Source organism: Squalius cephalus (assembly GCF_949319135.1).
Source record: "Squalius cephalus genome assembly, contig: scaffold_114, whole genome shotgun sequence".
In the NCBI taxonomy this organism is placed as follows: domain Eukaryota; kingdom Metazoa; phylum Chordata; class Actinopteri; order Cypriniformes; family Leuciscidae; genus Squalius; species Squalius cephalus.
The window spans coordinates 1-57,000 of record NW_027645860.1 but is presented as its reverse complement, the minus strand read 5'-3'; the positions used below and the strand labels follow the sequence as shown (position 1 = coordinate 57,000).

Genomic DNA, 57,000 nt, shown 5'->3' with positions numbered 1-57,000 from the left:
CAAATTGTCCTTCTTTGAATATTGGAATTACGCCTATGATGGGAATTGAAACAGTGGCGGCGTTTCACAAAAACCTATATGGCATTCCCTCTGCGCATAGGCCTACATAGAACAACGAAATTACCGAGCGATATACCTCACATTATACCAAACAAAATGCACGATGCACTATTACTATTACACTATTAATTAAAACTCACAGTGAACAGCAATATTTTATTTATTATATTTTTAAATATAAAAACACATGTTGAAGTGCCATTTTTATTGCATAAGTGCAACGTTTTGCTGACAGCACTACAGTCCTTTTTTTTTTTTTTTTTTTTGCTGCTTCCATTCTCCTGATTGCTATTATTTAATTTATTTGTTAAAAATACATCCAGGGAAGATTGAATAGGCCTGTTTCTTTTCATTTTTACTCAGTATCTGACAGCTAATCAAAAAGACGCGCGATAAAGTGATGCAATAAACTGCGGCTGCGCACACTCACTCCACACAATTATGTTTTTATAAAAATACTTTTGCAATAATGTATACATGTATGTGTTCATTTAAAATCTACCATTGTGTTTTCGATGTTGTTAAAATAATAATAAAAACACGTTTTTGTTTTTTTCTGAAGTGGGATCCAATCAGAGAAGATCGGCGTTAAGAATGAATGATCACTTATCGCGTGTTTTGCCTTTGGATTTATTATCAAATTAATATTATAATAATAATATTTTATTAATAATAGTAATACAATTTTATTGCACTGAAGTATGAAGTATAGCAAGAGTAGGACAAGTCACAAAGTCTCATGCCGTTTGGATGAAAGGATAAATAAATAAATAAGCCCAGATTTTACAGTGGGAAACCGTGTTGATTTGCTACAGCATCATATTATGTAAACTGCATTTATGACAAACAAAGATCTACACAGATGCCATAACGATCTATCAATAAATGCACACACGTTGTCCTTTTGTTCTGACGCTAACGCTGCGGAGATAATACTGCAGGAGCCGTGTTCATATGACTTTTAAAGGTGACTGAGGCGATCACGAATTAATAGCAAATTTTTAGGGGGGTTAAAGCCCTCGTAAAATCTTTAAAGGGTCATGAAACCCTAAACCAAATTTTCTGAGATTTTAACACAGGTATGTGTGTTGAACACCATTGAAGACAATGATAGCATCTGTTATATTTAATAGTAGGGGGAAAATGGTTAAATTTTAGTTTTTTTTCGCTATTTTCGTCTTCCGGTTTTAAAATCTTCATCGTGTCCACGTCACAGGCTGTGACGTGGCAGTGCACTATAGTACTTTGATGACTCATCGGTGTCTCATAATTATTCATGTGCTGAGTTTTCTTATCCAATGAGAAGACACTTTCTCTTAATTATTCATGACACCACGGGGAACTTTACAATGACAGACAAGACATATCAAACTGTGATATCGCGTAGCTGATGAGAGAGGCAATGATGGGACGCGCGTTTGTTTTCGTGGTGCAAAAGTTCCAGTGCATCTTTCCCCGCGATGCTGCCCGAGCTGGACTCCGGTGTAGCAACCATTCAACGGGAGAATGGTGGACTTCGGCCTTGTACACCAATGCAGGTTTCGTCTTGCGAGTGATGCGGTTCCGAGGACTTTTCTATCACTTCAGAGGTGTGTCGTGTGTGTGCGCGCGTGTGTCTAAAATGTAACCCTGACCGTTTTACATGCCTTTTGTTAAATAATCACTCGTTATTAAAATTTAGATATTTCGATAATACCTCAATTGTATGGAACGTATGCGTGCAAATTTCTCTGTCACTGTCCATCTTTACTATGTGGGTTTAGGGGGCGCGTAGATCTAGGCTATGTAGCCCACGGAACTTTTTTTTTTTTTAAGCGGAAAATTTATTATTTTCAAATATATGCATTTATAGTGTGTATATAAACAAATATATATTTTATAATGACATAATTATACATAAACGTTATGTTTTAAATACAATTATACTTTAATAATGTAGGCAAATATATGTAGAAGGGCATTCAGTTACTTTTGAAAGGACAAAAATAAGGCATCAGTGTATTTCATTAGACTTTAACTTTGCCAGCTATATATATATATATTTTTTAGCATTTCCTCACGTTTTACCACTGATTTTAAGTGACAGTCGATATGCATGGGCCATTGCGGTGACAGTTTCCCCCTCTCCCCTCTCCCCTCTCGTACCACACCCACTCCCCTCCCTTCTTCTCACAGCCACCACGCCCATTTAAGTTGCATTTTTCAAAAATATTGTGAGCTAGACTTGAGCTGAAAGAGGGGGGTTTCATGACCCTTTAACTAAAATATATTTATTAGGCCAATTTCAAATATTTGCATATATTCCAAAAACATATTTCAAATATATTTCTTTTGTGTATGGGAAATAGAAACTAATTATAAATGCCTCTGTATATTTTTGGACCACTAGCTCAAATGGGACGCATGGACTGATGGTTTTATTTCTTAATAAATTGCTGTCTTTTACTGTCCATAGCAGAATGCTTGTGATGTTATGACATTCTGTGTGAGTTGCTGGTATGGTAGTCTTCAGAGGCTCAGAAGAAGAGTAGTAACACAAGTAATCTGGAATTACATTAACATATAGACCTTATGTGCCAGAGAAACAAGGGCACAGTCATCTTTAGAATCCACTTTTCAAGTGGATTTACTTAGTGTAAAGTTAACGAAAGTTATCATGAGGACTGTAATGTTTAAAACAGACGTCTAAACAAATGTCAGTAGACCGGGAATATTTGATGAATTCTATTTTATGAAATTCTCGTAATTTCATGAAGTCTTTAAAAGTGTGTGTCTCTCGGGTTCATGCTGCCCTCTGCTGGTTACAATAAGAAGTCAATACAGTCTCAGTATGTTCCATTGATAAAAGCTCTTGAATGACACGAGACAAAGAAAGAAACCTCTCACTTAATACAGTCTGGTTCGGTTCATCTCTGCTCCGATTAAGAGAAAACATTAAATTTACAGTAAAATCCTTTAAACTGCTTATGAAAAGGTGCCTGTAAGCTACATGACAGCAGAAAGATAATTCTACTGTATACCGTAAAAAATACTTTTAGGCGAAACTAGAAAAAGACAATATTTTTACAATTGTTTATAGCACAAAAAGAAACCCGCAAAAAAAAAAAAACAACAACAACAACAACAACAAAAAATACATTTTGAAGACACTGAACACACATTGAATATAAGATTGTTCAGGCAACATGTCATACGAAAAAGAGTGCAATGTGCCGATAAAGTATTTTAGAGCTAATCAAAACTAGAAACGTTGCCTTTCCAAATAATGCAACAGTTTATTTATTACTCTAATGACTTTTACTGGGCTAGAAAACACTACTTTATTCCCTGGTATGTACAGGGTTTCCATGATTAAGTAAAATAATATTAGAATAATAATATTAAAGTAACAGCCTGCAGTGTGCTGACTAAATTTAGTGTTTAGTTTCCTCAAAGTCGACATGAAACGGGAGTTGAGATAATCTTTTCTTCTCTATTGTGACGTATATCTGAGTGAAACACTTCTGGAACAAGAACAAATGTGGGCAGGGCTTGATTTTGTCTGAGGGGAATTGATTGGATGATTGGATGGTGGTGGTTTGCTATTGGCTGATCTCATGTGAGTGACAGGTTGCTCCACCCTCGTCATCAGAGAAGAGAAGATGAAGATGCACATAAATTAAAAAAAGTTGAATTACAAGGAAACGGAGAGCAGGAGTGTGTTGGTGTAGACGCGTATATGTTACGTAATATGGCCTTTATGTTTCCTGACCACATATCCTCATAACTCAGTGTCTGATGAAAGTTGTGAAAGCTGTGTTGACGGTGTGGAAACCTCCTATGACTGATGTTCAGGTGTCCACATACTCTTGGCACTGATGATGATGATGATGATGATGATGATGATGATGTTGATGATGATGATGATGATGATGATGATGATGATGTAACATCTGATTCAACCAGAACAAACTCATGAGCAACTGCTTGATCTTCTGACTGGAGTCACTGGTGTCTTGTATTAAACTGAAAAACAGACAAACTGCTAATTTACACTCATTAAAAACTATATAAAAATATAAATTACTGACTACTGAATATTATTATTGTTATTTATATTTTGTTGAAATTAACTAAAACATTACCGAGGTTTGGCAGTGAAATTTCCTTGGATCTGCAGCGTCCTGAAACACAGAATAACAGAATTATATATATATAGTATGTATATAAACACAAATTATTTGAAGAGAAGCTGATCTTACTTGGCGGTGGTAACAGCAGGGCATTCTGGGTAATGGTGTTCTGATCAGTGTCTTCTCTCTCCATGGCTGGAAAAAACTAATTTCACATCCAGTGTCTGACTAAATATCAAATCTATTCAACTACTCTCAACTCACCGAAGTTAGGCAGAGAGAAGTTCCTGGAGCCCATCGCACATATAAAAGTCATGAAGGACACGTTGAGTGAGTGAGATGAAGAATCAGCGTCAGATAAGAGATGAATTCAGATGTTCTGACCTCGAGCCGCTGCTGGAGTCGCTTCAGTTTCACACAGACTTTGAGTGTCATGAACCTCCTCAGCTGAAGGAGAACGAGAGGAGCCATTAATGAAGCAGTGTGTGTGTGTGTGTGTGTGTGTGTGTGTGTGTGTGTGTTCAGGACCTACTGTGAACCTCCTCAGCTGAAAGAGAACGAGAGGAGCCATTAATGAAACAGTGTGTGTGTGTGTGTGTGTGTGTGTGTGTGTGTGTGTGTTCAGGACCTACTGTGAACCTCCTCAGCTGAAAGAGAACGAGAGGAGCCATTAATGAAGCAGTGTGTGTGTGTGTGTGTGTGTGTGTGTGTGTGTGTGTGTGTGTAGGACCTACTGTGATCCTCCTCAGCTGAAAGAGAACGAGAGGAGCCATTAATGAAGCAGTGTGTGTGTGTGTGTGTGTTCAGGACCTACTGTGATCCTCCTCAGCTGAAAGAGAACGAGAGGAGCCATTAATGAAGCAGTGTGTGTGTGTGTGTGTGTGTGTGTGTGTGTGTGTTCAGGACCTACTGTGATCCTCCTCAGCTGAAAGAGAACGAGAGGAGCCATTAATGAAACAGTGTGTGTGTGTGTGTGTGTGTGTATGTAGGACCTACTGTGAACCTCCTCAGCTGAAAGAGAACGAGATGAGCCATTAATGAAGCAGTGTGTGTGTGTGTGTGTGTGTGTGTGTGTGTTCATGTGTCTGTCTCTCTCTCTCTCTCTCTGTGTGTGTGTGTGTGTGTGTTCAGGACCTACTGTGAACGTCCTCCACACTGGGATCTGTGGGGTTTTCATCTTCTGAATCAGTGTTTAAAGCAGCAGCCAAACCAGCACAGAATTAATAAAATGATGGTTATTAAACATGTTCATGCATTTACCCATCAGCTGTACAGTGACAGTAAACCAAACATTAAATGCAGAGAGTTTTAATTTAGGCTACCGGCCTTTTATCAATTCTGACTCACTTTTTTCCTCCAGCAGTTCTGGTTTCATCTGTGTTTTATGAAGAGCTGCATAATCACATGAAATAATAAATAACACAGATGCTCAGTCTCCTCATCTCGTGTGTTGTGCTTTAATAACTTCTAGAAGAGTCAGACTCGCCTGATAGTTGCACTAGTGATGCTGTCTTCAGTGTGTCCCGCTTTCCTGAAATGTTAAACATTAGAACAGTCATTCTCCTCTTCTACCCGTATTTATGACTTTAGGGGATTTAAATGGTACTTGGATATTTACCATAATTTCTAAGTAGATTCAATGTGAGGAAAATGAAGAAAACAACAAAAATTCAAGATAAAAATACAATGACTGCTTCCAACAGTGACAGTGAGCTGGATACTCTCTCTCTCGATTCAGCAAAGTCATCTTCTTTCGGTGGAATAAATACATCTGTCACAGAACAAAAATCCATTATTTGTCAAGTTTTGGTGTAAAATCACACATAACTGATGATGTTTATTAGGATGGCGTCGCTGATATCGGCCTCAGTTTGCAGCTCTTCAGTACTTTGACCATTTTATTTGTTTGTCATATTCTAGGTAATTTTATTCTGATTTGTTTTACTACAGACAAACTAGACATTAAGCTTTAGACACCAAACAACCTTTTGCTGATTTCTGAACATTCAGACATTTCACTGGTCATTCTAGTCGGAGGATCTGCGATTCTGCACAAGCATGTGAAGTACAAGTACAATCTGAAGTAACAAAGCACAAACTTGTTGTGATTATTGGATGGCAGGCGCTCTACAAGTGAAGTTTTGTTCACGGCTCAACTGAAAACAGCACAGACTCAATTAGTGATTTTGAGAATCCAAAATCCAGCCACAGCATCTACACATCTGATATGTGTAACTGTTGTACGAAATAGACACTGAAATGCTCAAAATGCGGCATCGGAGAAGAGCTTCAAAAGTCACTGTTTTGGTCAATGATTTTGGCCCAACAAAATAATCCATGATCCATCAAGTATTAGTTTAGTTTAGGGATGCACTGATACCACTTTTTCCAGAACAAGAATGTAGATATAACTATATTTGAAACCATTTTTTAGGTTACTTAGTTTTTTCAGTTTAAGATTTTGTGGTTTGTACAATCAATTAACACAGTTTTTTGTCATTTTTTACAAGATGGAAAAAAATAAATGGTTTAACCACTGATTTGAAAGTTAAAAACTGATTTGACATTGATGTTGAGATAGTATATAGTGTGTACCACAGAAGAAATATTTTAAAAAATTATCACTGATCTCATAAATGTAATCATTTATTGGACTACTCTAAACACTCCAACATATTCAAGTAAAACATTGCACAGGGAAAGGAGAAAAGGGGAAATGTAAAACAAAGAGCCTTATCTGCTTTATATTTGTATTATTGTAGTTCCTTTAGTTATTAAAAACAATATTATTCCATTTAAATATTTACTATATCGGTTTTACCGAATGACTTTTTGACACTTCAAAATCTTTAAAATACCTTTATATGTAGTAAAATATAATTAAAACCTTTTGGATTCAGTAAAAGAGATCAAGTTGTACTACCTTACATACTTTGGATGTTATATATTTGTTTTTTTATTATTATTAAGGCCTTTGGACAAAAAAAAAAAGACCTGTCACGTCATTGACCCATTTACACATGTAATTTGTATTGGGTAGAGAAACCAAAAGAATATAAATCATTACTGTATAAATTAAATATAGATGGATCTTTATAAAGTTACAAAAGTTATTTAGTCGAGAACAGTGAGTGATTTTGTTTTTGTCCTTTGATTAACATTAAAACACCGCATCAGGTTTATTAGGCTGCTGTCCCTTTAAGAGCGAATGCACAAATTTGAATATACTGTCTACGTTCACTTGAGATATAACTGACTATGTTCACTAATATATTCGCCAAGACGGACGGTTTTACATAATTTTGTGTGAATTTGCCCGTACAAGCGCAAGACGTGAAAGATAATTCAATTCAGTATTCGCGTGCTGTCTGACGCGGGTTTTCGGGGTGCGCGCTTCGGATGTTTGTGGTCATGACTTGCAAACGTCCTGTAATAATGTAGGGAACCACTCGTTATACATAAATCCAAGTGGTTCTCACTGCAGAGTCAAACGATGACCAGCTCCTCCTCTCTGGAGGGATAGAGTTGTGGGTGGGGTTAGGGTGTGGCTGGATATTCTAGCTCCACCCACTAGGCCCAAATTACATTGGCTCCTCATCGCCAGACCTCTAGCGAGGAGGCGCTAGACTTAAGCTCCACCCATTTTGCTCTGCAGTGAGCAGCTTCATAAATCAAGTAACAGTTCATGTTTTACATTCATATACAATTTAACTTTTAATCCAAATGACGTGTGCTGCGTGAACGATCAACAATCAAGAGCATTCATCATTTCAACTCTCTCTCTCTCGTCAGTTAATGTTAAAGGGGTGGTTGATTATAATTTCACTTTTCTAAATTTAGTCAGTGTGTAATGTTGCTGTTTGAGCATAAACAATATTTGTTGCAACAAACAGCTGGTAGAGACTACACCACATTCCTCCCGGGTTAGTGACATCACAAACCCTAAAATTTACATAAATCCCGCCCCCGGAACACGATTTATAGATTATCATGACAAAATATGCTAATCAATTACTAGAAGAAAACTACACATACGCTACATAAATTCATCAACTAACCATTCAGAAACGCTGTCTACATGTTGTCACTTATTCTTGAGTCTCTCCATCTTTCTGACTTTGGTTTGAACATAAAAGGCTAAAAGTTTTTGAAATTTTCAGTGCATGTCTGTGTGAGTGCAAGCTGTTGAAGCTCCGCCCCCTGTGCCGGGAGCAGCAGCTCATTTGCATTTAAAGGAACAGGCACAAAACGGTGCGTTTTCGATCACCCTCAAAAATAAAAGGGACAATTTTAACATGCTATATAAAAATATCTGTGGGGTATTTTGAGCTAAAACTTCACATACACACTCTGGGGACATCAGAGACTTATTTTACATCTTGTGAAAGTGCATTATATCACCCCTTTAATAATAAGCTACATGCCTACAAGCTTTCTTTGCCATTGACATCCGACTGAACTACAAACTTTCCACTGATGTCTGTTAAAAAGGGATGCGCTCGAGAAGCTTACGCACACCACAGCTATATAGGCATTACTATATTTTGTTTAATATTCCACTAATTAGATACATTTACTTCATAGACAGCATTCTTTTATATCCCCATTATACTCCCTGTTGTCAATGTTTGTCTGAACACAAGTGTACAAACGCTGCCTGGTATCGGTTGTTGGTATAGGAGCAGTTTTATGAGTATGAGTACAAGTACACGAGCTCAGTACCCATACACAAAAGAAATATATTGAAATATATTTTAAAGTGTCAAAAATATATGTGGCATATATTCCAAATACATTGAAATATATTTGCATTGTTGTTCACTTGAAATATATTCTGAAATATAACAAAAATATATGATGTTAAGTGTGAAATATATTTACATTTATTTACATATATTTAACTAAATTATATTTATTGGGCCAATTTCAAATATTTGCATTTATTCCAAAAATATATTTTGAAAATATATTTCAAATATATTTCTTTTGTGTATGGGTATCGAGCCTGATACTGATACTGGTATCAGTGCATCCATAGTTTAGTTATACTGGTGCAAAATCAAATGTAGCACAACCAATGAAGTGTTCATATGAAACCATAAAGCAAAACACAGATCAGCCAAACAGCAGTACTATTTACCTGAATCACGATATTTTGTTTTGTCATTCTGGTACTTCACCACACACTGATACTGGGATCTTTCAGACGGCAGGATCTCCAGGCTCTTCTTCAGCTGAAAGGATCCGTCAGCGTTCGGTCTGATTCCCTCTGAGTTCAGCTGATCATCAGGGACCGGCGTCTGATCATATATGATCTCCATCTGCACATGTTTAGGGTAGAAGCCTGTGGCCAAACACACCAGCAGAGACGAGACTGAAGATCCAGACGCTTTTACAAGAGTGTGAACACGAGGACGAGCTGCAGGACAGACAATGAAAATAATAAACCTGCATGAAAGAATGCATTCAAATATCAACCCTAGAGATTCTGATGTAAACTCACATTCCATGATGATCTTTCCCTCTCGCTGAAGTTCAGTGAATCTGGTTAATGTTTCCACACATTTCCTCTCCAGGCTGGAAACTGATTCTCTGTCCCAGATGATGTCATGGTCGAGGACTAAAGGCTTCCAGTGCATTGAGAGGTCAAAGGTCAAGGTCTGGCCATCATAGGCGTATTCATCAGAGCCATGAAGAAACATTACTGAACCATTAGAGTGACGTTCAACTGCACAGCCGTGCCTCCACTGAAGAACATGAAGATCTAGAGAAACACAGAAGATTAAGACCAGAAGATAAGATTGTAATCTTTCTATTATTATATAAATATTACAAGTAAAAGATTTAACTGTGAAATGTATTTTCATACCAAAATACATTTTCTACATGGCAGAAAATGTACTCTCTCAAAACAAACTTATCATGTTCTAAAACATATGTATATTGTACATGCTAGTTAACTGCAAAAAATATATGAAATCAACTGGTTTAGGAAAATAATATGCAGCCAATTTTGATGTTCATATCAGCATTAGTAAATTGTTTGATCTCATGTATGTTAAATTTCAATAGAAATGAAATTTGCTTGCATTACTTGTCATAAGTTTACGCTAAACATAAACATAATTACCTGTGTCCCGTGTGCTGTTCTCATTCCTCTTGTCCATCAGGGTTTTAATGTTGATCTGAAGCCACTGTTGTTTATAATGCAGATCATCACTTTTATTAAAGAGTCTCTCAGATTCCTCACACAATCGAGTCATGAAATCTGCTTTATTCACACTGTTACACAAACTCATCTGTTTGTCATCCAGTCCCACTGAGTTGTAGAATTCATAAATGTCTCCAGATTTCGATATTACACTGTACATGTAGTATAGAGAGTGCATTTCTGAAATGAGGGGAAAAAAAGGAACTTGTTTAAACAAAAAAGAAACAAAACATAAATCTGCCCAAAAATTAAATCTTAAGTTAAATAAATGGATTAAACATGGGTACATCATTCTGTACGGAACTTTTCAGCATTCTCTCAACACAGATGTATTTGCCCCAAAACACACTTTCTGAATGCGTATTATAATCCAGTCTAGAGGTGAATGTAACGTTTCACAGAAAAATACGGAGGCATTGGTGTTTTCTTACCACTCTGAGAAGGCAAAATAGCGGAAAGCACGAGGAGAACTTTGATAGAGTTCATATTGCAGATTTTTGGCTTTCGCATACATCCGCATATCTTACATGTGCACGTAAATGTTACGTGTTTGCATTTAAAGCGGAAGAACTGATTATTGATTTCTTTTATTGATTATTGATCAATAATATTGTTTTGTAGTAACCGATGTGGCTCGGGTTAAAGTGGTACGTCTGGTCAGGACGCAATGAAGATGCACATGTGTTTCGTTGAGGATTTATTGGGTGTACGTGTTTTTTTTTTTTTTTTTTTTTTTTTTTTTTAGATGAACGCACGATCAAATAACACCACTTTATGAAATGAGGCTAAATGTCGTGCGCTCCGCAGTCCACACTGACTACTGATTCACAGAGGTGTAAAGAGTCCCTGAAAACCATACTTGAGCGAACAGATCCCTTACAGCGAAAAAGACTCCATTACAAGTTACAGTCACCAATTCTAATACGACTAGAGTAAAAGTCTTGGCGTATCTGATTTTAACAATATTTTACTCATATATAGACTCAAAGATGCACTAGTCCTCGACACCCAAGAGACATGATAGTGGAAATAAGAAAAAAAAAATATTTGTAATGTGAGAAATCGTGTTCATTTTCTAAAATCAAAATAAAACACATAAATATTGCAATAAATAAAGATCAATACAACAGTCTCTTAAACATCAACAAACTCTCAAGTCTCAGTTGAGCTCAAGTGCACCAAAAGGCCATAAGTAAACCAATATCCTTCAAAAAGGTATCATCAATATAGTGGATAGGCTAAATAAAAAAAGTAAAATTAAATCGTCAAATCTACTTGCACTAAATGTGCTGGTTTCCTCCTCATCCCCGCTGCATGTCATGTCCTCATCTCCTAAATTAAACAACATTCAGAAACTACCTGCTAATGCACTCGCATTCACATAAAGACTTGTTTGGGTGATAAAGGCAAAACACACAAGATGTAGTAGCCTGAGTTCAATGCCCTTAGACGGTGATATCACTTCTTCTATATTTGATACTCAGTAAAACTACAAAGTAGCTAAAAAGATACTTAAACACAGTAACTAATTACACTTACTCCAATACTTTACACCACTGCGGATTCATTCACACATCTGATGCACTTTCCAGCACTCCGACTGTTTTAAAGACAGCTCATTATTTCCATTCACTCCACCCCCTCCCTTCTGGGCTCCTTCCAAAGCCACGCCCCCAAAACACATGAACACGCGACTCCGACCACTGAAGACCGGAAGGAGCACAGTGCATGTAGTGACATCATGGGTGCTTCTCAATATCCCTCCTCGGGTGTTTCTCAATATGCGTTCTTCAGCGATCTTGCGTCCTTGTGTTCTCGTTTTACGTCATCATAACCGTCAAAGTTCAGACCCAATTCTCAAGAACGCAAGTACAGAGGACGCATGAAAGAACCCGGATGTGTTCTTGATACCGAGGATGCATCGAATGCAGACTTGAGCTGTGCTGCGTTCCAGTCCACTTTTAGACACGCACTTGCGAACTTCCCTAAGCACTTCCCCTCGGGGGAATCCCTGCCGCCATTTTGAAGTGCGTTCCACTTCGTGAAGTGGACAAGGGAAGTTTAAATGGACAGACCCTCGTTCCCTCGATTTTGACCGAGGGAGCGAGTCTGCTTCAAATGTACACTTCAGGCACCTATATGTCCCACAATGCAACACGATTGTGACGTCACCGCATATCTCGTCTAATCACCACCACACAGACAACTCTATGATATATTAATTATAATTTTTTTTAAATTTAAAACAACCCAAACACACCTATAAACATTTGGATGCTGCATTAAACAAATTCTTAAAGGGAAAAAAATGTAAATAATAAATCAACTCCACAGCTGATTCCAAGTGATCAAGGGCTTAGGACGTTCCAGTTCAGCCCATTGCAGTTTCCGCCAGTAGTGGGCACTCGCAATGACGTACATCCGAGTGAACGAGACGAAGGGAAGTTAGCAAGTGAAGGGCATGACAATTTTGGACTGGAACGCAGCCCTGGTACTCGCCTGGTGTCCCAGAAGTCATTGCGGCAGGTTCCGAGTTCGTTCTTCCAAGGAAGCTTGGCAAGACCGGTCTCCACGAGAACACAAGTCCGTTCTCTGCGTTCGTCTCCTCTCTCCTCCGTCCTCCATCCTATGACCCGGAAACCGATCGAGCACAGCCATGAGCCATCTTGAAGGACATCTCAATTCTCTAATTGCACCGCGAGGAGTCGAGGAGTCAGGAGGCTTCCAGAGGAGTCATGAGCGAGGATACACAGGTGGATCCTATGCGGAAGAGTTTTATCGCCTAAAACGTGACGCACGTATAAATTCTCCTCCCCCTTCACATCGGTCACAATAATTTTGATTTATACTTTACTTTTGCAGTTTATATAAACCACACACCTCACATATTTCAACAGGGTATCTTTCTTTATTATTATTTATTATGAATTTCTTAAATAAACAAATTTCAACAACATGAGGGCAGATCCTCTGAGCGCTGCTGATGACGCGATGAAGTGGCGCTCGAGTGATCAAGGATTCCAATTTATAAAAAAAGCTTTCATTCGATCCCTCCGTCTTCGCGTCTTTTCCTTGCAGCCTTCCCTCGCATCCTACAGGGGGCGGAGCTGAGACGCGAGGAAAGGAAGTGAGGAGAGGAAACGAGGATGCACAAATAAGAATTGAGAAGCACCCCATGTCAGAATCACATGTAATAAAAAAATTATGAATATAAACAAATAAGATGTATTTTAGTACTCTATCAAGCTAGCATATTGATATTTGTAAAGTTTAAAATATATATTTTTTGATTCGCTAACGAGCTAGTTATTACTATAAGGCAAAGCTAAAAACAGGTTGTATTGATACACGTTTTTCCATTACCATCAGTTACACTGTAATGAAGATGAATTTCGTGTAAGATTCATAAAATATACGGTGTTTTGCATGTAAGAGTTTCCATGATGAAAACTTGAAAAAAACTTTCAAAAATTGTTGACTCTGATGAGGACTACACTCCAGAGACAAGTACCACATCGTCAGCTCGAGGACAGGTCCGGGGTCGAGGGCGAAGCAGAGGAGGTCGTGCAAGAGGCCGTGCAACTAGGGTCTGAGGATATTGACACGCGTTTTATTTCTTTGTTTATCCAAAGACTTTTTCATTACCTTTTCTAGTACTGTCTTCCTTTTTTTGCCTTGTTTGCCTTCGCTAACTGCATATGCCGGTAATGTGAATTTTGATTGCTCTTTCTCGGCCATTGTTTTGCTATTCCTAGGTTCCGTGCCTCTTGAATTCCTCAAATCAAACGGGTTCGCGCAAGTGGGCAGATCCTGTGGCAAAAGGGTGGTTGCCATGGTTGCGAGAGAGTGACAGTCGCCTAAGCCAATCCTTTGTTTCGTCCCGAATGGAAATAATGAGCTGTGTTTATTGCAGATTAAACGGTCTAGAGTCACTCGATTTTTATACTCTTTTTTTTCAGAGTACTTACATTTGAATGATGTATTGATATATATAGAAAGTTTAAACAAATTTTGAAAAAAGTTTTTTATAAAATTCCTTCCTACCCTACCTTTAAATGATATAAATTACATTATTATTTGATTCTTATTTTTATTCAACAGACATTAACATTATACACTTTCGTTTGAATGCAAATATTACACATTATACAGTTACATATGCATATGCCACTTATAGGCCTACAACAGTAGGCTATAGGCTACTAAAGGGAAAAGAGAGAATAACTAGCCACATAAATAAAAGGCAAAAGTGTAAAAATCACAGCTATACAACCAGGTATATAAATAGTCTATATAAAAATACATTGTAAAAAAGATTACACACGTTTAAGGGTTTTTATTATACAGTAGCTTTCTTATTTAAAGAGTTGATTGAGCGATGCAACAATGCGCGATTATTCTCCAGCACGTCACATCTCTCACAACAGTTTTAATCAGCATTTAGTCCAAATTTGCGGTTTAAACAATAAATGTCACATGATTTATCATGTTTATCTCCTTTAAACATACACCTGCGCAAAGACAGCGAGTTAAAGTTGTGTTTGAGTGATTAAAATTACAATTCATAAAAACGTCTTCCTCCAATTCCTCCATCCTCATTCTGGATAAATGTCAGATGTTTAGAGTCTGGCATGATGTCAATACAATTTAACAATAAGGATTCAACATCAGAGTTAGGATACTGAACTTACAAATGAATAAGCTGCGATCCATAATGAACTTAATTTACATAGAAAAGAAATGTCTTTACTGAAATGTCCAAAACTGTATTTAAATACGGCAGGGAGCTATTTATACATGTTTTACTGTGAAGTTGGAGAGTGGACGTGTTGTGAAACACTCTCAGTAACCGATCAGAAATCAGTGTCAAGAGTCATCAGTCAGGCAACAACGAAGAAGAAGAAAAAAAGCGTGTAAAACTATAAAGGATAAAAAGTATTTAGAGTAAGAAAGTAAACAATCACATCTGGTTTATAATGTGATGTTCTCAATACATTTGCATTAAATGCTTAATTAACATCTAAAAACAAAATGTAAAAAATGTGCATGTTTTCCTGGTAGTGAGGAAGGTTTACCCATCAGCACTGCTTTACACCAGTGGTGTTTACTGATGTACAGGGATGAGGAGGATTTCACACTTGAGACGAAGGTCGAGTCTGACACTGACAATAGTGATGATACAGTAACAAACATTAAAGTTGTCATTGACTGGACACAGATCAGCACAGCTTTTTAAGGAGGACATTTTTAGTGTCTAGCAATGTCTATTTTTTCAATGAATTTTAGAGCCTTTTCAGAGGCGGCAGTAAAGCAAGTAAAATAATAAAAGCGAATCATGTAAATAAATGTAACGTCATTTTGCTGGTTGATTGAGGATGTGCTCAAATATCCACACGGTTGATCTGATGTTTGACCTCCTGATGCTCTTGTAAACGCTGTGATAAACCTCATATTAATGGCCACGGGTTTATAATTGAACATGTATAAATGACTGATGTTCAGATCTCCATGTTCTTTAGGCTTTGATGATGGAAGTAAAGCTCTAGATCTGATTCTTCAAAACAACCTGAACATCCTCGATCTTCTAACCGGAGTCATCGCTGTCCTTTCTGTCTTGAGCTGAAGAAAACAACACAACATTTCATCTGAACTGACGGCCATTTAAAACCTGAGAACTTGTGTGTTTCTGGTTCAAAAACACCAAAATTAAATAGCAAACATTTCAAGTGCAAATGGATGAATATGTTGTTTATCTTTATTGAAATGAACTGAAACATTACTGAGGTTTGGCAGTGAAATGTCCTTGGATCTGCAGCGTCCTGAAACACAGAATAACAGCATTATAATATCTTCATAATCAGCACAGATATGGCAACCATTTGAGTAGTTACAGTATGTTTCATGAAATGTGATTTGAAGGAGAGACTATTAACATTACTTGGCAGTGGCAACAGCAGGGCATTCTGGGTAATGGTGTTCTGATCAGCGTCTTCTCTCTCCATGGCTGGAAAAACACATCTATAGTTTCACATCTGTGTTTCTGACAGACTAAAACTACAAAACACAAGAACGTCTCAACTCACCGAAGTTAGGCAGAGAGAAGTTCTTGGAGCCCATGGCACCTATAAAAGTCATGAAGGACACGTTGAGTGAGTGAGATGAAGAATCAGCGTCAGATAAGAGATGAATTCAGATGTTCTGACCTCGAGCCGCTGCTGGAGTCGCTTCAGTTTCACACAGACTTTGAGTGTCATGAACCTCCTCAGCTGAAAGAGAACGAGAGGAGCCATTAATGAAACTGTGTGTGTGTGTGTGTGTGTGTGTGTGTGTGTGTGAGTGAGTGAGTGAGAGTGTGTGTGTGTGTGTGTGTGTGTGTTCAGGACCTACTGTGAACCTCCTCAGCTGAAAGAGAACGAGAGGAGCCATTAATGAAGCAGTGTGTGTGTGTGTGTGTGTGTGTGTGTGTGTGTGTGTGTGTGTGTGTGTGTGTGTGTGTGTTCAGGACCTACTGTGAACCTCCTCAGCTGAAGGAGAACGAGAGGAGCCATTAATGAAGCAGTGTGTGTGTGTGTGTGTGAGTGTGTGTGTGTGTGTGTGTGTGTTCAGGACCTACTGTGATCCTCCTCAGCTGAAAGAGAACGAGAGGAGCCATTAATGAAACTGTGTGTGTGTGTGTGTGTGTGTGTGTGTGTGTGTGTGTGTGTGTGTTCAGGACCTACTGTGATCCTCCTCAGCTGAAAGAGAACGAGAGGAGCCATTAATGAAACTGTGTGTGTGTGTGTGTGTGTGTGTGTGTTCAGGACCTACTGTGATCCTCCTCAGCTGAAAGAGAACGAGAGGAGCCATTAATGAAACTGTGTGTGTGTGTGTGTGTGTGTGTTCAGGACCTACTGTGAACCTCCTCAGCTGAAAGAGAACGAGAGGAACCATTAATGAAACTGTGTGTGTGTGTGTGTGTGTGTGTGTGTGTGTGTGTGAGTGAGTGAGTGAGAGTGTGTGTGTGTGTGTGTGTGTGTGTGTGTGTGTTCAGGACCTACTGTGAACCTCCTCAGCTGAAAGAGAACGAGAGGAACCATTAATGAAACTGTGTGTGTGTGTGTGTGTGTGTGTGTGTGTGTGTGTGTGTGTGTAGGACCTACTGTGAACCTCCTCAGCTGAAAGAGAACGAGAGGAGCCATTAATGAAACAGTGTGTGTGTGTGTGTGTGTGTGTGTGTTCAGGACCTACTGTGAACCTCCTCAGCTGAAAGAGAACGAGAGGAGCCATTAATGAAACAGTGTGTGTGTGTGTGTGTGTGTGTGTGTGTGTGTGTGTGTGTAGGACCTACTGTGAACCTCCTCAGCTGAAAGAGAACAAGAGGAACCATTAATAAAACAGTGTGTATGTGTGTGTGTGTGTGTGTGTGTGTGTAGGACCTACTGTGATCCTCCTCCACACTGGGATCTGTGGGGTTTTCTTCTTCTGAATCAGTGTTTAAAGCAGCTGCAAATCTTTCTGGTTCTGATGAAGTTCAGAATGAATAAAATGATGGTTATTAAACATGTTCATGCATTTAGTCATCAGCTGTACAGTGACAGGAGTTTTTTAACAATTCAGACTCACTCATTTCCTGCCACAGTTCTGGTTTCATTTTCCTTGTTTCGAAGTTTCGCCTTTTAGCTAAAATGCATGTGTATTCATCTCTACCTAAAATAACGAATATTAACACAGTCAGTTTCCTCATATCATCTCGTGTCACTTCAGTTTATGATCAGAGAGATCTGTGTAAAGATTTCAGAAGATTTACTTTTGTACGAAGAATGATTTAATAAAATGATGTTGTATGTGAACGGGTCATTTTGATTTAGTTTGCTTCTTATTGATATGTTGATTTTTATGCTAAATAAATTGAACAAATAAAGAAAGTAAATATTAGTGAATGTGAACTCACGTATTATCCCACGAGCTGAGAGAGAGAGAGAGAGAGAGAGAGAGAGAGAGAGAGAGAGAGAGAGAGAGAGAGAGAACATATCAGCACTCCGGATGAAAGTACAGTAGAGAATGAGTTATCATTTCAAAACAAATTAATGTAAATAATACAGAGATTATGATTTGTGTGATATTAACACATACAGTCAGTCTCTTCATTTCACTTCAGTTTGTCATCATCAGAATGAGATGTAAAGATTTAATGCCAGATACGCATCTTGACTCATAAACAGCTTGTGCAACATATACATATACATAATATATATATATTATTGGCACAGAATACTATTCTATGACTAAATTCTATAATTGTTTAGAAAGACAAATTTTTTTATTTTTTTTGAAAAACAGCAGAGAAATACCTGAATTTATCAACCTGACAAACAGTTTGCTAAAATATACAAATTTTATATACTGTACATGGCATGTTTCTAAAAGATACAGAGAGGAATGTTTAATGACACAGTTCTGTTCTCTGATTCACAACAAGACTGATTACATGAGAGTGTTGCAGAATGGGTGAATATATTATAGTGTTTCGACTTGTAGAAGAGTCAGACTCACCTGGTAATGATAAATATATGGCTTCATTCTGATGTTTCTGGTTAAATTCTGAAATGATAAATATGAACAGTCATTCTGCGCTTCTATTCATCCTATATAAAGGTCTTACAGGAATAATACTCACTTCGACGTTTAACACATTTTCTCAGCAGATAAAAATGAAGAAGAATGATGACAAGAAATATTTTAGCAACTATAAATCCAGTGAGCACCGGCAGCAGGTCAATTACTTTTGTCACTGAAAAACAAAAATACATCCTTCATCACAATTTAGTTCAGTTCTAATGAAGCAAACGAAACAGTAATAATGAAGTGATCTTGTGAACATTAACTGTAATGAATGATCCTGTTACCGCAGCGGATGATGAGCGGTTCAGTCAGAGTCTGGTGCTTCAACACACACTGACACTGGGATTTTTCAGACGGCAGGATCTCCAGGCTCTTCTTCAGCTGAAAGGATCCGTCAGCGTTCGGTCTGATTCCCTCTGAGTTCAGCTGATCATCAGGGACCGGCGTCTGATCGTGTCTGATCTCCATCTGCACATGTTTAGGGTAGAAGCCTGTGGCCAAACACACCAGCAGAGACGAGACTGAAGATCCAGACGCTTTTACAAGAGTGTGAACACGAGGACGAGCTGCAGGACAGACAATGAAAATAATAAACCTGCATGAAAGAATGCATTCAAATATCAACCCTAGAGATTCTGATGTAAACTCACATTCCATGATGATCTTTCCCTCTCGCTGAAGTTCAGTGAATCTGGTTAATGTTTCCACACATTTCCTCTCCAGGCTGGAAACTGATTCTCTGTCCCAGATGATGTCATGGTCGAGGACTAAAGGCTTCCAGTGCATTGAGAGGTCAAAGGTCAAGGTCTGGCCATCATAGGCGTATTCAACAGAGCCATGAAGAAACATTACTGAACCATTAGAGTGACGCCTAACTGCACAGCCGTGCCTCCACTGAAGAACATGAAGATCTAGAGAAACACAGAAGATTAAGACCAGAAGATAAAATCCAATAAATGTGACAGTGATATTATTCTAATAGATTACAAGTGGAGGAGAGCTGTGCTGTCGAAAAGCCTTCAGCGGAACAAGCCATCTGCATTGCAGTTCTGAGGACGCCGGTTTCCTGGTTTTCACTGGACGCCGCCTTCAGCCCTCTGTAATGCTGTGCCATCCGGCGCGCCATATCCTTTAAACCAGTGGTCTCAAACTCAATTCCTGGAGGGCCACAGCTCTGCGCAGTTTAGCTCCAACCAGCTCCAACTCACACCTGCAAGGAAGTTTCTAGTAATCCTGAAGACTTGATTGGCTGGATCAGGTGTGTTTGATTAGGGTTGGAGCAAAACTGTGCAGAGCTGTGGCCCTCCAGGAATTGAGTTTGAGATCACTGCTTTAAACACTTAGTGTGCTCGCCGTTGTGTCCCAATTTTCTTAAAGAGCAATTTCTGAGGCGTTGTTACAAATGCCTCGTACCACCTGCACCTCATGCAGAGGCCCTCTCTTCGGCGGAGACTGTCACATCCTCTGCGCTTCCTGTCTGGGCCGTGACCACGCGTAAGCTCAAGCCGCGCAAAAAGAATCACCGCTCACAAAGGATGCAGAGCGGACAGATATGAGCAAACACACGCCAGCCCAGTCCCCCCGTTTCTCGCTCTCTCCTAGAGGAACTCCCTCGCCAGTCCTGGAGCAACGGACGAGGATGACGGAAAGGATGACAGCCTTTCCATCGCTGCATCCGAATGCGACGAGTCGGCGGGCTATGTTTCTGGCCCCGGACCGTCAACACAAGCCAGTGCGAGAACGAGCAGGGCTAACCAGGGCCGTTGAAGACCTCGGGCTCGAGTGGTCTTCGCCCGACGAGCCCACGCGCAGCAGGCTAGATGAGTGGTTCCCCTCAGTAGAGACCCGCCCCCTTCTTCCCAGAAGTGCACGACGAACTGACGAAGTCGGGGAAGGCGCCACACTCAGCTCGCTTAAAGCCTTCCTTCTCCTCGACACTCTCTACTGTAGACGGCGCTCTGGAGAAAGGTTATGAGGCGATTCCTCCCCTTGAGGAAGTGGTGGCCGCACACCTCTGCCCGCCCACCGCTACAGTATGGAAAGCCAAAGCGTCGCATCCGACCAAGCCTTGCCGCGCCACTTCAGCTCTCGCTGGCCGTGCATACGCCTGAACCGGAAGCTTTCAGGGGCCTGCACAGCGCCACAGACCTGGCCCTGCGAGCCACAAAGTCAACAGCCCAGGCGATCAGACGAGGCATGGCGAACTTGAACGGCACCCTATGGCTGAATTTGACTGACATGAAGGATGCAGACAGGGCAGCTTTTCTAGACTCCCCTATCTCCACCACAGGTCTGTTCGGCCCAGCAGTCAAAGGTTTCACGGAGCGCTACACTGAGGCTCAGAAAGCGTCACAGGCTATGCGTCACTTTCTCCCGAAACGTTCCAGCTCCTGCTTCGAGCCAAAAGAAGGTGCCACCTCCTCAGCAGGTAAAATCAGCGCCCCCGGTCTCTCAGCCCAGTCTCTCAGCCCCGCCCAGCGGCTGAAGTCACAGCTCTCGCTCTGCAAAGCGCCAGCAATTCCCTGAGAGGCGGGGACCCCGAACCAAGATTGTGTTGCACCCCGAGCCTCATAAGCCTTCCTAGCCATAGGAATAAAGAGAGAGAGTTTGAGTCCCGCCGAGGCCAGACCAATCTCCAAAAAGAGTCTCACATATTTCCCAGTCCCCTCTTTCAGGCGGCTGGAAATACAGATGTTGCAGTAAATGGGTCTGTTATAAAACACGCACACCTGCAAACAAACGCCGTTAATACGGCGACACAAATAAAGCACGAAAAGAGCTCTTTTCTGTCCGTGTCATATGTAGGTCACGTGCCCACGGTAAAGTACGCACTCCTACACACAAGCACTGTTCCCACAGCATCAACCTTTCCTCCAGCTCACGCTGGAAGTGAAATGAATGTAGTTTGTGTGCCCACTATGAAGTACGCACCCCTACACATGAAAACGTGACAGCAGGGAGTGCGAGTGTTAAACTACCTCGACGATTGGCTGACTATAGCCCAATCGGAGGCACAATTGATAACGCACAGATCCTGGCTTCTCAGTCATCTAGAACAGTGGTTCTCAATCCTGGTCCTGGGGACCCACAGCTCTGCACATTTTATATGTCTCCTTTATCTGACACTCCCAGTTCAGTTCATAGAGATCTGAATCAGGTGTGTTAAATGAGGGAGACATACTAACTGTGCAGAGTTGTGGGTCCCCAGGACCAGGATTGAGAACCACTGATCTAGAATGCCTGGGTCTCAGGATCAATGCTTCCAAGAGCACACTGTCTCTCAGCCAAAGTATTTCTTTCCGGGGTACAGTGATAGACTCTATACAAATGAAAGCGCGCCTTACGTCAGAACACGCACTCACCATTCAACGCCTATCGGCATTTTTCAGAGCAGGCGCTTGCGCGATTTCAGAGGATGTTGGGGTCTCATGGACTCAACATCATCAATACTCCAGCTTGGACTACTGCACATGCGTCCTCTCCAGCTCTGGCTAAAACCCTGTGTACCGACTCACGCGTGGCGATCTGGCCACTTACAAATCAGAGCAAACCACGGCTGTATCAAAGCCCTGGCTCCCTGGAAAGCAGCCGACTGGTATCAGTCAGGAATGAGTATGGTTGTGGTTTCAAAGAGAAAAGTGATCTCGACAGACACCTCAAACCTAGGTTGGGGGGCCCTTTATGAGGGCAGGCCCGTCTCTAGCCTATGGTCAAGTCCGGAGAGGCACCTACATATATAAATGGTCTACAGATGAGAGCGGTCTCTCTATCCCTTAAAGATTTTCTCCCGTACCTAAAAGGCCACCACATCCTGGTCAGGACGGACAACATGGCAGTGGTGTCCTACATAAATCGCCAGGGCAGTCTCAGGTCAAACAACCTGCGCTCGCTCAGGGCGGCGCATGTGCCAGGCATTCTGTACCAGGGTGAGATATGCTATCAATAGACAATGTTCCCCCAGGGGAATGGTCTCTTCATCCACAGACGGTTCAGCTGATATGGAGCATCCAGGGCGCGAAGCGGCCTCATTGGTTCGTGCGTGTGAGCTGCCTCGCCATAGGTTCGTGCAGCTGCACTGCGTTTAAAAAATTTGGCTTCAATATTCTCGAGAAAAGGAGTTTTCCCATAGCATAAGCTAGCCTTAAGCAATACTCGTTCCCTCATCTCAGGGAACCGAGGTTACGTTAGTAACTGAGAAATTAACTTGGTTTAAGAAAATATGCATAGTATGCATAATGAATAATATGCAACCAAATTAGACTTTCAAATCAGTGCATGAGTGATTTGTTTGTTCTCATATCTGTTCATTTTTATTGGAAGTAAAACCCACTCTTGCATTCCTCAATTATTCAAATTTTGGCACAGCTAACCCCCGACTGTCCCCAATGTCCCCTAAACAAAATTACCCATGTCCCGTGTGCTGTTCTCATTCCTCTTGTCCATCAGTGTTTTAATGTTGATCTGAAGCCACTGTTCTTTATAAAGCAGATCCTCACTTTCATTAAAGAGTCTCTCAGATTCCTCACACAATCGAGTCATGAAATCTGCTTTATTCTCACTGTTACACAAACTCATCTGTATGTCATCCAGTTCGACTGAGTTGTAGAATTCATACTCTTCTCCAGACATCAGAGGTTTAGATACGGCGCTGTATGTGTAGTATAGAGAGTGCATTTCTGAAATAATAAGAAAAAACAAGCTTGTTCAAACAAGAAAACTGTCATGCATCATTTGTTGCAGGCACATGTCCAAAGTTTAACCTAACTCAGTAACACTTTAAAATGAGGTTTCATTTGTTAATGTTAGTTAACTAGTATCACAATCAAGTCATGTTTAATTTCTTGTTCTGTTTAGTTTCTAGTTCATGTGGTCTCTGTCTGTTGTGTAGTTAGTTCTGAACTTCCTGAATGTTTATTAAATTTACTTGTATATTTCATTCTGTGTCACACATCTTTCTCTGTGGATTATACTACTCACATTAACCGAAATAATTTAAAAGTTACTTTAAAAATGTTCCTAAAAATGTTTTTAATAAAAATACTTCTGAAGAATTTATTAATTGTAGTTAATGTTAATTTAAACATTGCTAATACATTATTAGAATCAAAAGGTGCATCTGTTAACATTACTTAATATAATTATAATAATTATGATATTACTTAGCATATTATAAATAGCTATATTTTTACTTACAGAAAAAAAGATTAATAAATACGTTAATATTGACTTATTAAACTTTTCAACTTTATTTCAGTGTTACTGCAGTGAACATAATAGGCTCACAGAGCAATCATGCTTCCAGGATAGACTACCCTAGAATATCATGCACTTTCCCAGCTGATCCTAAACTCACTCTTCTCTTTTTGTTATCAGGTAGTGGTTTCAACAAGAGGTGATAATTTGGCAGGGAGTTGAAATAGGACCAACACCTGGTAGCAGATCGCCTAGTGTGAGAACACACTTGTAAGACATTATTGAGAAGTTTTACCCCTAATTTTGATCAATTTAAAGGTAAAATCAAACACACTGGACATAAACAGTACCAAATTTCTCAGCATTCTCTCAGCACAGATCATTTTGAACCTTGTGAATAAATAATCTTTACAGTCTACAGACACGTGCATGTAAGAATATGGAAACAAACGGAGTCCTTACCACTCTGAGAGGAAGATAAAGCTGAAATCAGGAGGAGAACTGTGATCGAGGCCATTCCTGATCTCTGGGTTTCAGCGTGAAACTGTAAAAAACTACACTGAAAAAAATTAAAGTTAAATTTACTACATTTTTTTATGGTAAGTGGTTCTACACAATTGATTTTAGCTACAGTTAAACAAATGCATTACGTTGAACTTATTAAATTTTAGTTCAACTTAATGCATTTGTTTAGCTAAAATCAATTGTGTGGAACCACTTACCATAAAAAAGAGAGTAAATTCAACAAATCATTTTTGAAAATAAAAATGATGCTGTGCAGGGTTTCCATGTCTGTGCAACAAAAACCAGCCCAAAAGCCAATCAGAAATAGACTAAAACCAGTCCAACGACCATATCCAAATATCAAAACTCAACATAGCTAAAATGTTTTACAGTCACTGTTGTGCATTGTACTTACACAATTTTATTAATCCATATACCCAATGAAACGTGACAGTTCATCACACACAGGAAAAGAGAAATGAAAAGAGAAAAGTGTTACGAGTCATATTAAGTACAACAAATAAACAGGAACTTCTACACCAGTTTGTTTTTACCACAGTGACGAGCAGTGGTTTTTGAATGAGGGCAACAAATGTCTTGATAAACTTTGAAGAAGCTTGAAAATTTCTTCCCACAGATGTGCATTTTTGACTAAAGAGGGCTGAGAATATTTGTAATAATCTATCACTCACAAAACACATCATCTAGCACAGTTTTATCACTGGTAGAATGCTAAATATGTCAATACAAGCATTTCAGCCAAATAGGCTACAGTTTGTGCAATATGTGAAACCTTTAACCAGCGGGGGGTGGGGGGCGGGGGCGGGGGGTAATCAACCCACAGCAAAAGTTGAAAAGGGCAAACCGCAAGCCTGGCAACCTAGAGGATGTGTACTTCTGTTTTGAAATAGTACAACTCCCTTATTTCCAGCTACAGGAATTTGACTGTCATTGTTTTCTGGAGCAAGACAAACCGATTAATAATATGAGCAAAACAAAGAGTTTTTAAATTTCAGAGACAGCAGAAGAAAACAATGCTTTTGTGTCCCACCATATACAGCTTCTTCAAAGTTCAACTGAACTTTAAGATTTTGTAGACCGAGAAAACGCTGACTCATGAACACACGCTGAGACCGTTTCAGACATAGCTCTGTATCAGACATTTAACCAGTGACCAGCTCACTAAACCACAGAGAAATGAGGGATGGAGGAGGTTAGGAACCAGTGCAGAGCCAGAACTCTTTACCTGGAAATGAATATACAATTAAACCAAGCGTGGCTCAGTGTGTGGGAGAGGAGAGAGAGACCTGTCGAAGTTATCGATGTTGAACTCGTGATGTTCCTGAGACATCATCATCATTAGATATGGCTTGTGCTAAAATACACGATCTGTCCCATAAAGTCGGGAGCTGAAGAAGCTGCTACAGGAGCTGTTTATTAAATTAAATTGCATAACCCAAAGAGATCGCACTGTCAGATAGTTTGGGAATATTCACACATAACATATACACATAAAACATGATATTAGAGTTTTAAAATCAAACATTTTAAAAGAGAACAATACATCACAGTTGTTTAAACCAATGAGCATTAAGCAGTGTCGTCAGCAAGTCCTTTCCCATCATGCTTTTGATCAGCGCAGTCGGTGGAGAGCAACTGCGCTCGACTGCAGAATACGACAGGTGCGCCTTGCGCTCGCGAGAGATTTTTGACATACGTCAGCATGACATCAGAGCAAGGCGGACCGCACTCGGACACATTTCTAACCGGCATGCATCTCGCGCTGATCACCGGTGATCGGTTCTGCGCAGATTTTGCTCATCTCAAACAAGCCTATTTCCTTGATAACCACTCACGTCATGTGCGTCAGTTAGCACGTACAGCACGCAATGCCTACCAGACCCGCGAAAACATTTCTTCTTTACGTCATACCGTTTTGGAGTTAAAGCTGTTTTTGAGTGCGGTAAGTGAATTCTTTCATGCGGAACTTTTTTTTTACTGACAAGTTGTATTTATTGTTTCATATGTCACTGTAATGATAATACAGGTGTAGTACTGCAACACACCCTTAAAGGGGGGGTGAAATGCTATTTCATGCATACTGAGTTTTTTACACTGTTAAAGAGTTGGATTCCCATGCTAAACATGGACAAAGTTTCAAAAATTAAATTGTACGTTTGAAGGAGTATTTCTGTGCCAAAAATACTCCTTCCGGTTTGTCACAAGTTTCGGAACGTTTTTTTCGAGTATGGGCATGTGTGACGTCAGATGTGGCGGAATTTCCTTATACGGGTCCTAAGGGCACTTCTGCCGGAAGGACGCGGGCGGCGCGCAACCATAGACCAGAGCGAGAGAGCGAAAGCAGTACGCCCATCAAAGCGCTATGCTCGGCTTTAGGGAAGTCAATGTCACCAAAGAAGTGTGTTTTTGGTTGCCAGGGCAAGACAACCCTGCACAGATTCCCAAAGAACCCAGCATTAAGGGAACAGTGCATGGAGTTTGTTTTTCCAGAGCATCAACGGAGTTGTGCAAGACTGTTTGTTCCCTGCATTTCGACGATGATTATTTTATAAACAAAGCCCAGATCGCCGGATTTGCAGATCGTCTAATGCTTAAGGATCGAGCAGTCACAATGATAAAGGTTTGCGGTCGTGCGTTGGAACCGGGCGGTGAGTAAAACTGCTTCAAATGTCTCTGTGTGTTGTTAGCTCGGCGCGTTAGCACAGCTTTAGCTCCGCCCACACGGCCCGCCTTCAGCCGCTCGTTTTTTTTCCGGAAAGACTCGGTACAGCCTATCTTTCTTTTATAAATATAATAAAACGAAAGACTTTTTGGAGATATGAAGGATGCAATGCTACTCTATAGGTACTCAAGATTAACAGGAGATTGAGTGAAAATGAGCATTTCACCCCCCCTTTAAGTGTGCAATATCAGAGTTTCAGAGGGCAAAACAGGTTTAAAACAACGTCCCGACAGCGCCTCCTGCCAGTTAAACCATAGGAAAACTGCTGTTAATGTGGTCACACTAGTGTTTAAGCATTGAATAAAAAAGTGTTTTGCAATAAATAATGAAAACATTTGTAATGCATAAGATGTGTTTTCAATGTTTAATAGTTATTTAACCATAACCCTACAGAAAGGCTACAGGCTACTGTTCACAGATGGTTATTTAGCATATACTGTTCCTAGATTTGTGTTTATTTGAAAGGAAATTCATTTTCAATTACACAACACATGTTATCTCTTTAATAATCATCAATTATCTTCAATCTTCAATAAATTTAATTTATTGTCTTCCGGTTGACCTCGTTTTCTTCATAACAACAGGCTATTCAACTAGCAAACACTCAATATGACTCAAGGAAGAAATGTAAGAAAATGAATTATAAACGGATTTGTCTATCTTCAACAAAATAGCCTATTAGAAAGATTACGCAAAATGCACATAGGCTTATCGCCTATTGGGCGACAGAACAAAAATGGTTAATATGAACCTTTAAATTAAGATAAATTACAAAATATGTTTGTAACAATAAGTACATAAGTTACTTGTCAGGTATTGTTCATAAAAACAAGCATTAGATGAATAGTTGCCGTTTAAACTGTTATGTTTCATCCGTCCCACCCTTGTGTTTCAGTCTCCTGGCTCAGGCGGGACGATTGAAACAAAGCACAACTACCGTTAAAAGTTCATTTTTACTATTTGTACCGAATAACATGATACAAAGAGAACACATGTGTGAGTTGTTGATCACACACAAAAAAAAATCTATCTGTAACCTTATCTTATAAAACGACGTTTATCTGAAAAGTGTTTCAACTGTCCCGTCTCTCCCCTACTACCTGGATTTCACTTATTATAACTCGAGTCGTTACATATCTCTTTGGACATAAACCAACACATTCATGTCACAAATGACATTTTGAAATCAGTGATTTTATGCACCAGTTCATAAAATTATTGATTTCAAAAGGTCCTTTATTAATTAACACATTTCTAATATGAATATAGACAATGACTCTCATGCGTTTATAACACTCCTCCAGAGGTAGACGGAGTTCACTGGGATTTTCATGCAAGTAAAACAATAAAATCATGTAAATAAATGTAACGTCATTTTGCTGGTTGATTGAGGATGTGCTCAAATATCCACACGGCTGATCTGATGTTTGACCTTCTGATGCTCTTGTAAACGCTGTGATAAACCTCATATTAATGGCCACGGGTTTATAATTGAACATGTATAAATGACTGTGATGTTCAGATCTCCATGTTCTTTAGGCTTTGATGATGGAAGTAAAGCTCTAGATCTGATTCTTCAAAACAACCTGAACATCCTCGATCTTCTAACCGGAGTCATCGCTGTCCTTTCTGTCTTGAGCTGAAGAAAACACAACATTTCATTTGAACTGACGGCCATTTAAAACCTGAGAACTTGTGTGTTTCTGGCTCAAAAACACCAAAATTTAATAGCAAACATTTCAAGTGCAAATGGATGAGTATGTTGTTTATCTTTAGTTGAAATGAACTGAAACATTACTGAGTTTTGGCAGTGAAATGTCCTTGGATCTGCAGCGTCCTGAAACACAGAATAACAGCATTATAATATCTTCATAATCAGCACAGATATGGCAACCATTTGAGTAGTTACAGTATGTTTCATGAAATGTGATTTGAAGGAGAGACTATTAACATTACTTGGCAGTGGCAACAGCAGGGCATTCTGGGTAATGGTGTTCTGATCTGTGTCTTCTCTCTCCATGGCTGGAAAAACACATCTATAGTTTCACATCTGTGTTTCTGACAGACTAAAACTACAAAACACAAGAACGTCTCAACTCACCGAAGTTAGGCAGAGAGAAGTTCTTGGAGCCCATGGCACCTATAAAAGTCATGAAGGACACGTTGAGTGAGTGAGATGAAGAATCAGCGTCAGATAAGAGATGAATTCAGATGTTCTGACCTCGAGCCGCTGCTGGAGTCGCTTCAGTTTCACACAGACTTTGAGTGTCATGAACCTCCTCAGCTGAAAGAGAACGAGAGAGCCATTAATGAAGCAGTGTGTGTGTGTGTGTGTGTGTGTGTGTGTGTGAGTGAGTGAGTGAGAGTGTGTGTGTGTGTGTGTGTGTGTGTGTGTGTGTGTGTGTGTGTGTGTGTTCAGGACCTACTGTGATCCTCCTCAGCTGAAAGAGAACGAGAGGAGCCATTAATGAAGCAGTGTGTGTGTGTGTGTGTGCGTGTGTGTGTGTGTGTGTGTGTGTTCAGGACCTACTGTGAACCTCCTCAGCTGAAAGAGAACGAGAGGAGCCATTAATGAAACAGTGTGTGTGTGTGTGTGTGTGTGTGTGTGTTCAGGACCTACTGTGATCCTCCTCAGCTGAAAGAGAACGAGAGGAGCCATTAATGAAACTGTGTGTGTGTGTGTGTGTGTGTGTGTGTGTGTGTGTGTGTGTGTGTGTGTGTGTGTGTGTTTGTGTGTATTCAGGACCTACTGTGAACCTCCTCAGCTGAAAGAGAACGAGAGGAGCCATTAATGAAACTGTGTGTGTGTGTGTGTGTGTGTGTGTGTGTGTGTGTGTGTGTGTGTGTGTGTGTGTGTGTGTTTGTGTGTATTCAGGACCTACTGTGATCCTCCTCCACACTGGGTTCTGTGTAGTTTTCTTCTTCTGAATCAGTGTTTAAAGCAGCTGCAAATCTTTCTGGTTCTGATGAAGTTCAGAATGAATAAAATGATGGTTATTAAACATGTTCATGCATTTAGTCATCAGCTGTACAGTGACAGGAGCTTTTAACAGTTCAGACTCACTCATTTCTTCCAACAGTTCTGGATCCATTTCCCATATTCCCGAGTATTCTGTACCTAAAATAACGATTATTAACACAGTCAGTTTCCTCATATCATCTCATGTCACTTCAGTTTATGATCAGAGAGATCTGTGTAAAGATTTCAGAAGATTTACTTTTGTACGAAGAATGATTTAATAAAATGATTCTTAATGATATGTTGATTTTTATGCTGAATAAATTGAACAATTAAAGAAAGTAAATATTAGTGAATGTGAACTCACACGCATATTCTGAGAGAGAGAGAAGAGAGAGAGAGAGAGAGAGAGAGAGAGAGAGAGAGAGAGAGAGAGAGAAACATAATTCAGAGATTATGATTTGTGTTCATAAATATTAACCATCAGTCTCTTCATTTCACTTCAGTTTGTCATCATCAGAATGAGATGTAAAGATTTAATGCCCTTTTATTAACCTGACAAATAGTTTCCTAAAATATACACATTTTATATACTGTACATGGACTCACCTAATATTGATCCTCGATAACCACGCTTGTCTAAAAGATACAGAGAGGAATGTTTAATGACACAGTTCTGTTCTCTGATTCACAACAAGACTGATTACATGAGAGTGTTGCAGAATGTGTGAATATATTATAGTGTGAACGGGTCGTTTTGATGTAGTTTGCTTCTTAATGATATGTTGATTTTTATGCTAAATAAATTGAACAATTAAAGAAAGTAAATATTAGAGATGAGTGGTAATGTGGAGAGAGAAAAACATGTACAGTAGAGACTGAATTATTATTTCAAAACAAATGAATGTAAATAATACAAGAGTTAAATAATTAATAATAATAATGATAATAATTAATAATAATAATAATAAATAAATAATTATGATTTGTGTTCATACATTTCACTTTTTTTCACTTCAGTTTGTCATCATCAGAATGAGATGTAAAGATGTAATGCCAGATACGCATCTTGACTCATAAACAGCTTGTGCAATATATACATACACACACACACACACACACACACACACACATATATATATATATATATATATATACTATTCTATGACTAAACTCTATAATTGTTTAGAAAGACAATTTTTTTTTTTTTAGAAAAACTGCAGAGAAATACTTGAAATTATCAACCTGACAAATAGTTTCCTAAAATATACAAATTTTATATACTGTACATGGACTCACCTGATGATGGTTGTAGACAAGCATACCTGTCTAAAAGATGCAGAGAGGAATCTTTAATGACACAGTTCTGTTCTCTGATTCACAACAAGACTGATTACATGAGAGTGTTGCAGAATGTGTGAATATATTATAGTGTTTCAACTTGTAGAAGAGTCAGACTCACCTAATGGTGGTGATAGTGGTAATTGTGGTGATTCTGGTAATTTTGGTGGTTCTGGTATTTGTAGGGCTTCATTCTGATGTTTCAGGTTAAATTCTGAAATTATAAATATTAACAGTCATTCTGCACTTCTACTCATCCTATATAAAGGTCTTACAGGAATAATACTCACTTCGACGTTTAACACATTTTCTCAGCAGATATAAAACAAGAAGAATGATGACAAGAACAACTAAAGCAACTATAAATCCAGTGAGCACCCGCAGCCGGACATTCACTCCTGTCACAGAAAAACTAAAAGATTTAGTTCAGTTCTAATGAAGCAAACGTAACAGTAATAATGAAGTGATCTTGTGAACATTAACTGTGATGACTGATCCTGTTACCGCAGCGGATGATGAGCGGTTCAGTCAGAGTCTGGTGCTTCAACACACACTGACACTGGGATTTTTCAGACGGCAGGATCTCCAGGCTCTTCTTCAGCTGAAAGGATCCGTCAGCGTTCGGTCTGATTCCCTCTGAGTTCAGCTGATCATCAGGGACCGGCGTCTGATCGTGTCTGATCTCCATCTGCACATGTTTAGGGTAGAAGCCTGTGGCCAAACACACCAGCAGAGACGAGACTGAAGATCCAGACGCTTTTACAAGAGTGTGAACACGAGGACGAGCTGCAGGACAGACAATGAAAATAATAAACCTGCATGAAAGAATGCATTCAAATATCAACCCTAGAGATTCTGATGTAAACTCACATTCCATGATGATCTTTCCCTCTCGCTGAAGTTCAGTGAATCTGGTTAATGTTTCCACACATTTCCTCTCCAGGCTGGAAACTGATTCTCTGTCCCAGATGATGTCATGGTCGAGGACTAAAGGCTTCCAGTGCATTGAGAGGTCAAAGGTCAAGGTCTGGCCATCATAGGCGTATTCATCAGAGCCATGAAGAAACATTACTGAACCATTAGAGTGACGTTCAACTGCACAGCCGTGCCTCCACTGAAGAACATGAAGATCTAGAGAAACAGAAGATTAAGATTATTATTATTTTTTTAGAAGATTTAAAGTAGAAGATTTAACTGTGAAGTATATTTGCATGTCAAAGTTTACTCTATCAAAACAAACTTATGTTCTAAAATATATGTATATTGTACATGACATGTTAGTAACTGCATGTAAAAATTATGTAAAATCAACCGGTTTAAGAAAATGTGAATAATATGCAGCCAATTTTTATGTTCATATCAGCATTAGTAAATTGTTTGATCTCATGTATGTTAATTTTTTAATGGAAATGAAATTTGCTCGCATTACTTAACACAAGTTTACTCTAAACATAAACATAATTACCCGTGTCCCGTGTGCTGTTCTCATTCCTCTTGTCCATCAGGGTTTTAATGTTGATCTGAAGCCACTGTTGTTTATAATGCAGATCATCGCTTTCATTAAAGAGTCTCTCAGATTCCTCACACAATCGAGTCATGAAATCTGCTTTATTCACACTGTTACACAAACTCATCTGTATGTCATCCAGTTTGACTGAGTTGTAGAATTCATACTCTTCTCCAGACATCAGAGGTTTAGATACGGCGCTGTATGTGTAGTATAGAGAGTGCATCTCTGAAATAATAAGAAAAAACAAGCTTGTTCACACAAGAAAACTGTCATGCATCATTTGTTGCAGGCACATATCCAAAGTTTAACCTAACTCAGTAACACTTTAAAATGAGGTTTCATTTGTTAATGTTAGTTAACTAGTATCACAATCAAAGTCATGTTTAATTTCTTGTTCTGTTTAGTTTCTAGTTCATGCGGTCTCTGTCTGTTGTGTAGTTAGTTCTGAACCTCCTGAATGTTTATTAAAGTTTACTTGTATATTTCATTCAGTGTCACGCATCTTTCTCTGTGGATTATATACTCACACTAACCGAAACAATTAGTTAACATAAAATCATTTAAAGGTCCCATGACATGGATTATTTAGAATTATTTTCTAATGTTTCCTGGGGTGCCCTTATAATGTTAGTATGTTTTAAAGATCCAAAATTTTAATAATTTAGAAATAAAAGGCATATATCCTAGCCTGACTTTAGCCTCTGATTTGAACGCTCTGTTTGAAGGGGCGTGTCTGTGTGAGACTTCACTGTAAACGCCCACTGCTGTGATTGGCTGCTGTGAGACTTCAGTGTAAACATCCACTGCTGTGATTGGCTGCTGTGAGACTTCAGTGTAAACATCCACTGCTGTGATTGGCTGCTGTGAGACTTCAGTGTAAACGCCCACTGCTGTGATTGGCTGCTGTGAGACTTCAGTGTAAACGCCCACTGCTGTGATTGGCTGCTGTGAGACTTCAGTGTAAACATCCACTGCTGTGATTGGCTGCTGTGAGACTTCAGTGTAAACGCCCACTGCTGTGATTGGCTGCTGTGAGACTTTAGTGTAAACGCCCACTGCTGTGATTGGCTGCTGTGAGACTTCAGTGTAAACATCCACTGCTGTGATTGGCTGCTGTGAGACTTCAGTGTAAACGCCCACTGCTGTGATTGGCTGCTGTGAGACTTTAGTGTAAACGCCCACTGCTGTGATTGGCTGCTGTGAGACTTCAGTGTAAACATCCACTGCTGTGATTGGCTGCTGTGAGACTTCAGTGTAAACGCCCACTGCTGTGATTGGCTGCTGTGAGACTTCAGTGTAAACGCCCACTGCTGTGATTGGCTGCTGTGAGACTTCAGTGTAAACATCCACTGCTGTGATTGGCTGCTGTGAGACTTCAGTGTAAACGCCCACTGCTGTGATTGGCTGCTGTGAGACTTTAGTGTAAACGCCCACTGCTGTGATTGGCTGCTGTGAGACTTCAGTGTAAACGCCCACTGCTGTGATTGGCTGCTGTGAGACTTCAGTGTAAACATCCACTGCTGTGATTGGCTGCTGTGAGACTTCAGTGTAAACGCTCAATGCTGTGATTGGCTGCTGTAAGACTTCAGTGTAAACGCTCACTGCTGTGATTGGCTGCTGTGAGACTTCACTGTAAACGCCCACTGCTGTGATTGGCTGCTGTGAGACTTCAGTGTAAACGCCCACTGCTGTGATTGGCTGCTGTGAGACTTCAGTGTAAACACCCACTGCTGTGATTGGCTGCTGTGAGACTTCAGTGTAAACGCCCACTGCTGTGATTGGCTGCTGTGAGACTTCAGTGTAAACATCCACTGCTGTGATTGGCTGCTGTGAGACTTCAGTGTAAACGCCCACTGCTGTGATTGGCTGCTGTGAGACTTCAGTGTAAACGCCCAATGCTGTGATTGGCTGCTGTGAGACTTCAGTGTAAACGCTCACTGCTGTGATTGGCTGCTGTGAGACTTCACTGTAAACGCCCACTGCTGTGATTGGCTGCTGTGAGAATTCACTGTAAACGCCCACTGCTGTGATTGGCTGCTGTGAGACTTCAGTGTAAACATCCACTGCTGTGATTGGCTGCTGTGAGACTTCAGTGTAAACGCCCACTGCTGTGATTGGCTGCTGTAAGACTTCAGTGTAAACATCCACTGCTGTGATTGGCTGCTGTGAGACTTCAGTGTAAACGCCCACTGCTGTGATTGGCTGCTGTAAGACTTCAGTGTAAACATCCACTGCTGTGATTGGCTGCTGTGAGACTTCAGTGTAAACGCCCACTGCTGTGATTGGCTGCTGTAAGACTTCAGTGTAAACGCCCACTGCTGTGATTGGCTGCTGTGAGACTTCAGTGTAAACGCCCACTGCTGTGATTGGCTGACATGCTTGCATATGAAATATCTAGCATTACATGTGGAACTATCTCGAAAACTTTTACTATTACAGCTATTATACATTTTTACTATTACAGCTATCGAGATTAACGAATCATGAGAAGTTTTTTTAAGTATTTAGATCTATTCCCATCACATAAAGGTTGCAGTGATGAGCTTTGAGGAGATTGAGGAGGTATATAAATACAGTAAGAGCTTCGTTGTGCAGTGTAACAGCGTCATTGATTTCATAATGAGTTTTGGCAAGACAATCCAGATAAACTTGCGGTGTGTGATTGACAGTTTGGGCAATTGGAAAGGGATTGTTCTTTAATCGCTTTCTGTATATATATATATATTAATCACAGTTTAAGTAAGATTATTTTCATCCTACTAAGAGAAACGACGTGAAGTTGATCGTTTAGTCACTGGCTTGATTTACTGATGCATAAACAGTATTGAATGACTTTGAGAGAAAGATTATCTGTCTGAACTTGAACAATTACACATCAGAAATTCACATAACCCACTGGTTCTTCAGAGGCTCGGATGAAGGAACTAAAAAATACTTTTGTGTTCATTTGTACATCCAAACACTGAGCAACTGCCATGCTTCGCTCGTTTGGAAGCCATGATGTCTCTTGAGGAAAAACCAATATCGCGCTCGCGCAGCTCATTTTTTCTTTGCGGGGAAAGAAGAGAAAGGGGAGGTGACCTTTCCCCTTATGACAACATAAAGGGAAGATTCTAGATTCACCCCTCTGAGTTTTCATTTTCTCAAAAATACCCAGGGCTTGGTTTACACCCATCAAAACGTCTAGCCACTGGGGGACCATAAGCAGGCTAAGAAACTCATATTAAGGTTAAAAAACCTCATAAAGTGACATTTTCATGTCACGGGACCTTTAAAAAATACTTTAAAAATTTTACTAAAAAAATTAAAAATAAAAATACTTCTGAAGAATTTATTAATTGTAGTTAATGTTAGTTTAAACATTACTAATACATTATTAAAATCAAAAGTTGCATCTGTTAATTTTACTTAGCATATTATAAATAGTTATATTTTTACTTACAGAAACAAAGATGAATAAATACTGTAACGCATTAGCTAACATTGACTTATTAAACTTTATTTCAGTGTTACTGCAGTGAACATATAATAGGCTCACAGAGCAATCATGCTTCCAGGATAGACTACCCTAGAATATCATGCACTTTCCCAGCTGATCCTAAACTCACTATTCTCTTTTTGTTATCAGGTAGTGGTTTCAACAAGAGGTGATAATTTGGCAGGGAGTTGAAATAGGACCAACACCTGGTAACAGGTACGGAGTGATCACACCAGTCAAACGAACTGTACTTTGAGGGTCAAACATGCTCAGGTATGGTTCAGATCGCCTAGTGTGAGAACACACTTGTAAGACTTTATTGTTAAGTTTTACTCCTAGATTTGATCAATTTAAAGGTAAAATCAAACACACTGAACATTAAACAGTACCAAACTTCTCAGCATTCTCTCAGCACAGATCATTTTGAACCTTGTGAATAAATAATCTTTACAGTCTACAGACACATGTGCATGTAGGAATATGGAAACAAACGGAGTCCTTACCACTCTGAGAGGAAGATAAAGCTGAAATCAGGAGGAGAACTGTGATCGAGGCCATTCCTGATCTCTGGGTTTCAGCGTGAAACTAAAAAACTACAGAATCACAGACGAACAAATGTGAAAATAAAAATGATGCTGTGCAGGGTTTCCATGTCTGTGTAAGAAGAACCAGCCCAAAGGCCAATCAGAAATAGACTAAAACCAGTCCAACGACCATATCCAAATATCAAAACTCAACATAGCTAAAATGTTTTACAGTCACTGTTGTGCATTGTACTCACACAATTGTATTAATCTATATGAAACATGACAGTTCATCACACACAGGAAAAGAGAAATGGAAAGTGTCATGAGTCATACAAGTACAAGAATTAAACAGGAACTTTATCCAGTCTACACCAGTTTGTTTTTACCACAGTGATGAGCAGTGGTTTTTGAATGAGGGCAACAAATGTCTTGATAATCTTTGAAGAAGCTTGTCAATTTCTTCCCACAGACATGTGCATTTTTTAATAAAGATGGCTGAGAATATTTATAATAATCTATCATCTAGCACAGTTTTATCATTGGTATAATGTAAAATATGTCAATATACAATTATTTCAGTCAAATAGGCAACAGTTTGTGCAAATGTGCAATATGTGAAACCTTTAACCAGCGGGAGGAAATGAAACCACAACAACAGTTGAAAAGGGCAAACCTGGCAATCTAGATGATGTGCACTTCCGTTTTGAAATAGTTCAACTCCCTTATTTCCGGTTACAGGAATTCAACTGTCATTGTTTTCTCAAGCCATATATGTGCTTAATAATTAATAATGTGTGCAAAACAAACAGTTTATAAATTTCAGAGACAGCAGAAGAAAACATATGAATGCTGTTGTGTCCCCTATCAGTGGCGTTGCTAGCACAATGCTAAATCATAAATCAGATGTATGTAGGGGGAGACTGGGGACAGTTGCAACACTTTTTGCATTTCTCTCAGTTAACCTACTCTGAGACTATTTGGACTAGACCAACCAAATTTGTAGGCCTATATATTAAACTTGCATCTGTCTGCTAATTACCCATACCATTTAAAGAAGATTACATATGATATATCGTTCACAGTATTTATTTGAATGGAAGAAGTCAGATGTTTCAACTGACCCCGACCCAGGGACGGTTGAAACATGTTAAAAATACCTTCAATTTCACTAATAAACTTTAGCTTTTTGTCTCAATGAGCATAGAATTCTGAAAATATTAACTGTTTTAGGCCTACTATAATATTATAGTATTATTTATTTATACAATAATATTATTGTAGCCTATTATTTATTTATTTAGTCATATTTATCAAAAATAAGTTATTGAGTTTTGTTAGTTCATGTGTAGAACATAGGCCTACACAGATTCAGTGTGCAGATGTAGATGCTATTCAATCTCTCCATATTTCAGTGTCAGACAGGAAGAACTGAACAATTTGCAATGCAGCAAACTTTTACTAAACATGCAATTTATAACTTGTTGCAACCGTCCCCGACCCTATATCAGCCATGACAGAACATCACATTCCTGCTAGACACACTGACTTTGACACATGTCACTTAGAAGTCAACAAAACAATATTTCAAACTAGTAAGTTTTGAATTCATACAAAATGTCAGGACAGTATGACAAAAATGAAAAAATTTACATTCATACCTCGAAAACAAGTTTTGTTCAATAAATGCAGCAGCAGATGTTGAGTATGTCTTCTGTCTTCTTGTTGGGGGAGGGTCTAAGGGGTCTAACTGTGCATGTGCAGTGTGAATGTCATCACTCTAGCATGTTTCTGATTGGAGAAAAATGACATGTTGCAACTGTCCCCGGTCTCCCCAACAATAACATTACGACAGCAATCGATTTAAATAGTACATTGGAATTAATTTGTCGTTTATTGATGTCTAATATAAGTTGCTAGTGGTGAGAATTGTTATGTGTGTATTTAAATGGTCCAGTGGCAGAACTTCCAAGAGGTTCTGGGTTCTTCTAACTTCTTCTAATTCACACTCGTATAGTTTTTTTTCTCTCTCATCAAAACCGATTATGTTTATCAGTGGTTGTATATCAGGTAGGGACACGTTTGTGTGCATTTTGTTCTGTAATTTCACCGGGAGCCACAAGAGAACACAGTATCCGCGCCACTGATCGCAGCGGCAACGAGCACTTTGATCACTTGATTAAAAAAACTACATATTTCAGCGCTAGATCGCCTCTTATTCAACAAACGAACTAAATAGATGCTCTGCTAGTTACCTGGAGATGTTTTATTTATTTGTATTGGTAGGCTACATTCGTGCCGCGAGACATTTACAGTGCACATTTTAGGACATCCTCAGACCTCAGACATATGTAGACAAGGCATCATGGCATATATATATATATATATATATAACTATATATATATATATTATTACTATTATTATTATTATTATTATTAATTATTATTTATTATTATTATTATTATTTTCAGTGTAAATTGAGTCTTTCTGCACATGCACTGACACTGTCTGTACAGCAGTGGGCAGCATTGTGTTATTTACCATCAAATCCATGTGGATTCAGGGATCAGAGTCAGATCAGAATGTCAAACATTCCCAAACACTTCAATCCAAAGATCACTTTTATAATCCAGATTATAGTTGGTCACGTTACATAAAGTGGCGCGTGTGTGAGGAGATTAGAGTATTCATGTGACTGTAGTTCAGGCTTCAGGCCTCTCCCTTAATTACATCTGATTAATCTCAATAAACCAGATCCAGAACCCATCGGCTAAACCACTCCACATCTTCACTGAGCCCAGACTTTGGACGGGACAAACTTTGACAGATAATAAGGATGTAGTTTTAACTGGATATCTATGTCTATTTTTACTTCCTTCTATTTATTTTCTTTCATTTGATTGACATATTAATTACCTGGTTATGCTTGCTTTTCATAAAATCACTTCTGAAAGACAGTAGTGGGTGGAAATTAAACTGATTATTAGGGTCAGCAAACCAGAAGTAGTCAGGAATTCATTTCCCCTCTTTAATTCCCGTCGACATGCAGCGAACTATATGGTAAAAGTTTTTAAAGAACATATAATAAAACATTTCAATGTTGCAATGGAATGAAGGAAACATTATAGTTTGCTCTCATTATCAGCTTAATCTAATATTTAGTTAGTCATTGTTTGTTCAGTATTTGTTGATGATTATTTATTAACACTTAAGCAAACTCATGTACTGTAAAAAAAATCATAACAACATTCAAAAACACATTCATCCAAATGTTGCTGCTAAAAAAATAATGATTTCTTTATGTTTCATTTGCATTTCCGAGGTTTCACTGGGAAGAATCTTTGGAGGAATTTGATAAGGAATGTAATCCAAGCAGTTGGAGGCATTGTTGAGATCTCTCCTGACAGTCTTTTCCATCTAAGAATCAGAAGATTTCTGTTGGCTCTCCGTTTAATATAATCGCTGTCCATGAGAAGTAAACGCTGATATCTGTGTCACCTGATGCTGAACATGTGAGCTGGACATCGACAGACACGAGGTTTATGAGTATGATAAGATTTACAAGCTTTGGATGAGGGTGAACTTTGTTCATTTTTACAAAAGAGGCCAAAAATAATATCTGTCGCAAATATAGCTTAAATATGGCAATGTTTATTATATATAAATATACACTCACCTAAAGGATTATTAGGAACACCTATTCAATTTCTCATTAATGCAATTATCTAATCAACCAATCACATGGCAGTTGCTTCAATGCATTTAGGGGTGTGGTCCTGGTCAAGACAATCTCCTGAACTCCAAACTGAATGTCAGAATGGGAAAGAAAGGTGATTTAAGCAATTTTGAGCGTGGCATGGTTGTTGGTGCCAGACGGGCCGGTCTGAGTATTTCACAATCTGCTCAGTTACTGGGATTTTCACGCACAACCATTTCTATGGTTTACAAAGAATGGTGTGAAAAGGGAAAAACATCCAGTATGCGGCAGTCCTGTGGGTGAAAATGCCTTGTTGATGCTAGAGGTCAGAGGAGAATGGGCCGACTGATTCAAGCTGATAGAAGAGCAACTTTGACTGAAATAACCACTCGTTACAACTGAGGTATGCAGCAAAGCATTTGTGAAGCCACAACACGCACAACCTTGAGGCGGATGGGCTACAACAGCAGAAGACCCCACCGGGTACCACTCATCTCCACTACAAATAGGAAAAAGAGGCTACAATTTGCACGAGCTCACCAAAATTGGACAGTTGAAGACTGGAAAAATGTTGCCTGGTCTGACGAGTCTCGATTTCTGTTGAGACATTCAGATGGTAGAGTCAGAATTTGGCGTAAACAGAATGAGAACATGGATCCATCATGCCTTGTTACCACTGTGCAGGCTGGTGGTGGTGGTGGTGTAATGGTGTGGGGGATGTTTTCTTGGCACACTTTAGGCCCCTTAGTGCCAATTGGGCATCGTTTAAATGCCACGGCCTACCTGAGCCTTGTTTCTGACCATGTCCATCCCTTTATGACCACCATGTTCCCATCCTCTGATGGCTACTTCCAGTAGGATAATGCACCATGTCACAAAGCTCCAATCATTTCAAATTGGTTTCTTGAACATGACAATGAGTTCACTGTACTAAAATGGCCCCCACAGTCACCAGATCTCAACCCAATAGAGCATCTTTGGGATGTGGTGGAACGGGAGCTTCGTGCCCTGGATGTGCATCCCACAAATCTCCATCAACTGCAAGATGCTATCCTATCAATATGGGCCAACATTTCTAAAGAATGCTTTCAGCACCTTGTTGAATCAATGCCACGTAGAATTAAGGCAGTTCTGAAGGCGAAAGGGGGTCAAACACAGTATTAGTATGGTGTTCCTAATAATCCTTTAGGTGAGTGTGTATATATATATATATTATTTTTATCAATCAATCCATCATCCGTCCATCCGTCTGTCTCTATCCATCCATCCATCCATCCATCCATCATCCCTATGTCTCCATCTATCCATCCATCTGTTTCTATCCATCCATCCATCCATCATCATCATCCGTCCATCCATCTGTCTCTATCCATCCATTCTTCCATCCATCCATCCCTCTGTCTCCATTCATCCATCCATCCATCCATCCATCTATCCATCCGTCTGTTTCTATCCATCCATCCATTATCCGTCCATCTGTCTGTCTCTATTCATCCATCATCCATCTGTCATTCTATCAATCTATCCATCCATCAGTCTATCATTATATCCATCCATCCACCCATCCATCCATCCATCCACCCATCCATCCATCCATCCATCTATCCCTCTCTCTCCATCCATCCATCCATCCATCCATCCATCCATCCATCCATTCATCCATCCCTCTGTCTCCATCAATCCATTCATCCATCTATCCATCCGTATGTCTCTATCCATTCATTCATACATCAGTCTGTCTCTATTCATCCATCTCTATTCATCCATCCATCCATCCGTCCATCCCTGTCTCTATCCATCCATCCATCATCTGTCCATTCCTGTCTCCATCCATCCATCCATCCATCCATCCATCCATCCATCCACCAGTCTATCTCTACCCATTCATTCATCCACCCATCCCTCCATCCTCAATATTTTTGTTTCTGTATTAAATATTCAGTATATTTGACCTGCAGTCCCCTGAGGTTTGCAGATGACACACACTATTAAAGCTGTACACCTGCTGAGTAAAGGTTATGTTAACCTGTACCTGTCCTGCAGCTCTGCTGAGCTTGTCTTGAGGTTTTGAGGCGTGGTTCTGGTCGATAATGCCAGATAAACCCTGTGAACCTGCTGTTTAGAGTTTGACCTGAAGACAACATCACCAGTAATGACACACACACACACACACACACATAATGCTGAGCAGACTCCTCATGACTTGCATAACGCATATGAAATCACAGAGATCATGTCTTCATGCTCTATATCACTGCGAGTGAGATATGTGTGATATCTATGTAGCAGTGAATGGAGAAAGGAGACAAATATGACATTTAGTATTTGTTTGGATTTATTTTCAGGTATTATTACTATAAAACATAAATTCTTAAAGACAGTTCAAATGGAAAAGTGAATGAATGTTCGTGCTGATTGTTTTCTTTCAATGAAAATGAATGGTAATGAACACTGGAAAGCTCCAAAATGTACAAAAAAGCTTCACCAAGTTCACCAAAGTATCGTAAAACTAGTCCATAATCATTTACTATAATCTTCTAAATATATATGATAAATATATATGCTGAGTCTTGACATGATTTGACATGACATGGTTTAAATCAAACCTGTTGCATTTATAGCAGTGGATAATGACTATTCTAATTCATAAACTTCATTCGGAAACACTTTAGTTTAAGGTCCAATTCTCACAATCAAATAGTTGCTTATTATCATGCATATTACTAGAATATTGGCTGTTTATTAATACTTATAAAGCACATATTAATGCCTTATTCTGCATGATCATATTCTACATCCCTAAATCCTCAACACCTGAACTTAACAACTGCCTTACTAACTATTAATAAGCAGTAATTAGGAGTTTATTGAGGCAAAAGTCATAGTTTATAGTGAGAATTTGATCCTAATCTAAAGAATTGACCGTCATTCTAGCAGAATTTAATCATAAGAGTATAGTAAGTGTAATATACTATAATGCTTCGAAAGTGTTTTTGGCTGATATCTTACTTTAAAAATACTAATGCAAAAATAAATTACAGAAATAAGTATTTACTAATAAAAATACAGCATTTCAATTCAAAGACAGTAGCTACAGTACATTAAAGGCTGAATATCTCATCTGTGAATTTATGATTCATATTGATGAATTGATGAAGATAAAAAAAATTCTGAAAATGTGCAAAAGTATACTATGCTTTTCTATCCAAATGTTGTAATCTAAAAATACTAAAAATATTTAGGTAACACTTCACAATAAAGTTTATAATATTAGTTAACATGAATTAACAATGAAATAATACTTTAAAAGCATTAATTATTGTACTAATACATTATTAAAATCAAAAGTTATATCTGTTAATATTATTTTAATGGACCTAAGCTAATATCAACTATTAATGAACAATTGTATTTCTATCACTATTTCTCTTCTTTAGTTAATCTTATTTAATGCATTAATTCATGTTACTAATGAGACCTGATTGTAAAGTGTTACCAATATTCCGACACATTGCACGTTTAATATGTAGTTTCTGTGGACAGATATTTAGGAATAAGGCACAGATAAAACCGAATGCATCATATTCAGAGCCCGATTTGGTCTTCATAGAAGGACAAAAGCAATAAAATGCCCCAGCCGCTTAAAAGTCCCAGATTCTGCAGGAGAAAAACCAGCCACGGTCTTTCACTGTCCACATGAACCAGCGAGGGAAGCTGAACGAGAGAAACGAGAGAAGAAGGGTTTTAAGAGTGTCTGTGAACTCTGAAATAATGCATTAGAGAAAGTTAAAGGCAAACACTGCTGTTGTTTCTGACGGATGAGAAAACACTGAGACTGAAGTAGATGGTCACGCACCATGTCTGCCAGTCCGACGTACAGGAAGAGTCCAGCGGTGACCGCCGAGATCCACTCTATAGCCACGGCTTCTGTGGAGACGGACAGCGCGATGTACAGGCCGATGAAGGAGGTGAGAGAGCTGCCGATGTTCAGCAGAAGAGCTCGCTTCACAGACACACCGCAGTGCAGCAGGACCGCGAAATCACCTGAGGCCAGAGAGACGGCACACACACACACAACATCGGCATTGAGGGACAACAGTGTGTTACTGGGGCAGAACTCTTCAAGGAAAGTGTATATCAGTGTACATTACTACTGTAAGGTTTTAGTGAGCTTTTCTGACAGTGTAGGAAAGAAAAAGTCCATCTGAGATCTCTCTAATGCACTGAAAAACTTACAATTTCACAAGTCATTGATACATCTCACAAATAATTACAAAGAAAGGGCAAGTAATGTGTTGAATTAAACAAGAAAATCTGAATTAGAAAGATTGAAATGGAATTTTCCTGTAAAACTATTGTGATAATATATATATATATAATCTTTTTTTTTTACTTGTTTCCGGCTTCTCGGATAATCCACAAAAACTGTGAAGAAATTTCACGCCAAAACAAAGAAAAAGAAAAATTAAGCCTATTTTAGGATCTTGTATGAAATTTGCATTGATGTCACAGTACAAAAATATGTTTTTTTTTTTTTTAAATGTAAAATATAATTTCTTTCTTTTGATTTTGGGGTTAAAAATTTGGAAGCTTGTTTCGCGAGGGAATAAAAAAAGAAAGAAAGATAATTGCGCCTTTTTATCTGACAAGTCTGAAGAGATATACAGTGAACTTGCATTTGCAAGTTATAAAGTCAGAGACACAAATTTAGCTGAAGTCTCCTGAGCAATAAAAACGCGATTGCCGAGCCGTTAAATCCTCCTCTGGTTAGAATAAAAGCGTAAAATAAAGCATAAAATCAGGTCTGAAAGTAAGACAACCAACAACACTACTAGCAAAATAAATACAATTATTTAAAAAAATAAAACAAAAAGGCATTTTAATCTAAATGAAAGGTTAAATCAAGAGCTTCAATCATGCATAAATCAAAAATCATCTGTTAAATTAAGCATAAAAATGTCTGAGAATGAATATTCCACCAGCACAGAGAGGCGTGTACGTTTATTTCTCCGTCAGACAGGAGAGTTTTCAATCCCTTCATTCTTTGTTCGTTCTCGTGTGTGTGTGTGTGCAGAAAGGAGGAGGAAATCATAACCAGGAAGGAGCGCTCATGAACTCAGGAGTCAATGCTATCTAATCTGTGTTTCTCTGGGACGTTCCATGACTCACACCAGGAAGAGTGAAGAGTCTTTACAGAAAGCGCCACTCACTTGTTATTCAGCAGTTTCACACAACCTGTTGAGTTTATCTCAGAACACACACTGAAACCAGTCAACAGGCATTCGTCCTTATCATACGCTAACCACACATTATGACCTGTGGTTCTCAACTGGTTTGACCATGGGACACACATTTCCCATGGCCATTAAGCAGAGACCCAATTCTTTTTAGGAATTTGACCTAATGTGTGTTTGTGTGTGTATATATATATATATCACCTGGCCAAAAGAAGTTGCTGTTTGGATTTAAAAAGGTAAATGCGTAAGAGTCTATGACTGGATCATTATTGCAGTGATTATTATGTTTCCAGCATGATATATGTTTGGTAACAGTTCTTCTAACACTAACTGATGGAGTGTGTAGCTTTTCATTTCTTAAACATGTAGGAAACACATCATGGTCATATTCCAGGAGGACAGTGAAGATTCATCAGACTCAGATTGTGAAAGAATGATTGAGAGGAACAGATCCAGAGTCCAGATCTTGAATTCACTGAGAGTGTTTGAGATGTTCTGGAGGAGACTTTACACTGGACTCTTGCTTTGACAATACAAGATCTTCACCAAAAAAATGATGGAAATAACATCACAACAACAAGAGTTGCATTCATTTTTGCTTAAGATCTTTTATGTGATTTAATGGGTTAGAAGAACTGTTGCCAAATGTATAACATGATGGAAACATAATAATCACTGCAATAATGATCCAATCACAGACTCTTCCGCATTTGCCTATTTAAATCCAAATTAAACTTTCGTGTGGTCGGGGAATGTACGTACACATAATACAATTTCAAAACAGAAAATGAGATGCACAAAAAAAGCTGTAATGCAACATGTTCATTTTAGTCAAAATGAACTTAAAAAACCCCAGGGGACATTGTCAATACAAGATCTTGACCAAAACTTGATGGAAATAACATCACAACATTTATTTAACATCCCAAAGACTTTCAGAGGACTCGGAGGGGCCAGTTCATGTGTGAAATGATTCTTCTAATCGATCAAAAGTGACATTAAAGACATTTATAATGTTATAAGATTCTATTTCAAATAAATGCTGTTCTTTTAAACTTTCTATTCATCAAACGATCCAAAAAAAAAAAAAATATTTCCACAGAAATACGAAGCAGCTCAACTGTTTTCAACACTGATATTAATAATAAATGCTTCTTGATCATCAAATCATCATATTAGAATGATTTCTGAAGGATCATGTGACACTGAAGACTGGAGTAATGATGCTGAAAATTCAGCTTTATCACAGGAATAAATTACACTTTAACAGCGATTTTAAATTCTAATAATATTTGAAAACATGATTGCATTTGTGATCATATAATCCGGCGCTCACCTAGCTCATGCGGCAGCTCATGGCAGAGCACAGCGAGAGACGTGGCCAGACCGGATCTCCACGAGATGGAGAACGCCGCGCCGAGAGCCAGACCGTCCGCAAAGTTATGGATGCCGTCCCCGATGGTGATCATGTAGGGAAGCAGACGCTGCTCTGGAGGAGAAGACAAGACCACTGTGAACATGCAGGCCTGACGCTTATCTGCATTCAACAGCTCATTTTACTCCGTTCCACGTGCAGAACATGAATATGTCATTAACACACAGTATTATCACCTCTTTTAGAGCCAATGAAGGACTTCTCTTTTTTTTCAGCATCAACCTAAAATAATAATAATAATAAAATATTCATTAATAGCACATCTCTTACAACCTAGATTAGAGACTACATTAAATTAAATTAGAATAATTAATTAATAAAAAACAAATACACTACAGGAAAAAAGTATGGAAAACAAAGTTGAATTATTATATATTTTTTTTAAATGTTTTTGAAATAAGTCTCTCTTGCTCACCAAGACTGCATTTATTTGATAAAAAATACAGTAAAAACAGTAATATTGTGAAATATCATTACAATTTAAAATAGATGTTTTCTATGTGAATATATTGTAAAATGTAATTTATTCCTGTGATCAAAGCTGAATTTTCAGCAGACAGACTTATTTTTTTCAAAGTAAAAAAATCCTAATTATTCCAAACTTTTGAAAGGTAGTGTTGACATAAATAAATAGATAGATAGATAGATAGATAGATAGATAGATAGATAGATAGATAGATAGATAGATAGATAGATAGATAGATAGATCAAAATGACTAAAAATGTATCTAAAGTTGAGAATGAAAATGTAAAATATCAAAATAACAATATGAATAAAACTATAATAGCTTGATACTAAAATAACCCTTCTTCTGAATTTAGACTCCATTAGTATTAGTTTATTCATTAACAAAGACTCTTTCCCAGGTTTTTCCATGGTTTTCTCACCAGATCCGCCTGAGAGCTGGAGTGATTGCCCTGTTTCTCTCTCTGGAACATCTGCAGGACTCGGCCGTGGTCGCAGTGATGGACCTCGGACTCCTCCTGTGAACACAGGTCCGGGAATCAACTCACAATCGGATCATGTGGGACGGGAACGCTCAGGAGACACGGAATACTCACGTCATCGTGATGGTGGTGATGTTGTGAGCGGGTGATAATGGAGAAGATGCTCTCCATCAGGAAGAACAAATAGATGCCCGAGAGAAGCACCAGGAGTTTGTACACATAGTCCAGGTTCTCCTCTGAGTGATCGTGATCGTGTCCGTCTTCATGAACGTGAAGGCCTAAGAACTGCACAGAGACACAGAGCCATGAAAACACAGCTGGACAATGACATTAACGCCAGTCAGAAGCTCTGATTGTGCTTTGATTTCCCAGCAGGGCTGTAGAGTAACTCCTGTCCGCACTCAATAAGAGAGCACACTTTCTTCTCAGCAATCCGGTTATTTTCCACTCAGGCCGATGACATGGTATGACAGGGCTGTAGTTATGTTGACACGGATCTAAACGGATGAGGGAACGTGGGCGATGTCAGCGCTCGGGGGAAATAACGGGTTCTGCCCCGTTAACCCGGGAAACGGGACGTTTCTATGAGCTTTAGGCTGAGAGTGATCGTCCATTACAATCCGGCACATTTCCTCCTAAATCTCCTGAAGTCAAATTCAGTTCAGCAATTACTACCATGATGCATACTAGTGTTATTATAGTTGACTAAAACCATTAAAAAATGCTTTTATTGATTTATATTATATAAACGTTAACAGAAATAAAGAATAAAAACCTTTTTTTATTTCATTTTATTTCATAATTTCTCATTTTTGTTTAGTTTAACTTGATGTTCTAAAATAACTCAAACTATTTTAAATGAATAAAAACTATATAGAAAGACTAAACTAATAAAAACAACAAAAAAACTATTCAAATTCAAATGAAAATGGAAAATATTAATATTTTTTTTTAATAAAAACTATAATATCTCGATGCATACCTACAAAGCTACTTTACCTTAAATATTATGAATTATTTATTATTTTTATTAGAATATTATTTCTATTATCATTAATAATGTACAGTATATAATTATTTTTAATGTGCTTACGTCATTAAAATAAAACAACGAGTAAAAAAAGTTGCTGCTTTAAATTTAAGCACAATCAACTTGGATGTTTAAGTCAATTCAACTTAAATTACATTAAAATGTAAAAAAAAAAAAAAAAAGGTTTTATCTATAACATAAGTTGAAAATTGCTTGACTTATTTTGATGAGTTAAAGCAATGTAAAAACACATGTTGTCATAACTTATTGATCATATCATTTTTATAGGGAATGTCACATTGCAAAAACAATATTTCAAACACTTGTTGTTCTTTAAGCAGAAACTACTTGTTTTCTTTAGATTTTTGGGTGAGATATGATTGTTTATAAGCCTGATGTTTATTAGCCATGCATATTTTACTATGCAAGCTTTGATTTTTATCATGGTGGTCAGTGGCGGTTCTAGGATTTTTCTGTAACAGGGGCCATTAAGGGGCCACATGTTACAATCAGGGGCCAAATACAGGGTACATTCAAGCACACAAAATAATTTATTCAGTACGGTGCAAATACATTTCGGCAGTCATTCCTTTTTCAAACACTCTAATAAAAAATTATGAGCCAGTAAAGTTCTTAATGATTTTTTTCATTTATTTATAGCCTACGGTGCATAAAGGACACAATGCACTTCTTTCTGAATTCCACCTTTTAAGTTTCAGAATCATGTCGTCGCTTATAAACAGTAAATTATTGTTAATTGTTTGGGGGTGGAATTGCATCTGTGATCGTTGTGAAGAATTCTCTGGTTGCTCTTCTCGTCGACGATTGATGGGTGGGAATCTGTAGGCACCTCACGATTCGATTCGATTACGATTCAGAGGGTAACGATTATCGATGATTAACGTTTTTTTTTTATACTACTTGGTACTTTTAAAGCAAAGTATTTATGATGACCCATAACGAACTTACTTCCAATACTTCCTATATTAATTTTATTAATAAAACAAATGTAAGTGATTTGGCAAGTCAACTGTAAGGTTACATTTGCCAGCATTTGTCCCAACATTGCAAAGAACCAACAGGAAAATAAATGTGTGCCTGTACTAGCAGCGTACTTGTAGTAAATTAATACAAACTTCAGCATATTCTGAATCTCTAGCATTTAATAATAGACTTCTAACCAACATCCTCTTGTTATTTCCAATGAGCAATATAATCCTTCAGACAAAAAAAAAAAAAATTTTGCTGTAGCAAATTCACAAACAGTTTTCGTTCAAAAATATAGAATTATGTACCAGCAGCTCTCATATAATGCTTGTGGTCTTATGCATATTCTGAATAATTAGTAACATACAAAGCCGCTCTTAATCACAACTAAATAATACAGAGTTATGACTTGAAATGTTTGCTGTATACCACAATCAAAAACAACTTAATACAAAAAAAGTGAATGATCATCTGCAGAGAGCACAGTCATATGTAACTTTTTGTGACTGGCATTGCATATTGCAGGGCAGTATAACGTACTTATAACAGATCGGTTTACAGCATATTGATACAAAATATCAGCTCTCATACAAAAAAATACTAAATAGGTAACAATGAAATTGCAAATTTTCCATACGTTAGCTTTAAACGAAGAGGGTGCCGTTCGGATTTGGCGCTCAGCCATCATGCGTCTGTTATGTGCGCGTCTCTGTTATGTGCGCGCCACAGACTGCACGCGCACTGCACGTCCGCTTTAGAGTTCCGCCTTTTGCGTTCCGTCAATATTACGTTATTAGGAAAAAATATATATTTTTTTTTTAGAAAATCGATTTTTGATATTTGTGAATCGATTCAGAATCATCGTCCACGTCCGCATCGCGATGCATCTAAGAATCGATTTTTTCCCCCACCCCTAGGAAGGGGGGCCAATCAGGGGCCAATCAGATTTCAGCAGGGGCCAGGGCCCCTGTGGCCCCGCCTCTAGAACCGCCCCTGATGGTGGTGTATTATCAGTAATAACAGGTGCCAGGCCTGCCGTCGAGACCCATTCTGCCCCGTTAAACCGGGAAACGATGAAGGTGAAGCTACTAAAATTGCTAGTAAATGTCACAATTAATTGCAAAGAAACGTCAAGTAACGCATTGAATTTTGAAGTAGAAAGTAGTATTTTTTTTAATCTTTTTATCTTATAATATTTACAACTACGATTTTTTTTTTTTTTACAGTGTATCTCGTTGCATGAAGAATTCGACATGCCAGCGATATGAAATATGAAATGAACAGTCCTTTGCCCTTTGGGATGTTTTCAGAGTTACAGGTTAACCTGTGTTTGGCAGCGTGCCTCGTGGTTTGGGATGGACTGTACTAATAAGAAGATAGTGCGTCATGATGACCTGATTTTTCAATCTAGGTCAGAATAATAAGCGATTTAAAGCAGGGATGTTATCGTTCACTAAAACTATTCCATTTTTTGTATTCATTTAAATACAGCTGAAAAGAATTAGATTAAAAAATGCTGAATTGGCAACTAACTGAAAACAAGTTTTAAAACTACTCAAACTAAAATAAAAATAAATGAAATCTAAACAAAACTAATACAAATCACAAAAGCACATAATACAATTACTAAAACTAAGATGAAAATGAAAAGTGAAAATATAGTAAATACAGTGCTATGCATAAGTTTAGACACCCATACTAAAGTTGACTAAAAAGAGGAATAAAAAAATCATCTTTTGGAAATTGAACTTAATGCCTTAATTAAAAAAATTAGGAAAAATCCAACCTTTAAAGGAGAACTCGGCAACTCTAGCGAACTCTAGTCACTTCTTCGCTGATTTTCCCTTTTGTTATCGCATGTTTTCCCCACGAGCTCCCCCTACAGCTGTGGGGGGGGGGGGGGCGTATATTTCACAACACGGACGTAAAAAACTCACTTGCGGCGGCCTCCTCCCCCTCTCTACCGCTGCTCATGTGCGTTTGTTTTGATCGGAGCAAGCCAACTGTATCGTGTGGAGCTATGTCTACCGAGGTGGGTAATCTGGTAATACATCATACATGCGTGTGTGTTAAATGTCGAATTGCCGTAAAGCAATTCGTGTTTGGCGCTCGCGCTCGTTCTCGTTCTCGCTTCTCACGAGACTTCCAATTTCTGTCTTACCGGGACGGCAGTCCCCAAGTTGCAAGGTTGGTTTTCCGCCTGGGAACTCTGGGGGGAGCAGGGAAAGTCATCAATATCACCAGAATAGGTTGTTTAACCATCCAAATGATTTCTAGACAGTTTTATTAAGTTAAAAAAGTTACCAAGTTCTCCTTTAAGGACACCAATTTTCTTTGTGAATGAATAATGTATCGTGAATAAATAAATGTTCTTCCTTAAAATACAGGGTGCATAAGTTTAATATGTTAAATTCCCATAGAGGCAGGCAGATTTTTATTTTTAAAGGCCAGTTACTTCATGGATCCAGGATACTATGCATCCTGATAAAGTTCCCTTGGCCTTTGGAATTAAAATAGCCGCACATCATCACATAGCCTTCACCATACCTAGAGATTGACATGGAGTACTTTCCATAAGATCATCTCTCAATGCAAATCAAACCAGCTATTAGGCTAACTGAAATAAAACCATGCCAATCTCTAGGTATGGTGAAGGCTATGTGATGATGTGGGACTATTTGAATTCCAAAGGCCAAGGGAATTTTTTTTTAGGTATCAGGATGCATAGTATCCTAAAAAAAAAAAGTAAAAAAAAATACTTAAAAATAAAAATCTGCCTGCCTCTATGGGAATTTAACATAGGGGTGTACACACTTATGCACCATGTATTTTAAGGAAGAACATTTATTTATTTACGATACATTATTCATTCACAAAGAAAATTGGTGTCCTTAAAGGTTGGATTTTTCCTCATTTTTTTAATTAAGGCATTAAGTTCAATTTCCAAAATATGATTTTTTATTCCTCTTTTTAGTCAACTTTAGCATGGGTGTCTAAACTTATCCATAGCACTGTATAGTTTATAACTGAAAAAAAAAATCCAGTTATAAAATAAATATTAAATAAATGATAAGTAAAATAATAATAAATACAATTACAGTGTTCAAATAATACTAAACTAACACTAATATATGAGCAGATGTTGGCAAATGTGCCGTAATGGATTTAAATATCAGTGTTATCTCAGATCATGCAAATACAGATTCAGTCTGACTAAACGAGGACCGTTTCCCTAACGAACTGAACACTACTGTAAGAGCCTTTAATGTTTCTGAAAGAAGTGCTCACCAACGCTGCATTTATTTGATCAAAAATACAGTGAAAACAATATTACAATGTTAAATATCTGTGTTCTATGTGAATATATAGTAAAGTGTAATTTATTCCTGTGATCAAAGCTTCATTACTCCAGTCTTCAGTGTCACATGATCCTTCAGAAATCATTCTAATATGATGATTTGATGATCAACAAACATTTAATATTATTATTAATGTTGAAAACAGTTTCAGATTTTTGTGGAAACTGTGATACATTTTATTTCTCAGGATTCTTTGATGAATAGAAATGCATTTATTTGAAATATAACCTTTTGTAATATTATAAATGTCTTCACTGTCATTTTTGATCTATTTAATGCATCCTTGATGAATAAAAGTGACAAATCAGTAATAAAATATGACGATGTTATCATAAAAGCGTGAGCACACATTCAAGAGAATAAAACACAAAGGTTGGGCATTGTGATTTCTCTCTTCAGAGGCTCATTTCTACACTATTAACTACATTTTTAGACATTTTCCCAGCATAAAATCCTCATATTTTGCCTATGGGATGCAGAAAGGGCAGAAATGAAGTGTCACCGCGGGCAGCAGATGCAGCAGAGCGTCTCCCGTCAGCGAGCCCACCGCCAGACTGATGCAGAACTGGATGCAGAGCTCGAACACTTGCGTACAGGCTGTGAACAGCAGCACCACGATCCCAAACATGGCCATCAGACAGATGATGAGGTTCGCCAGCGTGGCGTATCCGTACCCTGCGCACAGAGGAGGCATTCAGTCAGTGTGTGTGTGTGTGTGTGGATCAACACCACAAACGAGAGCTTTGAGCTCCGGCACACCATTCACACTGCGCTTGGCAGAATCAGGTTTGATACGAGGAAACGCTGCAGGATTTGAAGTCACTTTAGATCACTTCGGTTAATAAATACAATTCATACTTCCAAATAAATCTTCTACAACACAAATAGCAGTATTTTTCACTCATTGAGATTAAATGATACTGTATGAGTTTATATTGAGATCTTTGGATCTTTAAGATTTTTTTTACATTTTTTATATTAACTATTTTTAGGAGATTTTCTTTTTTTTTTTTTTTTGCATTGTCAAATACAATTACGCACATTTTCTCCTGAAGTTAAATTCAGTACAACAATTACTATCATGACACATACTAGTGAATAAAAAATGCTTTCATTGTTTTAAATTAAATAAAGGTTAACAGAAATAAAGACCTATAAAAACCTTTTTTTTTTTTATTTAATTTGGTTTCATCCTTTCCCATTTTTGTTTAGTTTAACTTGATGTTCTAAAATGACTAAAAGTATTTTTTCAATTAATAAAAACTATATAGAAAAACTAAAAACGAATAAAAACAACAAAAATCAAATGAAAACGGAAAATATAAAATAAAAACAATAATATTATCTCAGTGATGTATACTTGCTAACCTACTTTACCTTAAATATTATTAATAATTATTATTTTTAATTAGAATATTATCTCTATTATTATTAAAAATATACAGTAAATTATTATTTTTAATGTGCTTAATTTCAACTTAAATGACCTTAAAATGCTTTAAAAAATGAGTTGAATCTTGTATAACTTAAAAAAATTATTTTGATGAGTTAAAGCAACGTCAAAACACATGTCATAACTTATGAATCATATACGGTTTTTTTAACAGTGGATGTCAGATTGCAAAAAAAATACAAAATCTTTCAAACAGGCCTGATGTTCTTTAAGCAGTTTTCTTAAGATTTTTGGGTGAGATATGATTGTTTATTAGCCTACATGTTAATCAGCCATGTATATTTCACTATGTGACCTTCAATTTTCCCATTACGTATTATTATGGTGGCATATTATGAGTATAACAACAATAGTTGAAGAAGACTGGTGTGTTAACATCTGAATCATGATCAGGTTTGATCAGGTCACTCACTCTCTGCTGTGCTGAGAGAATCAGGGCTCGTCGGCGTCGGACTGATCTCAGAACAGCCTCCGCTGAGGATCTGCTGGATCAGAGCAGGACTGAGCTCTGTGAACTGATCTCGGGTCAGTGATGAAGAGCTCAGCCCGTAGATCCTCATCAGCTCCTCAGCGCTGAAACAGGCCTGCGTGCGCACCGTAATCCACACGGACACATGCAAATGAAGAAATGCATAAAACATTTGTTGCCATTAATATTTCATCTCACACCGCAGCGCTGCTGATGCTCTGATAATCACGCGCGAAACACTCGTATTTACTATTTGCTGAAATATTAATTCCACGGATGTCAGATGACAGGTCTTATTTAGACCGCGCGTGAGCTTAAAGAAATGGGGAACATTCATCATGATTAAAAACGAGCTCAGATTACATGTACTGCTTAATTTCACTCTGATTATGAGTGTGGACAGATGAAACATGCAGCGCGTCACAACATCCATCATCCTTCATGTCACAGGCCTCCAGATCATTTCTCACGCAGACACATGATTGCTCTGTTCGTCAAGCGCCACGGCTAAATGATTAGATTTCAGAGGCGTGCAAAGATTTCCCATGATGCCCCATAAAAGGGGAAAGCCGCACTTCTACGTTGCTGTAAGTTTTTGCAAACCACACAATCTGGAATTGGAATTGGAATGATAAAAGTGGAATTGCTATTCAAAGGTTTAAACACAGGTAATGCATTCTGGGAAATAGCCTAACATATTTGTCCATAAAATCAAAGTTAATAATAAAAAATAAAAAAATATATGGTGTGAGTTTTGAGTTAATGTGTCCAAATGTATTACTTTGTTTGTTTAAATTATTGCATGATTGATTACCACAGGGTTTCCTGAACTGGGTTTGGGAGTTAATTAAATGTTAATAATTAATTTAATTGCATTTTAAAATTAAAATTAAAAAAAAAATAAAAAATAAAAAATGAAAACACTTTTCATTTTTTGAAATTTATATATATGTTTTTTTTTTGTTTCCCTGCATTTAATGTTAACCGACATCAAAGAACTGAACATGCATAATTCTTGTTAAATTATGAATTATTATTAATTCAATTATTAAATATTTATTAACTTAAAATATCAGGGAGACTTCAAGAAAATGTTTTAGGTTAGTTAGGTTTAGGTTAATGTGAAAACAGTAAAATTGTACAATTAC

The 57,000-nt window shown here is 38.3% G+C and overlaps 3 protein-coding genes across 4 annotated transcripts; all 3 read right to left on the bottom strand.

Annotated features, from left to right (window-relative positions):
• Positions 1-14,484: 14,484 nt before the first annotated feature.
• On the bottom strand, positions 14,485-20,110 carry LOC307154074 (hereditary hemochromatosis protein homolog; the record flags this gene model as incomplete). The annotated part of the gene is made up of 8 exons (XM_079898854.1): positions 14,485-16,002; positions 16,164-16,202; positions 16,467-16,505; positions 16,587-16,649; positions 17,803-17,883; positions 19,269-19,550; positions 19,635-19,895; positions 19,972-20,110. 8 exons carry the CDS (start codon positions 20,108-20,110, stop codon positions 15,968-15,970), a joined length of 939 nt encoding a protein of 312 aa, XP_079754980.1. The 3' UTR covers positions 14,485-15,967.
• A 7,672-nt stretch (positions 20,111-27,782) lies between these two features.
• Positions 27,783-38,958, bottom strand: LOC307154075 (H-2 class I histocompatibility antigen, Q10 alpha chain-like). Of its 2 annotated transcripts, XM_079898855.1 has the most exons (16): positions 38,898-38,958; positions 37,216-37,305; positions 33,190-33,459; positions 32,595-32,855; positions 32,229-32,510; positions 32,015-32,122; positions 31,846-31,938; positions 31,683-31,712; positions 30,983-31,022; positions 30,489-30,542; positions 30,307-30,387; positions 29,646-29,708; positions 29,526-29,564; positions 29,381-29,446; positions 29,223-29,261; positions 27,783-29,063 (listed from the first exon to the last, which is right to left on the bottom strand). In XM_079898855.1, exons 2-11 carry the CDS (start codon positions 37,268-37,270, stop codon positions 30,354-30,356), a joined length of 1,227 nt encoding a protein of 408 aa, XP_079754981.1. In that variant the 5' UTR covers positions 37,271-37,305; positions 38,898-38,958; the 3' UTR covers positions 27,783-29,063; positions 29,223-29,261; positions 29,381-29,446; positions 29,526-29,564; positions 29,646-29,708; positions 30,307-30,353. The 2 variants fall into 2 exon arrangements, with proteins under 2 accessions (XP_079754981.1, XP_079754982.1); XM_079898856.1 differs by lacking the exon at positions 38,898-38,958 and having other exon boundaries at positions 37,216-37,513.
• A 4,721-nt stretch (positions 38,959-43,679) lies between these two features.
• LOC307154077 (zinc transporter ZIP4-like) lies at positions 43,680-55,962 on the bottom strand. Its single transcript, XM_079898857.1, has 8 exons — positions 55,796-55,962; positions 54,433-54,605; positions 48,669-48,839; positions 48,495-48,590; positions 47,783-47,828; positions 47,508-47,660; positions 44,791-44,978; positions 43,680-44,648 (listed from the first exon to the last, which is right to left on the bottom strand). Exons 1-8 carry the CDS (start codon positions 55,941-55,943, stop codon positions 44,520-44,522), a joined length of 1,104 nt encoding a protein of 367 aa, XP_079754983.1. The 5' UTR covers positions 55,944-55,962; the 3' UTR covers positions 43,680-44,519.
• Positions 55,963-57,000: the final 1,038 nt, after the last annotated feature.

Excerpts from the sequence above, each read along its gene's own strand:
- LOC307154075 (XM_079898855.1), bottom strand. The coding sequence starts at position 37,270 with ATGGCCTCGATCACAGTTCTCCTCCTGATTTCAGCTTTATCTTCCTCT. Across the intron at positions 32,856-33,189 it reads GAACAGCACACGGGACACGG|ATCTTCATGTTCTTCAGTGG; the intron begins GTAATTATGTTT and ends CTGTTTCTCTAG. Across the intron at positions 31,713-31,845 it reads ACCACTATCACCACCATTAG|ACAGGTATGCTTGTCTACAA; the intron begins GTGAGTCTGACT and ends TGCATCTTTTAG.
- LOC307154077 (XM_079898857.1), bottom strand. The coding sequence starts at position 55,943 with ATGAGGATCTACGGGCTGAGCTCTTCATCACTGACCCGAGATCAGTTC. Across the intron at positions 48,840-54,432 it reads TGCTGCATCTGCTGCCCGCG|TTCTTAGGCCTTCACGTTCA; the intron begins GTGACACTTCAT and ends GTCTCTGTGCAG. Across the intron at positions 44,979-47,507 it reads TGAGCTGCCGCATGAGCTAG|GTGATTTCGCGGTCCTGCTG; the intron begins GTGAGCGCCGGA and ends CTCTGGCCTCAG.